General features: G+C 36.8%; 1 protein-coding gene across 2 annotated transcripts; it reads left to right on the top strand.

Moving 5' to 3' along the window:
• The first annotated feature begins 35,093 nt into the window (after positions 1-35,093).
• On the top strand, positions 35,094-62,222 carry LOC105055893 (homeotic protein knotted-1). 2 transcript variants are annotated; one of them, XM_019854383.3, is made up of 5 exons: positions 35,094-35,855; positions 35,934-36,056; positions 36,167-36,299; positions 61,318-61,538; positions 61,797-62,222. In XM_019854383.3, the coding sequence occupies exons 1-5, from the start codon at positions 35,523-35,525 to the stop codon at positions 62,004-62,006; spliced, it is 1,020 nt and encodes a 339-aa protein (XP_019709942.1). In that variant the 5' UTR covers positions 35,094-35,522; the 3' UTR covers positions 62,007-62,222. The 2 variants fall into 2 exon arrangements, with proteins under 2 accessions (XP_019709942.1, XP_010936206.1); XM_010937904.4 differs by having other exon boundaries at positions 35,098-35,855; positions 61,288-61,538.
• The last annotated feature ends 9,867 nt before the right edge of the window (positions 62,223-72,089 follow it).

The following is a 72,089-nucleotide window of genomic DNA, read 5'->3' as shown; positions in this document are numbered from 1 at the left end:
AATCTAGAATGATTTCTAGTTCATATTCACATGATATGTAGATACATGCATAAACCTAAAATTTTATATGACCTAATTTATAATTCATATATGAGATATGTAATTGCATGCTTAATGTCATAAAATTACTTTTGATATGATCAATGATTAGTATATAAGATATATGATATCATGTAGTAGATCTGAATTTTATTTAGATCTAAATTTTACGTGCATATATGTGATATATGTTTGTATGTTAAATCTAAAAATTATTTTCATAATTTAAAACTTAATTTTATGTAAAAAATTTTGATCTGAAATTTGATTTTATAATCTAAAATTTATGTTTGTGAATGAGAGTTTTAGTTATGAAAAAATCGAAACAGGTCATGTAATAAGATTGCATCTAAGATTTTTGATTTGAATCATATGGGTCTAATTCGATTAAGTAATTGATCGAATCAAATCAAGTATTGAATAAGATTAAATTAATTAAGTTAAATGATCATACAATTATTGTTGATCGAATCGATTGAGTCCCATATGTATAATCGATTAATCTAAGGACCTAATTTGGCTTGATGGTTTGAGCTCGATTCGCTTGAGTTAACCTATTTGGACCAATTGACCTATTGGTGTCTCAGATAAATAATTGAGATGTGATTATTTAATTAGTTTCATTCACTTATTTGGCCAATTTATTGGTGTCTAAGAAAAATAACGGGGGGACCCCCATTGATCTCCACTTACCTGACCAATTTGGAAGATTAGATCTTGAACAAGGTTGCTTAGCGGTTTAGTTTAGCCCATGCTAATTAGATCGATCATATGATGATTGATTAGATGAGACCTAAATCTAAATCTCTCCATAAATATTAAATCTATAGGTCTTCCACCATTGTAGATGTGCGGACGTGCTACCGACGTTGATTGTTCTCAGCTGGTTACAGTGGTTCGGTTGCATCGAAAACACGCAACCACTCTATTAGCAAAGAGTTACTCCAGGATAAAAATGGGGTTGGGCCCAATAATTGTTAGGTGAGGGTCCCAATCACGGCCTTGCACCTGCTTGTGAATGGTGGATCGGGCTTAACTAAGGAGTATGGACAATAACTGTTAGGTGAGACCATATGACTTAGAGATCAAGTCGCTGCAACATACTTAGAGAAGCATCTGGATGAAGAATTACCTACGTATCGACGTGCATGTTACCAATAACTGTTAGGTGAGGTGCATGACATCGGTGGGATCACAACACCCACTAGAAATCCTTTGTCACGTTAGGATTTTTGTTTTCTATTCGGAGAGTGGAGGGATCCAAAAGATAGTGAAAGTCATTATTTGCATCTTAAAGTCTTTAGAAGCAAATATAACATTAAGTACAAAAGTCTAACTTGAATCTCTACTCCCATAGTTAAACCATGTCTGCCTCAAATCTTTTAACTCGCATCCTTGAAACCAATCATTTGACCGAAACTAATTACAAAAACTGGTTCAAAAATCTCAAGATTGTCCTGATCTCAAAAAAATTAAGTCATATACTCGATCAAAAATCCATAGTATTATCAAACCATCCTACTATCGAGTAAAGAGCTGCTTTTGAAAAATGGATGGATGGAGACAGTCGGGTCAAGTGCTATGTGCTGGCATCTATGTCAAGTGAGTTGCCAAGCCAGCATGAGCATATGCCTACTATCAGAGCTATGATCACTCACCTGCAAGAGTTGTATGGTGAGTAGAGCCATACAGCACACTTCAAGGTATCCAAAATACTCTTCAATCTGAAGATGCGTGAAGCACAGTCTGTCTATGAGCACTATATGACAGTAATCAAGGACATTAAGGAGCTTGAAAAGCTCGAGCTAGAAATGCAAAAGAAATTACAGATGGATCTGATCCTTCAATTCCTTACGAGTTTATATAGTCAATTTACTATAAATTTTCATATGAACAAACTCGATTTCACTATTCTCGAACTAGACAACATGTTGGTCACTACAAAGGAAACCTTAAAGAGTTCAAGGGGCACTGCTCTCGCTGTAGAGGGGACTTCTTCCAAGAGAAAGTCTAGTGAAAAAAAGAAGGTTAAATCCGCTAAGAAGCAGAAGAAGGAGAACAGGTCAAAGAATGAAGTTTCTAATATGACTGAAGCAAAGAAAAAATGTTCCACTGTCATGCTGAAGGCCACTGGAGGAGAAACTGTCCAACATACCTGAAGAGCTTAAAGATCAAAAAGAATGATAAACTTTTTAAAGATATGCTCGTAATTAAATCTAATCTTACGATTTCTTCTATTTCTAGTTGGGTATTAGACTATGACTCGGGTGCTCGTATATGTACCTTAATGCAGGGTCTAATAGAAAGTAGGAGATTGAAAAAAGGTGACATGATCCTTCGGATTGGCAATGGAGTAAAAGTTACTACAGAGGTCGTTGGCGCTTATACTCTTCGATTACCGTCTGATTTTAGATTAAATTTGAAAGACTGTTATTATGTTCCTGTAGCTAGTCGAAATTTAATTTTTGTGTCTGTGTTAGCACAGAAAGGTTTTGAAATTAGTTTTAATAAAAATTTTTGTTTCATTTATTTACGAAATAAATTGATTGCATGAGATCTTTTAATTGATAGTCTATATCACTTGCATGTTGATGCGAATATAAATTTAAACAAGCAAGTAGTGAGTGCCATAACCAAAAGAGACTCAGAGATAAAATTAACCAGAAGTACTTATGGCACCATAGACTAGGCCATATTGGAGAGAACAAGATAAACAAATTGGAGAAGGATGTGATCCTTGACTCTCTTAACCCAGAGTCATATCCAACTTGTGAATCTTGTCTTCGAGAAAAAATGGTCAAGTTATCCTTTGTAGGACATGGGAAAAGGGCCACTGAGTTACTTGCTCTGGTACATCCGATGTGTGTGGATCATTTGATGTGTAGGTTAGGGGTGGTTATAGCTACTTTATTATCTTTATCGATGATTTGTCTAGATACGGATATGTGTATCTGATGAAATACAAGTCTGAGATCTTTGAAAGGTTCAAAAAATTCAGACATGTGGTAGAAAAATAAACTGATAAACCCATTAAGGTTCTTCGATTTGATCGAGAAGGTGAATACATTAGTCGAAAATTTCTGAGATATCTTAAGAACAATGGCATAATCTCTCAATGGACGCCTTCTGAAATACCTCAGCTCAACGGAATATCTGAAAGGAGAAACAGGACCCTATTGAATATGGTCAAATCCATAATGAGCTTCACTGATCTATCGTTACATCTTTGGGGACATGTCTTATTAACCGTCATTCACTTATTGAATAGAGTTCCATCAAAGTTCGTTCCTACCACACCATATGAGATATGGTTCAGTAAGAAGCTGACTCTAGGTTATCTTAAGACTTGGAGATATCCGACCTATGTCAAGAGACAGATGGTGGATAAGTTAGAGGATAGATCTATTATAGCTCATTTTATAGGGTATCCTAAAGAATCCATGAGATACTATTACTTTTCATAAGATCATAATATGATTGTGAGTCGAAATGCCATATTCTTAGAAAAATAGTTTATCCAGGATAGTGGCAGTGGGAGGTTAGTTGAGCTCGAAGAGAAAGTCTCTAAAGAGCAAAGAGCTATAGATCTTCAAAAATCCATTATTCATGAGCCAGTAGTTGATGTTCCTCAACCACCTCATAGATCTAGTAGGATCTTCCGACCTCCTGAAAGGTACATGGGTATGCTTATGGAGGAAGTAAAGAAAATTTTTCTTATGGAAGATAAGGATCAAGATGACGATCCTAATACCTTTGACGATATGATGTCTGACATCGATTCTGAGAAATGGTTAGATGTGATGAAGTCAGAAATTGACTCGATGCATTCGAACCAAGTATGGATCTTAGTAGATCCACCTGAGGGTATTGTATCCATTGGGTGTAAATGGATCTACAAGAGAAAAATAAGTATCGATGGTAAGGTGGAGACCTATAAAGCTAGGCTTGTAGCTAAAGATTACAGTCAGTGCGAGGACATTAACTATCAGAAAATTTTTTCGTTCATAGCCATGCTAAAATCCATCCGCACTCTGCTTACTGTTACAGCTTACTATGATTGTGAAATCTAGCAGATGGATGTGAAAACTTCTTTTCTGAATGGATATCTTGAGGAAGATATCTATATGGAATAGCCTATGAGTTTCATATGTGGTGATAGTGATCACAGAGTCTGCAAGCTGCAAAGATCTATATACGGATTAAAGCAAGCTTCTAAGAGTTGGAATCATTGTTTTGATGAGGCAATTAAATCATTTGATTTCATCAAAAATAAAGAAGAACCATGTGTATATAAAAGGGTCAATGGGAGTGCAATAACATTTCTCATATTGTACGTGGATGATATTCTCCTCATTGGGAATGATATTCTCATACTGACCATGGTCAAAAGATGGTTGTCTAAGAAATTCTTTATGAAAGACTTAGGAGAAGCATCCTATATTTTCGAAATAAAGATCTATAGGGATAGACCTAAACGGATGCTAGGCTTGTTACAAAAGCTGTACATAAAAAAGGTGCTGAAGAGGTTCAGCATGAAAAAGTTCAAAAGAGGACTCTTACCTCTTAGATATGGTATTAATCTTTCCAAGACGATGTGTCCGACCACATCTAAGGAAGTGCAGCACATGAGTAAGATTCCTTATACCTCGATCATAGGGAGTCTCATATATGCCATGCTATATACTCGACCTGATATTATCCTTACTATGAGTGCCATGAGCAGGTATCAGTTGAATCCAGATGAGGAGCACTGGATAGCTGTGAAGAATATCCTTAAGTACTTAAGAAGGATTAAGGATTTGTTCTTGATCTTTAAAGGAGATTCTGAGTTGTGAGTTGAGAGGTATACTGACTCAGACTTCATGTCTGATCCTGATGATAGAAAATCTACATCAAGATATGTGTTCATTTGTAATGGTGGTGCAGTTAGCTGGAAGAGTTTCAAGCAACCCATCATAGCGGATTCGACCACAAAGGCTGAATATGTCGCTGCTTTGGATGCTGCAAAGGAAGGCTTCTGGTTCAAAAAATTCATCGCAAAACTTGGGATTATGACATCGGATGTCATACCACTCTACTGCGACAATAATGGAGCATAGTACTTGCTAAGGAGCTGAGATCTCATAAAAAATAAAAGCATATCGAGCGGCAGTATCATATCATATGCGACTACCTCGAAAAAAAATATATCGAGGTGCGAAGAGGAGACTCCACGAATAACGTGGCAAATCCACTGACAAAGCAGTTGAGCCAACTGAAAATAGAAGTCCACTTTAAGAAGATAGGACTAAGATTTATAGCCAATTGACTTTAATCCAAGTGGAAGATTGTTAGATGTATGTCCTAGAAGTCAATATAACTGATACGTAATGAATCTAGAACATAATTTTGTACTTAATACATTGATATGATCAATAAAAAGATAAGTCTATTTTTCATTCAAGTGTGATGCATCCTTGAATCATCTATAGAATTAGCTTTCGATACATATTTTCAAAGAGTTGAGAATTAGAGATATATATTTAATTCTTAAATACTTTCGATCATAGAATTATCATGAAGATGGTGATCGATCTGGATGGACTGACAGATAGATCGTTTTCTTTGAGATAAATGAGTCTTTAGTCTACAGTGTAGAGACGCTGGACGATGAGTGCAGATAGTTGTTAGAGAACAACTAGTACTGAGCATGACCATATGAGAGATCACTTAGATTTTTATTCAATCGTCAGTGTTTGTCTCGATGCTGTAGTTGTGTGGCTGGTCTTTTGATCTGAGATTGTACTACTGCTCACAGTGAGGCTATTGGAGTTTGACTGACATATAAACATGGATCTCAATAAGCCCTTGTAGTGGATGTTGGTGACAGTTGGTCCACTGTAGGAGGAAGATGCGCATCAAGATGGAATCTATCAACTTTGATAGAGAGGAGTAGTCCTATGAGATTTGAAATGCTAAGTCTGAGAATCTATGGCCATAGTAGTGTGATTGATGGAAAAGAATTTTCATAGAAATCATAATTGGACTTGAGCTAATCGAATCTATCATATGACAGATGTTGAGTTTTGAAAATTTATCCATGATCTGCCATCTAGTCGAAACTTACGATAGAAGGACTGAATCATACATTAACTATACCTTGAGGTTTATTTTCGTTCTACTGGATTGCCACTACATGCTGCTAGGTATCACTGGTAGATTGTGAGAGCTCACTAGGATTGTTCTGATTGACAATCCTTGATGAGTTAGAGTGGAATTATTTCGATCCATTGAAAAAAATTTCAATGATACTTTGATAAAGATCATTGTATATCTCACTACCAGATAGAATTGAACCTATGGGGTCACACAACAAAGAGATTAGGTCTGGAATTAGCAATTAAACTTATGAAGTGTCAATTGGGTTTAGAGAAATCTGATTGGGCTCAAGATAATCTTGCTAGCACATGGTTGGACCCAATTTCTTCTTTTCATTTGGATTTCTTATTTGATAAGATAATTCAAACTTAATTACCTGCTAATAACCTAAATAAATTAGATTCATTGAACTCCAATTATTGGGTGTCTAAGGTTTTGGATCAATTGAATTAGAATGCAATCCCAAATTAATATTTCTTGATAGTTATTATGGGGTGCCACCTTGATTGGATCAAGTTGGGCATGTCCCATGATTAGAGGGCCTTTTGATATCCTATGGGGCGTCCCTTGGGTGCAAAAGAGGGTGTGAAAAAATAGGTGCAAGGGCTCCAAGAGTTGGCGCCTAATAGGATTCCTAATATGAGTTGAATAACTTAAGTTATTAAAAAACTCAATGCAAGTAGGACTTGTATTATGAGATTGAATAAGATTCAATTCTTATGTTTATTTAAAGAAACCTCTCCTAAGATCCCTAGATTATCCAACCAGCAGCCCACACGCCTCATAGAAAGTACCCACATCATCTCTCCCTCTCTTCTCCCTCGATGTCCCACATGACCCACACCTTGGGCATCCCATTTCTTCTCCACGCCAAGGGCACTTGGGCATCCACCTTGTGCTGGTTTCCACTTGCTGATAGAAGTATAATTCAAGAGGAGAAAGGCAAGAGAAGAAGAGAAGAAAAAGATCAAGGAAAGAGATCAAGTGTTGATCACGATTCAGGCTTCGTTCATATTCAGCTGGCTGAATTTTTTTAGAAAAAAAAAATTTAACTTGAAAAGGGTTGTTCCAAACTGATTCCGAGTGGATACCCGTAGAGGTCAGACACTTATGCGGCTAAAAAAAAATCTCTTCTCTTCAGATTTAGATTTGAAGAAAGGGATTGCGAAGCAGGTATGCGATTTGATCACAATCTGAATTTCAACATATGTCAATTTCAGCATATGAACTATATCTTTGTGGTTTTATATTTTTATGCATACATGATTCTGATTAAAAGTGTTTTAATCTGATATTTTATTACGGTATTTAGAAAATAAAGTTTTAAGCATATGTCAATTTCAGCATATGAACTATATCTTTATGGTTTTATATTTTTATGCATGCATGATTCTGATTAAAAGTGTTTTAATCTGATATTCCATTACGATATTTAGAAACTAAAATTTTAAAACACATATGCATAAACCAAACTTTGAATTCTAATAAGAAGATGAAGAAGTAGAAGAAGAGAAGGAAGAGAAAGAATCAGAAGAAGAATCTAACAGGCACCACACATCTAAAGAGCAGTAGTCGACCCTAGAAAAGAAATAGTCGACCCCAAGGTCGAAGAAGTCAACTGTGGCATGTTGGAGAAGAGTGGCATGCTGCAGGAGTCGACCCCAGATCTGGGGGTGCTGACTCCTAAATAATCAGAGTCGAACCTAGGGTAGATGGATTAGTTTTTATCTTTATGGTGTACTTATTTTATTTACTTTTCATACTTGTATTATATCATTTCAATTATTACATTACTTGCCATAATTGTGTAATTAATCCACGAATCTATTTATTTTTATTTTCAGAAATTATAAGATGACTACTCCCAGAGGACAGGGCCATGCTAACCGAGGAGAGAGCTCCAATTTATTTATTAAGTTTTTATATATACTGATATGTATAATAATGCTAATAAATTTCTAAACTGTATAGGTGAATTATGTGAAGTACGTCATAGCATGGCATAGTGAGAATCCATCCTTTCAGCCCTCCTTGATCTCGAGGGATGGCTCAAAGCCATCGAAGGGGTTAGCAAGAGCCGGGTTATAAGGTTCAGGTATAGCTTCGACCCTCCAGCAGCTTATTGATCTTCGATGTCCTCTTCTTAAGCCTCGGGACATCGTCCAAGACATCATGCAGAGGTTTTTTTGCCAGCGATCTCAGAGCTTTCGAGACATCGTCCAAGACATGATTGTTGAGATTCTCCGGGATCCACATCTGTACGATCAACTGAGCTTGTTGTTACAGTCATTACAGCATATAAGTTAAGCAGTCTTAATAAATTTCTTTACTTATTTTAAATTTTTATATTTAGAAGCCTCACATAGTTAGGCTTGAGTCGGAGGAAGAGAATCTAGACATCAAAAGTCAATCTATCTATCCGATGGATAGGATGGAGGTGTAGATATATATGTATCATCGAATGAAATGTGTAGGAACAATCTGTTCGAGAATTGGAGGAGTATATCAAAATATACTCCTCCATATCAATTTAGGCTTGAGATGGAAAGGAGGGGTACTAGAAGGTGAAACTTCAATCTAATCATTCGATGGATGGACTGGAGTTATCTATAGCTTCGTATCATAAAATAAAATATGTAGAAATAATCTATTTGAGAATTAAAAGAATATATCGAAACATATCTATCCATGCCAGTTTAGGCTTCAAATAGGAGGGAGGGAGTATCCAGAGGGTCAACATTCAACTTAATCATTCAATGGAGTACTAGCTGGGGGTGTCTATAATACCGTATCATTGAATAAAATATATAGAAATAATCTATTCGAGATTCATAGTAGTATATCAAAATATATCCCTCCATAAATGTTTAAACTTGAGGTGCATCAATTACAATAGTTTTATGATTAATTTAATTTTAAAATTATTAATAATATTTTATTTTTTTTCATTACAAGATACTACAACAAAATAGATTATTAGTGACAAAAATTTTTCATCGCTAATAATATTAGTGATGAAAATTTGATCGCTAATATTTCATCGCAAATAATTCCATCATTAATAATATTTTATGATGAAAAAAAATTTCATCGCTAATCAAAGATATTTGTGATGAATAGTTTTTATTGTTAAAAAAAATAAAAAAATTTAATCATAAAAAAAGATATTTATGATAAAAAATACCGTCAGTGATAAATTAAAAAATTAATAGTGATAAAAATTTTTTTGTCACTATTATTTCCAAAATTTTTAGCGATAAAAAATTTAAGTCGTAAAAAATATTTTTTATAATGAAAAAAATTCATTGCTATTAATTTAATAAAAGTTTTTTTAGTAAACAAAATTAAATAATATTATCGATAAAAATTTTACATCGTAAATAAGGTAATTTTCGATGAAAATTACATCTCTAATAATTATTTACGATGAATAACGTTTCGTTGCTGTTAACTATATATTTATTAAAAAATTAAATTATGTTAGTAAAATATTTTTGATGATAAAAATTTTATCGAAAATAATTACGTTGCTAATAATTCAGTCATATTTTTTAAAAAAATTTATGAATATATATTTTAAATTTAAATGTATAATATTTTTTATAAATTAAGAAAATAAAAATAAAAAAATTTATATAATAAATTGATAAGTAAATTTTATTATTTTATTATATTAAATTTTACTTATAAGAGATTTGAAATAAAAAAAAGTATATCAATATGCCGTCAAATATCGACATCTGGAGAACGAACTGGGGATGGAGAGCACTCGATGAAGCTCGGACCGATGATGGAGCTCGGATAGGTCTGCTGCTGCCTTATCAGTTATATCGTCTGCTCTATCTGTGCCATCCGTTCTATCATTTGGATCTGAAATCGCTGATAGTCATCGATGCGTACAGTCAACTCTTGAGCTCGTTGCTCATCCTGCTGTCGATCCATGATAGTCTGCTGTCGATCCTCGACAGCCTACCTCTGTACCTCCGTCAGCCGAGCCTCACACACAGAATGGATGTCAGCCCTAGATGAGTATGAGGATGAGGGAGCAGTGATCCCATACCCTGAATCCCTAACATAATAGGATCTCATACTGAGCACCTGATCACAGATCTCATTATCTGTGGGTGCGATCGAGCCCTCAGAGATAGACTGGGATCTCATATCTGTCATACGATCCAAAAAATTAAAATTAAAATTATTTTAATTTTTTAATAAAAATTAAATTATGAATAAAAAAATAATTGAAAAAACTTATAAAGAGCTCCTGGCTCCCTGTCATCCACTCCCCCGATCATCACAGGTGGATCCACTGTATGACATCGATTATATCAGGAAGCTCAGCACTCTCAACATCTCTAGATAATTTGAGAATTAATTAAAAAAATTTAAATAATTAAAAAATTATATGCTAATTAGAAATTAAAAATTATCTACCATGTGCTCTATGTGACGAGCAAACGATCTCAAACCCCCATAATGCAGCACGGTCTGTCTTGCCCGATTCGTCGCATTCTGGGCACATCGTCTCTGTAAAATTATCAGTCAAATTAGTAGATAACAAATTTAATTTAAGAATAAATGATTCAGTCATTAAACTGTAAAAAAAAAAAGAAGTTTAGATGTGTAACCTGATATGCCAGATCCTCGTACTATAGGCATATGACAGTCCAATTGTCCATGGCGATGCTGTCATAGGGCTGTTGCTGCACTGCCTCCTCCCCATGATCTTGCACCACCCGATACCAATGCTCATGCATGTGATGGCGATAATCCTTGAAACGCAACGATAATTGAGTGTCAATGGCTCGCCTCACACGATTCTTCTCAAAATCAGCGATGTCTAATACACCCTGCCAATAACAAATATTAGAAGAATACTATACAAATTAAATATTTATAATATAATTTATTTTATCTGTAAGTGGGTGTAGAAAATCTCTCTCTGAGCTGGTAGAACGTGTTGCCAATCGAAGAGCATCACGGGGGCATAACTGCGGCATATAATACCCAGCTCAGTATGTCATGGCTCACACCATCTCCTAATGAGTCTGATGTAGCCGATCGATATCTCGATTCGGAGATGCTGTCTCGGGTGCTCGCATCTTCAATGCTCCAGAGCGAGGTTCTTCGATGGATCTCGTCCTCACCTCACTATCGATGAAGATTGACCTGAAACAATAATAAATAAATCATTAGTATGATCCAAATAAAAGAATCAAATTTCATTATATACAAAGTGTAATAATTAATACCACTGAGATCTGCCTGGGACCCACCTCATTGGGATTTGGGCTCACTGGGACCTGCCAGTGCAGGACCCCCTGACAGTGGAACCGGTGCGGCAACGGTGAAGGTGCCTCAACCTCCGAGGTATCTGCAGGTAACTGCGAACGCGAACGTCATCGTCTATCTCCTGATGCCATATCTACAGAAATTGAGATATAAATAAATATAATATTGAATAATAATAATAGAAATCAAATAATATTTTAATGAATACAATTATATCGCATACCATTATTGGAAGAAAAATTGAACGAAGAATATAGATCTACTCATCAACATTCGTATCTTTCTCGATGTGTAGATCCTCATCCGAATCATAGTAATCGATATATGTGTCATCTTCTATCTCATCATCATTTATAAACTGATCGTCATCCTCCGACTCATCAAGTTTAAATACAAAATCAGCTTCAACTTCATTGGACGGGAGATCAGTCCTATTCAAAGTGCCGTTACAAGTTCTTCATCAACCAAAAGCTCGACTAATGTTTGTTCTTCTTCCTGAAAAGCTTCTTCTTCAGGTAAATTCAAATTTTCATCCATCTTTAATCAAGTTGGTATATTATATACACCTCTAGATGTTATTTTTTGCACAACATGTCAATTACTTCGATACTTTAGATCCTTCAAAAATATTACTTGTTTCGTTTGAGTTGCTAATATATACAGCTCATTTTGGTACCATGTTCATGTAAGATTTATACTGATAAATTATGAATCGATATAAATACCAATCTTTTTATTACTAATATCTCATCATTCACATTAAAATAAAAATACAGAATTACTGACCCATACTTTAATTTTATGATATCTACCAGTACACCATAATAATCAATCTATTCTTCTCTTTCATATCCTGCTGTAGCAATTTCACTATTCTGAATCCGTCGTTGCATCTTAAGCTTTTTTGTATGAAATCTCATTCCTCCAATGATACAGGATGCGTAGTGATTAACCCTTCGATCGGGATCACATGCTTAATCATGCAACTCATCCGTTGCACCCACTTTTTTATTGAAATACTTATGTTTCATCTATATTATAAGATAAAAAATTATGTTGATTCAAATAATATTATTTATAAGTAAATAAATAACGTATCACTAATGTAACTTATAAGATCACCAAACTATTTTATAAATTTTCTCCTATATCGATCATTGGCATCCGTATTATTCTCTCTACATAGTATACTCTTGTACTCATTACAAGAAGTTACGATTTTTAATTTTATATCGACATAAAAATTTTTTTTAATCATTAAACAGTATAGTAAGATGATACTTACTTAATAAAATTTTTAATTTCTTCATAATTATTTAGAACGTAAAAGTGTACTTTGGATAGCTCATTCACGTCCATAAATTCATATCTCCTTACACCAATAGGTCAAACTATTTGTTTAAATATAGACAATATCAGTTCTTTGTCACCCCATTTACGGTCTGCACTATGATCTGCATGATTGAATCTTATTTTGATATCGTCAAGATATATCGAGCAGAATGTGACACACTCGATAGCTACATATGCTTCCGCTATAGACCCTTCAGGCCTTGCTTTATTACGTACATACTTTTTTAAGATACACAAGAATCTGCAAATAAAAATAAATTTAAATTTTAAAAATATATTTATATCTTATAATTGATATGATAAAATACGTATAATTTCTTTATCTTTCAATAGGATACATCTATTGATAATATACCAGTTCGATCAAAAGAGCTTTCTTTGGAAGATGAACAGCCAGATGCACCATAACATCAAAAAATAATGATGAAAAAATTTTTTCTAACTTACCAAGAATGAGTACGATATCCTTCTCTAATTTTTCAAATAAGTTAATTTTTAATTTTCGGCAACACAGTTCTCAGAAGAACACTCCTAGCTCAATCAATATACTTTGACCATCACCACCCAAATAGCCATGCATGATCACAGGAAACAAACGTTGCATCATCATATGAGAGTCATGACTTTTCATACCAGAGATATTACCGTCGTTGTTCCCAACACACCATGATACGTTTGAAGCGTATGCATCAGAAAATTTTATGATTTTGAACCATCCATAGAAATTCTTTTTTTTTTCTCTCCAAACTGCGAATAATATGTGGGTGGCATAAAAAATCTCTCACCTCGATAAATTAAATGCAACTTCGATCGGATTTTCATTTCCTACAAATCAAAATGAGTGTTTGTACCATCTTTTATTTTTTCTGAAATATTCAATACAGTACTGATGATATTATCACAAATATTCTTTTCAATATGTATTACATCCAAATTATGACGAAGTAGTAGCTGCTTCCAATACGGTAGTTCGAAAAAGATGCTTCACTTTGTCCAATTCAGCTCAGTTTCAGCACACTTTCGCTTGCGAGTATCCGATATTTTTTCAAATCAGATATTTTCAATGACTTCAAATTGTTCTAAAATTTCTGCTCCACTTAACTCCTTAGGTGACGGACACCGATCGGACTTACCATCAAAATATTGGTTAGAATGGGTCCTCCAAGAATGATTGGCAGGAAGAAACCGCCGATGACCCATGAAACATATTTTTCGTCCGTACTTTAAATGTAAGGAGGATGCATTCTTATTGCATATTGGACATGCAAGATATCATTTGGTGCTTCATCCAGATAAATTTTCATATATTAAAAAATTATTTATGGTCTATAAAATCGAAGCATGCAACTTAAAATTATTTTGACTCACAGAATCATGTATCTGTACCCCATTTTCTCATAACTCCTTCAGATCATCAATTAAAGGTCGTAGATATATATCAATTTCATTACCTGGTGCTTTCGGATCCGGAATCAACAGTGACATAAAAATAAATGGTTCTTTCATGCACTTCCAAGGTGACACATTATATACAACTAGCATCACAGGCCACATACTATAAGAGGTACTCAAATTGCCAAAAGAATTAAATCCATCTGTCACTAGACCAAGTAAGATATTGCACGGGTCACTCGCGAAGTGTGGATACTTTGCATCAAAATCTTTTCACACTAAAGAGTTGGCCGGATGGCTAAGTATGTTCTCCTCTGGAACCCACTGCTCATAATGCCATCTCATTTCTTCAGCTATCTTTATGGACATATACAACCTTTAAAGTTTTAGAATTAATGAAAATATCTCAAAATCTTTTGAGACATCTTCTTTGCTTTCCTATTATCGATTTTGTATCTAGGCTCACCGTAATTCGGACATTCAGTTACTTGTTCGTTATCCTTATAAAATAATATGCAGTCATTTTTGCAGACATGTATAAGAGTATAGCCAAGTCTCACTTCCCATATGTATATTTTTGCTTCAGAATATGATTTCGAAAGTCTCTCTCCTTTAGACAAAGCAGCTTTAATCAATGTTAAAATTTGGTCAAATGACTTCTGACTCCATCAGTTCATGATTTTAATATGAAATAATTTTATCAAAAACTCTAACTTGGAATACTTTGTACAATTTGGATAGGGTGGCTCTCATGCATCCTTTACAAGCTTGGTAAACTATTCAGAAGTCCCTTCTACCTCAAGTCGGATATTATGTTCATGATCAGAATTGCTTTCAGATGCAGTAGTATTCATGCATATATTTGAACAAGCACTTTAAAGTAAATCATCTAACAATTCTTCTATACCACTATGTTCGATAGATCCATCAGCATCACTATCATCTTCAGTATCGTCATCGTCGTGCATCACTTCATTTAAATTATCCTCCTCATGCCATATCCAATAAGTATACTTCTTATCCATACTATATTGTAGCAAATGCTCCTCAACAAGAGTTATATGACGATATACCATATTGACACATCTCTTACATAGACACTTTATCCGACTAGCAATATCAGCCTTATGCTGTGCAAAATCAATGAAATCTCGAATTTTTTTTCGATATTCAGGCAAAAAAATATCTCTAGCATTCATCCAACTTTTATTGATATTCATCTAACAATAAACACAAAATCTTAACAACCAAAAAAAAAATCTGTGGTATTTTGGATCCCAATTCGAATTTCGGACTGAATCACGTTCCAAATTTCAGCCAAAATTTCGATCCGGATCCAGATCCGAATCACTTCATACAAAATAACACATATTAAAGAACACATGCAGACTGAACATTAACACAGAAAATGAGTTACATCAACTTAATGAAGTAAAAATATATGATCCTATTCATTTTAAATCATTACTAACAGTTGTGGCCCTATTTCTTTTAGAAAAGTAATAATCTCATTATTGTTATTAGTGGATATTTCATCTTATTTTCGTGAAAATTTTGGTAGTATCTCCTCATAGTTTTTCAAGTATACGATGTGGATATGGTGCCTATGCACCCTATTCATTATATACCTGGAGAACAATAGACAGATAACTATTGAATACTACATAATGAAACAAAATATCAACTATTAACAACAATAATATTATTATTATTTTAAAAAATTTAAATATGGGACATCCAAGTTTTGATCTCGATGAAGATAGAAACTTGAATGGGAATCTACGGCTCAATGTAATTTAAGTATCATCTTTGAACATGCATTCGAAGATGGATTTCTAATTTATCAAAAAATAATAACTTCGTATTGAAATTTTTTCATTAAAAATTTCAATAGAGTTTTCTCTAAAGTAGAAATATTTTTTATATTTATAATTTCAGCAGCATACAAAATAGTAAATAAAATAATTAAATTATAAAAAATAACAGCAATGTACATTGTGTTAGTGAAAAATAATTAGTCAAATAATTAAATAATTTCCACAGTAATACTAAAAAATAATATGTAATAATTATAATTAATCAAATAATCAATCGAATAATTTCAGCTTGGCCCGAACCCTACCTGGCCCGACCTGCCCCATCCTGGACCGACCCCACCCAACCCGCCCCATCCCGACCTAGCCCGAACCCAATCCGACCCGGCCCATCCCCACCCAACTTGTCGGACCGCCCCGACCCCGTCCCTGGACCCATCCCTGAAGGCCCCAGCCCGACCAGGAACCGACCCGGCCCGAACCCTACCCGGCCCGTCCTGCCCCATCCCGGCCCAGCCCCACCCCGCCCCAACTGGGCTCGGACCCGATCCGACCCGACCGTCCCCACCCAACCTGCTGGACCACCCCGACCCCATCCCGAGACCCATCCCCGAAGGCCCCGGCCTGACCCGGACCATACCTGACCCGACCCACCCCAGCCCGGCTCGGACTCGACCCAACCCACCTCGACCCCACTCGACCTGCCCCAACCCGGCCAAGCCCAGCCCGACCCAAAAACGACTAGGCTCGACCCGGACCCAACCCGGCAGGCCCCGCACCGCAGGCCCAGGCCTGGCCCTACCGACCCCGCGGGCCCCCATCCTTGGCCCGCCGGCCCCGAACAGACATCCCTATCCCGGGCCCAGACCCGCCGGACCCGGCCCCCCATCCCCGTCCCCGGCCCACATGCCTCGCGGCCCCGGCTGCAGTCCCGGCCCACGGTCCCCGACCCCGACCCACCATCCACGTCCCAGGCCTCGGCCAGTCAGACCAGGCTCGTAGGCCCCCTGGCCCTGGCTCACCGTCCCGGACCCCAGCCCACCGTCTCCGTCCCCATCCCTGGTCCCGACCCGAACCCCCCAAAAAAAAAACCAAACTCACCTCGACGGCGGCCCGAGAACGAACGGCGACGGCTATGGGGATGGCCATGGCGACAGCGAACCGAACGGCGACGGCGGCCGACGAGAGGGAGAGATGCGAATGCAGGGGGGACCGCGAGAGAAGCTGTCGGGCCGGAGTGAGGGGGGCAACTCAAAAGAAAATGGATTTCAGATAGGACGTGAAGAGATATGTAGTATTATTGACGAAATTTTTCATCGCTAATAAAAAATATCCGTCGCTAATAATTTAAACAAAAAAAAATTATGACAAAACAATGCTTTTTCATCGCTAATAAAATTATTAACGATGAAGAATTTTTCGTTGCTAATTGTTCCCACCAAAAAAAAATCTTGCTGAAAAAATATTATTTCTCCCAAAAATATTATTTACGATGAAAAAATATTTTCTGTTGCTAATAATTTTTAACTACCATTGCTAATAGTTTTCATCAAAAATTTTTCGATAAAAAAGTTATTTACGATGATAATTTTCATCGTTAAATACTTATTAGCGATGAAAATTATTTTCTGACGTTAATAATTATTTTTTCTCATTTTTTTTAAAAAAAATATTTTAAATTTATTATTTTTAAAAAAATTTAATGCAAATTATTAATATCCACCTGGACCAAAGAAATAAAGTTTTAATTTGGTTTCAAAATTTTCAAAATTTTAAAAATTTAAAAATAAAGAAATAAAGTTTTAATTTAAAAATTATTTTGAAAAGAGAATGGTGAGGCTGACTTGAAATGGGTCTGAAGTGCAACAAATAACGTGCCTCTTAATTACATACTTGGTTGATGGAAGCAGGCTGTCTAGCTCGGCTTATCTTCTTCTCAATCTCAGTAGCTCAAAAGTATGCTCCTAAAAAATTTATTTTTTGATAACTAAGATCGACTAATTATAAATTATGATACATAAATGGTGCTCTCCAGGAGGCACCTCCTCTTAGTGCTGAAGTTTTGAGTTTGATCATGGAGTATGACCACTCTATCTCAAATAAATAAATAGATATAATATTAATTTTTTATTCGAAGATTTATAATTTTAATTTTCAATAGCCATTAGATTTTTAGATGATTAATAATATTTTATTTTTAATTGATTATTATCATTATTATAAATTTAAGTTGTTAGCATAAATAGTACAATAATGATGTCACCACCAAGGTTTAAATTATGGACCTTCCTTGGGTGAGGAGATGCTAAGCAAATATACTAAAATTGATTAACAATAAGAGTTTATATATACTTATCACTATTGGCTTTATTAGTGGTACCTCGAAAATTATGGTTGTCATTCCAAACTAATATGGAGCTTGGTATAATCTTCTCTACTCTGATAAATCATATGGGTCTTTTATGATATTGATGTTAGTGTAACAATAATTTGCTAACTTAAGTCTGACAAAGAAGGACAATATCCAATATTTTTGTTTTTTACATGTATATGCAATTTGACAATGTCATGGCATCGATTAGAAGAGTAAGCTATTAAATTTTTAAAATTTTTAAACTATTAACAACGTAAATTTCCATCGTTAAAAAGATTTTTAGCGACAAAAATTTTTTTTTCATCGCTAATAGTTTAATTTTTAAAATTTTAAATTTTTTTATTTTATCAAATATTAGCGATGAAAGGTATACGTCATAAATAACCAACAGTTTTGCGACTGTAATTCAATTTATCATCGCAAATAGTTGATTATTTATGATAAATATATTCCATCACCAATTATCTTTTATTTTTAAATTTTTAAAACATACTTATTTACGATGGAATGTGTCTTTCCATCGTAAATATATAAATATTAACGACGAAAACTTTTTATCACAAATATTTTGTAATTTTATAATTTTTATTTTTTTAATTATTTATGATGAAAAAAATTTATCATAAATAATAGCTTATTTGTAATGAAACTTTTTTTAAGTCATAAATACCTTATACTTTGAATTTTTAAATTTTTTTAATTTTCTAACTATTAGCGATGAAAAATTTTTCATCATAAATTGTAATTTTTTATGATGAAAAAAGATTTTTTCAACATAAATATTTTAATTATCTATGATGTTTATAGTTTCATTGTAAATAATTTTTATATTTTAAAATTTTAAATTCTCTAATTTTTTTAAATATTAATAATGAAAATTTTTATCGTAAATTATGATTTTTTGTGATGGATAATGATTTTTCTGTCATACATATTTTAATTATCTACGACATTAATGATTTCATCGTAAATAATCTTTATGTTATAAATTTTAAATTTTTTAATTTTTTTAAGTATTAATGATGAAAATTTTCATCGTTAATAATGCTTATTTGTGACATAATATGTTATTTCGTCAGAAATAATTAAATTATGTGCGATGGAGCATTATGTCGTAAATAAGTAACGATATTCAATTTTTTATTTTTCTTCCAATATTAGTGACTAAAATTTTTAGTCGTAAATAAGTTAATTGGGGACGAAAATTAGTTTTCATTGTAAAAAATTTAACTATTAACGATGAAAACTCTATTATCGCTAATATTTAAATATTTATAATTTAAATAATATTTTATTATTTACGATAAAAATATTCATCAAAAATAAGTTCTTTATTACGATGAAGTTGTTATTTTCATTATTAATATTTTTTATTTGTGATGAAAACTTAGAATTATCGTAAATATTTTTTAATTATCGATGAAAATTTGGATTCATCGTTGATATTCTTATTTACGATGGATATTTTATCCATCACAAATAAATTCATCGCGAAAATTCTCTTCTCTTATAGTGAGATGCTGGAACATCTGGCCCTCATCTACCTACTGCTGTAGAGGATGTATAGGAGCAGGAGGAGGAGGACGATCTTCGTGGATTTATATAATTTAATTTTGATGTAATATATAATATTAGTCTTTTATTTATGATGGTGATAGTTAATTGTTAGTTAGTATAATATCCGTAAATAAATATTATTTGTTAATTTAATTATAATATATTTTAATATATATAATTATTTATTAATTAAATTATAATAGATTTTAATAAATATAATTATTAAAAATATTTTTTAAAAAAATATAATTGTTAACGATGGCTGTAGCGATGGAAATATCGTTGTTAAAGATATTAGCGACGACTTATTAGAGATGGAATGTCGTCGCTATTATTATTTTTTAAATTTTTTAATTTTAAATCAAAAAAATATTATAAGCGACGAAAAGCCATCGCTAATTATTGTCGCTAATATCGTTATTAGTGATGGCCCCTCTGCCGTCGCTAATATGTTGCTTTAGTATCAAATTTTTTTCTAACCTTTTTTAGCGAGGGTGCTGCATCGCTAATAGCATTGTTATGGCATTTTCATTATTAGCAATGATGATTGGCTGTCGCTAATAATAAATCTTCTTGAAATGTTATTCGAAAGAAAAATTTTTGTATTGACCAGCCTTTTTTGTGACCCAAATGAAGAAATTTCTTTCTGATCACCAGAGGTACTGTCCCATGACAAGACGGTGTCACATCATAGATCTCAAAAAATTATCTAATTTTTTTTTAAAAAAATGATCAAAATCGGACATCATATGATCAAGTTATTACCTTTAAAAATTTAGCTTCTAAATTGGCTTTGTGATGTAGCGTATCTTAATCCTAGATCCTGTCCATCCCTATCCATAGCGATCAAAATAATCCACATCAAATTCGATGATTTTTCTACATCAACAAGAATCTTCCAACATACTACTACTTATCCTTTGGCACTCATTAGACAAACTTTTGTTATGTTATCCTCTTTTCTCTTAAACCATCCTAATACAATTGATTCTCATTCAAGGTCCTAGGGCTGTTTCTATCCTTCTCTATAATAACCCAAATTAAAAAAATAATAATAATAATAATAAAAAGAGAAGAGAACGGAAGAGGACTCCTGATAGAGTCCGTCTTCCCTCTTTGAATCAAAATGGGATTGGGACTCTAGGAGCCCTAGATCCCATCTATAAATCTTCTTCTCCCCTCCCTCCAAAGGATCCCAGAGCCCGGCCTCCTCTCTTCTTCCTCCCTCTTTCTTCTCGTTTTACCGATTTTTTTAGACCCGTGCTCACCGAAAATTAGAAACGGAGACACTGCCGGAGCTCGAGGTAAGCCCCTCCCCTTCTTCCTCTCCCTCTTCCCTTTCTCCCCTGGCCCAAGGCCTCGCCGCCGGCCACCGACTTTGTCGAAAATCAGTCGCAAAAGAAATCTCCTATTTTTTTGAATTTTTCCTTGATTTTGCCGCCGTTCTTCTCTTCGCTACCGACCGTCCGCTGCTGGCCATCGCCGGCTGAACCCCATCGCCGGTCGTTGTCGGATCTCTGGCCAAGCCGCCACCTCGTCGGAGTCGAGCCACCGAGGGGGGGACCTCACGGTCTTCCCCTGTTTCAACCAAGGGAGGCCGCGGGAAGAAAAGAAAAGAAGAAGGAAGAAGATGAAAAGAAAAGAAAAGAAAAAGGAAAAAGAAAAAGAAAAGAAAAAGGAAAAAGAAAAAGAAAAAAAAAAAAAAAGAAAAAGAAAAAGAGAAAGGGAAAAATAAAAATAAAATAAAATAAAAAGAAGAAGAAGAAAGAAAAATTTTCTCTCTCTCCTCTCTCTACCTTCTCTCTCCAGTTTCTCTCTCTTTTTTCTCTCTCTAAATCTTTCTCTCTTTTTGTGGATTTTATCTCTCTAGAATCTTTCTACTCTCTCTCTGACTACATCACAGACTCTAGGATAAACTTGAGATGAAAATAAGATGATCCGAGATTGCTCCGAATTCGTGCGGTAGATCTGATCCCAGTTCGATCCTATTCGAAATTTGTAATACTTGATTTATATTGAGTCATCCTGATAGGACCTCTGATGATCTCGATCATGACTGCCTCATCGAAAGGATACGAAAGTTTCTCTCTCCATTTTCTCTCTCTACTTTCTCTCTCTAAAATTTTCTCTCTCTTCATGGATTTTCTCTCTCTAGAAGTCTTATGGATCAGTGGAGGATCCAGATACTTAGATAAATCCTAATTTTGATTAATCCTAAGAGAGATCCTCGATTTGTGTATTAGGATCAATTATCGGTAATTTCTCTATATGTGATTTTTATATTGTTCAAGGTTATGAAGAGATGATTGTCTGCATATGATATCGAGTAAAATATTTTGTTAGAGAAATTCATAAATCAAAGAAGAACATTGATTTTTATGTTTGGATCAGTCACCGATAAAGGTAAGAATCTCTATACATGATCACCATTATATATATATGCTATTTTACTGTTGGTCTTGCATTATTGATTTTGCATCGTCGGATTTGAGATCGATGAATTTATTATACCTGAGATACTGTTATTTGATTTTGAGCATGTGTATGTTATGTCAATATATATATATATATGTATCAGAGATTGATGGCATGATTATACATATCTGAATTGATCATAATGCAAGTCGATATTGATTTGATGAAATCAACACAAAATGATTAAATGAAAAGAAAGAGATATATGGTATGGACTAGTCTTGTCATATGGAACAGCCCACCAGGAGCTTATGTCTGGGACAGCTCTCACTGGCTTACATGTGGATCAGCCGGTCAGGAGCTCATGCCTGGGACAGCCCGCCAGGAGCTTATGCCTGGGACAGTCTCTCATAGGCTTTCGTACGTGGGACAGCCGGTCAGGAGCTTATTCTGGGACAGTCTTGAAAGACTTTTTAAATAGATTCGATCCGGATGATGACTGAGGTATAGAATTGGATAGTCCAGAACCAGAAAGAAAAGGTTAAAAATCATGTGATTATGAAAGGAGAAATGAAAGATAAGACATGAAACAATTGTTGAACAAAAGTGTTTCACCTGTTAATATATGATGATGTATCTACTTTGACAAGACAGAAAATTTATGAATGTTTGTATTATTCTGGACATTGAATATGAGATTTTATATCTTACTGCTTATCCTTATTTTCAGACTATATTACTATATCAGTGTGATATGGAAATTCTTACTGGGCTGTAAAGCTCACACCCCTTCATTTTTCTTTTCTTCTCAGAGTTACAAGATGTCCATGATTGGCTATGGTATGGATTTGTGAGTGAGCGGATGCATAGATAGAGTACCGTTGATACCTGATCAGAGGATTGAAGGAATGTTAATTGTAATTATGCAAGTTTTATGAATTATTATTGAAATTAATTGTTATGGATGTTAAGGTTGTAATGATTTATTTTGGCCTTGCATATTCTTTAGGGCTTGCTCTAAGGAGTGTGCGGCCATCACATATCCGACCCGGGTGTTGGGTTCGGGGCATGACAGAATGGTATCAGAGCTTAGGTTATGATCATTGGAGATTATGATATAAATGATTAGGATGTGATAGAATAATATCAAAGCTTAGGTTTAAGATCACTAGAGATTATAAAGAGATATTAAAACTTTATGTAAGATCAGTAGGATGTGACAGAGTGGCATCTGAGCTTAGAGGTTAGGTTACGTTTATTTGGAGACAATGATACAAGTGATTAGGATATGACAGAATAGTACTAGAGCCCAAGTTTAAGGTCACTAGGGATTGTCATATAAGTGATATCAAAACTTTGAGATTAAAATCAATAGAGTATGATAGATAATATCAGAGTTTAAGGTTATAATCATTAAGGATGTAATAGAATGATATTATAGTTTAGGTTATGATCATCAGAAAATATGATTTAAGTGGTATTTGAGTTTAAGGTTATAATTATTTAGAATTGTAATTTTAGTGATATCTGAACTTAGGTTATGATCATGAGGAACATGATAGAGAAGATTCAATATTTAGATTTCGAATCAATAGATATTAAGATGAAATTTATGCATAAGTGGCATATGTTATTTATAATAAAATTGATGAGTTATATCTTAGATTTCAATTAGTAAGATTGACCTAAGTATGAAAAGAGTTGACCTTGGAATAAAGTGGGAGGTATTGATAAGATATGTTGAGTATACTAGAGGATTTTAGAATGTAAAACTTATATGATTAAAGATCATGATAATTTTTTTTAATTTCGATGATAATTGTCTGAGCATTATGAATTTTGGACTTATCAAAGAAAGTTAATTAGGGTATGGTCTAAGAAGAAATTACATCATATGAGATAGAAATATTTTCGAACATTGAATCTATAAGAGGTCATATAAACTCAATTTAGATGAATATATATATATATATATATATATATACTTAAATTTTATTATGAGAATATGAGATATATATTTTGGTGAAATCTTTGGTTACTCAAAATATCATATTCTGAATATGATTCCTTAATCTTTCGAGTTGCATTGAATTTCAAGTCAATAGTTTATTTTTCTAAGTGGATCAAAAGTATTTTGATATTGTTGTTAAATTAAAAAAAAAAAATTTATCAGAATATGATATACAGGTTATGATGAAATCTTTAATAATTCGTATTACTATCTTTGGATTAGATTTTTTTTTATTTTTACTGTGATTGTTGAAGATGGTGAAGTATATTAATTATTCAAGTTAAAGTTTAGATTATTATTTTTTTAAATTGAACTAAGACATCTTGTTAGTGTTAAATTTGGAATGACTTATACAAGGGACAAGATTTTGTATGGATTTATCGATTAATATTAAGAGTTGTGATGAAGAGAGCTCTATAAGAAATAATCAAGTTGATTCTACTTAAGGATGTTGGCTTGAGTTCTTCTAGTTTGTCAAGTTAGAATTAATTCTTTTAAAAAAAAAGAAGATTGATTTAGAAATTATTTAAATGATTGTAAGGTAAATCTAAGGTTAACTCCAATTGATTCTAGACATGTTGGATTCTTGTAGAGTGATGAAACTTATGCAATGATTTTAAATATAGGAAGTGGATCAAGATTTAATTTTTATATGCTATACCCAAAGGTAGTAAAGGTAAAGAATCTTAAAATTTTACCGTAAGTCTTATATGAAATTTGAAGGTTGGATCTATCCTGGATTGATCTAACATATAAGGATATTTTTATCTTTGATAGACTTATATAATTTGATAAATTAAGATCAGAGTACGCAACAAAAGCATGATAGTTTAAATTGATTAGAAATATTAATTCTTTGATTCCGAAGATATTATGGAATACATTAGTTGTAAATAAAGAATGATTTTAATTTGATCATAGTCAGATAATTTTTGTTAGTAGGTTGTTTCATTGTAGATAATGCCAAGAAATTTTAGACATCTCAAGTTACAGCTTGATTGTTCTGATATTAGTTCAAACTTAGAATGTCCTGACATAGATCTCATATTTTTTTAAAAATTTAATATTGTTACTTGGACTGATATAGAAGATTGAGATTTTCTTAAGATGAGAATCTACATATAAAATTTATTGGAAGGTCAAGAGAAGAAAGAAATCGATAATCGTGAAGAGTGTCCAATGTTCGACCTTTCTTTATTTTTCTATCAAGGGTAGTCTGAGATAATTATGAATTTTGAGTGGAATGTATTAGATAAATAATGGTGGTATATTAATACAAGTCCAAAATGTTACAGTTCTTCAAAAAGTTGAGAAATCAATAAGAGGAGATGAATTTGAAATTTCAAATAATTTTTGTTATAACAAGATCATGAGAAATAAATAATATATAAGACATTATCGTAAGCTTAAGAATGATATGAAGAATGTATATTTTGAAATATGTATCTCGAACGACATAACTTAAATTTTGAGGATGAAATTATTTTAAGGAGGAAAGAATGTAATAACCCAGATTAAAAAAATAATAATAATAATATAAAAAAAAGAGAAGAGAACGGAAGAGGACTCCTGATAGAGTCTGTCTTCCCTCTTTGAATCAAAATGGGATTGGGACTCTACGAGTCCTAGATCCCATCTATAAATCCCCTTCTCTCCTCCCTTCAAAGGATCCCAGAGCCCGGCCTCCTCTCTTCTTCCTCCCTCTTTCTTTCTCGTTTTACCGATTTTCTTAGACCCGTGCTCACCGAAAATTAGAAACGGAGACACTGCCCGAGCTCGAGGTAAGCCCCTCCCCTTCTTCCTCTCCCTCTTCCCTTTCTCTCCTGACCCAAGGCCTCGCTGCCGGCCACCGACTTTGTCGAAAATCGGTCGCAAAAGAAATCCCCTGTTTTTCTGAATTTTCCCTTGATTTTGCCACCGTTCTCCTCTTCACTACCGGCTGTCCGCTGCTGGCCACCGCCGGCCGAACCCCATCGCTGGCCGTTGTCGGATCTCCGGCCAAGCCGCCACCCCGTCGGAGCCGAGCCACCGAGGGGGGACCTCACGGTCTTCCCCTGTTTCAGCCAAGGGAGGCCGCGGGAAGAAAAGAAAAGAAGAAGGAAGAAGAAGAAGAAAAGAAAAGAAAAAGGAAAAAGAAAAAGAAAAGAAAAAGGAAAAAGAAAAAGAAAAGAAAAAGAAAAAGAAAAAGAGAAAGAAAAAAATAAAAATAAAATAAAATAAAAAGAAGAAGAAGAAAAAAAAATTTTCTCCCTCTCCTCTCTCTACCTTCTCTCTCTAGTTTCTCTCTCTAGATTCTCTCTTTATTTTCTCTCTCTAAATATTTCTCTCTTTTTGTGGATTTTATCTCTCTAGAATCTTTCTACTCTCTCTCTGACTGCATCACGGACTCTAGGATAAACTTGAGATGAAAATAAGATGATCCGAGATTGCTCCGAAATTCATGCGGTAGATCTGATCCCAATTCGATCCTATTCGAAATTTGTAACACTTGATTCATATTGAGTCACCCTGATAGGACCTCTGATGATCTCGATCATGACTGCCTCATCGGAAGGATACGAAAGTTTTTTTCTCTACTTTCTCTCTCTACTTTCTCTCTCTAAAATTTTCTCTCTCTTCATGAATTTTCTCTCTCTAGAAGTCTTATGGATCAGTGGAGGATCCAGATACTTAGATAAATCTTAATTTTGATTAATCCTAAGAGAGATCTTCGATTTGTGTATTAGGATCAATTATCGGTAATTTCTCTATATGTAATTTTTATATTGTTCAGGGTTATGAAGAGATGATTGTCTGCATATGATATCGAGTGAAATATTTTGTTAGAAAAATTCATAAATCAAAGAAGAACATTGATTTTTATGTTTGGATCAGTCACCGATAAAGGTAAGAATCTCTGTACATGATCACCATTATATATATATGCTATTTTACTGTTAGTCTTGCATTATTGATTTTGCATCGTCGGATTTGAGATCGATGAATTTATTATATCTGAGATACTGTTATTTGATTTTGAGCATGAGTATGTTATGTCAATATATATATATGTATCAGAGATTCAGGGCAAGATTATACATATCTGAATTGATCATAATGCAAGTCGATATTGATTTGATGAAATCAACACAAAATGATTAAATAAAAAGAAAGAGATATATGGTATGGACTAGCCTTGTCATATAGAACAGCCCGCCAGGAGCTTATGCCTGGGACAGCCCCCACTGGCTTACAGGTGGATCAGCCGGCCAGGAGCTCATGCCTGGGACAGTCCGTCAGGAGCTTATGCCTGGGACAGCCTCTCATGGACTTTCGTACGTAGGACAACCGACCAGGAGCTCATCCTGGGACAGTCTTAAAAGACTTTTTAAATAGATTCGATCCGGATGATGACTGAGGTATAGAATTGGATAGTCCAGAACCAGAAAGAAAAGGTTAAAAATCATGTGATTATGAAAGGAGAAATGAAAGATAAGACATGAAACAATTGTTGAACAAAAGTGTTTCACCTGTTAATATATGATGATGTATCTATTTTGACAAGACAGAAAATTTATGAATGTTTGCATTATTCTGGACATTGAACATGAGATTTTATATCTTACTGCTTATCCTTATTTTCAGACTATATTACTATATCAGTGTGATATGGGAATTCTTATTGGGCTGTAAAGCTCACACCCTTTCATTTTTCTTTTCTTCTCAGAGTTACAAGATGTCCATGATTGGCTATGGTATGGATTTGTGAGTGAGCGGATGCATAGATAGAGTACCGTTGATACCTGATCAGAGGATTGAAGGAATGTTAATTGTAATTATGCAAGTTTTATGAATTATTATTGAAATTAATTGTTATGGATGTTAAGGTTGTAATGATTTATTTTGGCCTTGCATATTCTTTAGGACTTGCTCTAAGGAGTGTACGGCCATCACGTATCCGATCCGGGTGTTGGATTCGGGGCGTGACATTCTCAATAGAAGATTTCTCCCTCTATTTTAGTTGTTTGGCAGCCCCCACCCCTTGGAGTATTCAAACTGAATTTTGATGGGGCTGTTTCTTCTAATATAGCTGCTAGCCTATATAATTATTAGAGATCATAATGGCACATTCACACAGATGGGAGGTAAGTTGTGATAGACCATCTCGACTCAATTGTTGGGTGTAGGCAAACGATGCTAAATTTGTTCATGTCTATTCCTCCATTCGAACAGGGTGATGCTCTTTACAAAGAATCCAGGATTGTCCTTCTGTTGTGTGAAATTTATTTCACAATGCTATATACTATAGGATGTTGCAGTTTCTTGGTTTGATGTTCTGTTAGGAGCTGCTTCTCATGTTCAGATGGATGGCCCGGTCTTCAGGATGCTGCTGCCGTGATGGCCAGATTGCTCAGCACCTAATTGTGGCTCTCCCAAGACTTTCGATTCCTCTTTTCTTGTTATATGTATCGGTCCAGACTGTATTTAACTGCACTTATGTTTGTTCTACTTTCGCTTTCCTCGAACTGCATGCCTCAGCTGGTCTTGTATTTTCATATAACTACCTTCTCTTCTTAATATAATATTTTTTTCGTTTATCAAAAAATAAAAAGTAGAACTTGAATGAATTTTCCAGTGCAAAGCTTGGATCCCATCCTTCAGTATGTGAAATCGAGATGTCCAAGTCTATCACATGCTTCTAGCATGGGAAGATGGCTTATTGGATACAGTGGAATCATGTATAAATGTGCATGCAAGAAAAACCTTATCGCAAATCGTGCAACACAATTTCCTAAACCTTTGATTTATCTTACAGACTACATCACAATAAAATACAAATACGTACTTCATACTATTTTTCTATTAGCTATTCAACAAGCATCATGGTGCCACGGATAACAGGATGATATCAAGTTGGCGAATAAACTGGACGACTCCAGTGTGCGGACGGTGGAGGGCATCCGAACTCCACGCAAAGCCCTCGCTCCACTCGTGTGATCGGTTTCCGAGCCCCCACTCCGGAAGCAGATGACCCGTACGTGCATACTTGACCCACGATCCTCCACCTAAACGTTGCCTTATGATCCTTTCCCATGTTTCTACCTTTATTATCTCATAACTTGACAAGACCACCACCAAACACTTTGCCTGGCCTACCCAACAAACTGACAGAGAGACCATGGCCATCTCAGAGGGCGGCTCCCACCTCACATGACTTCCCTGCACCCATCACTTGAAGCTGAATGCAGTTCCACCTCCAGCGCCGCAGTGATGAATAATAGCAAACATCTCAAATTATAAGACTAAAAACAAATCAAGGAATCCACCAACGGTGATGAATAATAGCAAAACGGCGTTGCTATCATATACATGCATGCAGCATCACACAATGCTTATTACTTTCAATATAAAATTCATGATTCACTCAATAATTCACGAGTCCTTCAACATGATCAAAAGACAAGAATAATTTTAAAATTTTACAATAACTTATAAAATATATAATTTATGTTAGTATAATATAATATAATTTTTGCTCGAAATAATAGTATAATATAGATAGTGATTAGCGAGTTTGCATAAGCGGACGGACATTATCTATCTAACCATCAATTAAACTTAGGTCAGCTAGTTGGCACCCCTCTTCTTTGATCGAAAAAAGAGATTTTATGTTTCAATCCGGATGGTGGCATTTTACCAGCTTTGTCGAGAGGAACCAGAGAAAAAATATATATATATATATATTAAGCCGGATGGATTAAATGGTAGGAGAGACCAAAATTACAGAGATGATACATTGTGGGTCCTAAATTTAGGACCATGTGGCCTCTGGTCACCTCACTGGCCCCATTCGTAGGTTGGCTTCTAAAAGGTGGGCCATGCCTTTCCATCCCGAGCATCTATATAATTTTTTATTTGAGAAGGCGTGTATATAAAACGGCTTGCCAATGGCCATAGGTTGTCCACGTCACGCGTCCGGATCGTATCGGGATCGAATCTTTTGGGGCCAGCCCGACAGAACCCGCGTGGTTCGCGCCGGCCGATCGAGGTCGGACGCTAGCCCAGCTTTGTCTGGCTTTGGTGGGTCCCGCAATGGCCATTCCCACGAGTGGAACCTCGCCCACGTGGCATTCTGCTGTCCTGATTATTTAGGCAACGCTCAGTCCTCATTAACCTATTTAATTCAGATTAGGTCCGGCTCGCATCGGTAAACCAGGATGAACCGGGTACGGTTCACCAACCCCAGCTTGCATGCACGTGAGAACTTGTTAGGAACCTCTCAAGGTGGTGAACCTTGGGTTGCAGGGATTTATCAGGTATATGGTAAGTATTTACGACTTGGAGGTTCATACAATTGGCACTGTAAATTTTAGCCTTCAAGCTTTCCGTTTCATTAGTAATGATGCCTTAATTTGGACCATTATTGAATAATTAATCTTTGCTTAAGCTTATGGTGATCAAGGACGGCTACTCCAAACGTGACAGCGATGTAGTTTTGCAAACTACAATTTTATTCATTAATCATGAGCTTCTAGGTCCCATTATAGCATCACACATTGACTGCTATTTCTTTATCATATCTGGTAAGAGTTTTGCTTTCGTGGACTTTTTGCTGGCTGGTCATGTTTAACTACTTCCTTCAAATCAATTGATGCTTTACCCAAGTACTCATTGCCGACATGATCTGCCAAAATAGATGAAATGCACCATTCAAGATTGCTCTTACAGTAGGCATCAGCAAAGAATGTCCGAGCTTCATGTTTACATTAATTTCACTTATTTTGGGATTTCAATCAAATTTCGAAGGCATATAGTTTCTTGGCATGCACTTTAGACAAGTGACAAATTCACTTTCGTTGCTTGCTCTGCAACTCAACAGGCGACCAAACCGAGGGGATTAAAAAAATGTTAAGTAGAGTTACTTGAAAGTGACAAACAAGATGGAAACTTATTTAAAGTCTTGTTGGACTAGAATCGATTTCTGTAACATGAGGGGAGTAATAGATTTTTTTCATGGTTCTCAAGAATGCTGTCACCCTTGTCTGCAAGTAATCCCTCCCTCCGCTTCTTTTTCTTTTCCCGCAAACCATCCTTCCAGCATCTTCATGAAAAGCAGTTCAGAGACTACTGCTAATGTTTGGTTGCTAATCATTCTCTACTTTGTTGGCCTATCTTCCCACCTATTCAATGTTTTTTCATGTCTGGCCTTTAGGCACCCTTTTGATCCCTTGCATATGCACATCTTTTGTATATATCTTCATTTCTTTAACGAACTTAACGCAGACTCTCTCTTTTGTCTCTCTTCAAAGAAGGTCAGCGCTAAAGTATTAATTTGCAGTCAGGTCATTCACAGAATCACGATAAGCCTCTAGCCTCTTAATGCAACAAATCAATTAGTGATGACTAATACTATACAGTAGTTTTTTTCGGCATGGGACGATATGATATTGGTCAACTCAAGCTTGTAGCGTTACATTTCTATCCGGCATGCGGATCTTGCATCACCCAATGCTGATTAGCCTAGAGGCTTATACCAAGTGTCAAGGATATCTTTTTCTCGACGCGTGTCGAAGGAAAGAATACATCACTGGAAATTATTCTCGCTTCCAGGGTTTCGTATCAGAGAGAGAGAGAGAGGGGTGGGATGGGGCCAGTTTTGCTTTTAATATTGCATAGGGAAATGGCGACCATGGTTGGGAGTGACGCGATGGGTGCCTGTCAGCGTGGAAACGTCGCGTCACCACGCAAAGCTGTGTGCGGGTCCCGCTGCTGGCAGGAGAGCGCGAGAGTCTCGGGGGCATTATGATGGCGGGTCCCACCACCCCACACCCGAGTCGAGCTCCTCCCCGGGGCCCCGGAGCTTTTCCTCCTACCCTGCTCTCTCCTCTTCTCGTGGCCATCCTTCCTCCCCTCCCTACAAAATTAGAGCTCATCCAAAGAAAGCGGGACCTGAGAACTGCGTCTCTCTCCACGTGAGGTACTGACACAGTTTTGGACGCTATTACTGTTTACCGTTGAACAAATATTCGTACCTCAGTCAGCCTGTGCCCATCTGTTCATTCGCTTTCCCACTCCTTTCTAGTTTCCACGGAGTTTTACAAAGATTCAAACGATGCAAGTTGACTGCTCCTTTAGCCACCTAGCAGAAGAACCCTGACTCGGATCAGCTCGCAACAGCACGTGTTATGGGGTCAGAAATATAAAAAGAAGCTGCGATATGGTAAGGAAAATCTTACACATATTTTACGGAAGCGTTGTGTCACTCTCCTGTTAGCTAGACTCTGCGCTGACAGGTAGCACCTAACATGGGACTGTTCATTAAAGATAGGGCCATTGAAAAGTTATATCTATATATATTTGTTCTGAGATTTTTATATTATATATTTTAGCATTTAAAGCTAAAGAAAAGGAAAAAAAAGAAAAGGTTGAAACATCGAGCGACCACGTTCGAGCATAGTCACTCGTCGAAAGTTTGCTTTGATAGTATGAAGAGGCTTGCCATTTTTGCGTGTCTTATTGTGATTCACATGATGATCGGTAAGGTGGCAAAACTTTGGTCACCTTATTAGATCTCCTAAAAAAGCTTCTTGTACTATTTTTACTTTAGTTATGTGGATAGCTTGCACATATTTGGCGCGAGCTACTAAATTAGTCGATGGATATATCTTATCTTTAGTAAAAAGTTTACAAGTCGAGAGGGCCTTTTGTTTTCTTCACTGTAGCTCCCATGTGATTGAGGATATTATCATCGATGTCTAAAAGAAATCAAAATGGATTGATGTACTTTACTATTTAGTGCATGTTCATTAAATAGTTTATTCATGCCCCTCAATTTTGGTTTTATTCTATGCTCAGTTATTTGTCTTGAACAAGTTCATCTATGTGCATAAAACAATAGAACTTTGTACAAAAAGTAGATATAATTCATGGGCAAGTAGGCATATTTGTACATAAAATACTTACAGCAAGATAAGCATAACGAAATATAAAGTGCAGGATATGTAAAGTTAGACTTAACATGATGACCAAAGGACTGTACTTATTTTACCTATCCCTCAAAGGTACCAACGTAACTATATATGATTCTGGTGCCTTTAATGCATCTGATAAATTACAATACCTAATCTTTAAATCTTTTGCAAAGGATTTGTTATTCTAGCATGCTGTCGAAAAAAATATATTTTTTTGATCTATTAAGTAGTATTTTAGATATATCTAGCCATAATTTTAGCATAATTATTTATTTTTTTAAGCCATACTTCTGAATTTACTTTTAATTATCCATTTAATTAGTAGGTGAGAATCTCTGTATATGATATTTGCACATAAAAATGAAATCGCTACCATTTCTTCATCAAATTATCGAAACAAATATGATTTTTATTGATATGTTAGGAAAAAAATCGGCCATCAAAAAAAAAAAGTAAATACATAATGCTACTTGTGCACTTGAAACGCTATGACATTACAATTTTAATGTTGCCAATCATGAACATTATATATTTAGCTATGATTTGAAATGTTAATATTAGTTTGGTACTTGTTCTTTGCTCTTTTTATTTTTAAGTTTCAAATATGCAAGTATATATTCCGATACTTCACTAATGGATCCAAAATATTTGAGCAAGGTTGTTTGTTTTTGAGGTCTCATGCCAGTTGTTATATTGATCAAGAAATAAAGTTTGCATCGTTCACCTATTCACATAGCATATCTATAAAATTTTAGTATTTATTTTTTTAACTATATATATATAGAGAGAGAGGGATTGAGAAATTTTTTCCATATTGACATACCATGTAATATTCCATAAAACTATTCTAATAATTAATTTTAGATTATTCTTTTTTTTTTAACTCAGCGAAGTGACCATTCATTCACTTTTCTTTTGGCAAAAAACCAATTTTTCATCCTTTGGAACTCGCATTGCGACAGTGTGGAGCTGAAAACGCCGAAGGCCGTGGCATGAAGTTTTTTTTCCCTCATCGATCCGAATTGTCCCTAAGAAAACGGTGCTAGCTAGTCTGGCACGGTGAGCGGTGCTCAAGGCAAGAAACCGGAAAACTGTGCCCAGGAACCGGTGTAACAAGATGAGTCTTGCATCATGCAGCCTCCGAAGTCCGCATATATTACCAATACGCGTCATTGACAGGGAGTATCTTTACCATCACCATATCTCCAACTTTATTCCCAAGATGCCCCTGCTTTCTGCGTCACTCTCCCTCCCATCTCATCCCTCCCATCTCATCCAGTCTTCGCTAAGTGCTTAAAAGAAGCCATGAAGACAAAAACCACAATTAGATGCCGCAAGCTGGCAATGATATACATATTTTGTTTAAAGAGTTCCACATTTTTAAAAAAAAAATATATATACTTTTAACCATCCTATTCTACCAAAAAAAAAAAACACCCTTTTTCTTTTCTTTTTTTTGATAAGTTTTAACCTTCCTCACAACAAAATACGGCAAGAAGGGAGAACAAGAGTTCCTGTCGCAGTAGGGAACTGGCGATTGCTTGCCGGTGCTCGCGTACCCTTCCAGCTCTCACGACACCCGACCGAAAACATCACTAAGAAAGAGAGCACAGTGGATCATATAGGAAAGAAATGGCTCGTGGCATGTGAGTCGTGATATATATATTATTATCACACGTTGTTCAAGTACCGGTATGAGTACGGTGCAAACCCACCCACCCCACATATAGTGTTCTGTTGTCTCCAATCCATCTCCCAAATGAAAATCTCTCCCTCTCCGTGTACCACCTCCACCACTCTCGTATTCTTGTGGGTTTTGGGGGTAAATTTTTTTCGGTTGAAACTTTTAGTTACGTCTCTACCGCCACTGCAAAAAACTGCTCCTGTCCAAATGATTTGACATAGGAAAAGAAAGCCACCAGATATTATGCCTTTCCCCTCTCTCTCTTCTATCTCTCTCTATCTTTTGGTGGTGGTTGCCATCCATCCCATCTTCTTCCGCTTCTTCCTTCTCTCCCTCTGATGATATATAATTCGCTGTAAAGGTTTCTCTTCCCACCATCTCCTCCCTGCCTGCTTTCCCCCACACTCTTCTCCTTTCTGGCAGTCTTTTCTTGTAGTTTTTTTTTTCTTGATTTCGTTGATAAAATTTTGGAGGTCTGGACCGTCTGGTAGCTAGCGAAGGGATGGAGTTGTCCCAGCCGGGAGCCAACCCCAGAGGGGGGCGCTTCATGTACGCATCCTCTTCCATGGCCACAGCCTCAACCACCGCCACCACCACCCCAACTACCGTACTGGTTGCACCCCCCACCACTGCCTCGATTTCCATCTACTCTGGCCCAAACCCAAAGGCGAGCACTTTTCCCCACCTCCAACCCCCCAAGCCCGAGGCCTCCTCGTCCTCGTCCTCCCACCTCTACCCCCTCACCAGACCTACCGACGTGGACGCCATGAAGTCCCGGATCATTTCCCACCCCCATTATTCCAACCTCCTCAATGCCTACATGGACTGTCAAAAGGTTTTCCAAATCTCGCACGACCTCCTTCTCATGTTAACAATTATAGCAGTTAATAATAAAATACATGTTTGTTAACAGGTTGGAGCTCCGCCGGAGGTGGCGGACCGGCTCGCGGCGGTGGCGAGGGAGTTCGAAGCGAGGCAGCGGGCCGGCATGGGCTGCCGGGACCAACCGGCCGACCCCGAGCTGGACCAATTCATGGTACTAATTATTGACCACCACCCAGACTTGTTGCTGAACCAATAGGTTGATTTGAATTTTAGTTTGAAGATCCAAATTGGTTAATATTTTGCAATTTGAAATCGTGACAGGAGGCATACTACCATATGCTGGTGAAGTATAGGGAGGAATTAACAAGGCCAATGCAGGAGGCGATGGATTTTCTCAGGAGGGTGGAATCGCAGTTCAACTCCCTCACCAATGGATCCTTCCGCATCCTATCTGGTAAACCACCACTGGTACTGGTTAAATTTGTGATTCTACTGGGTAGCTAGCACTAAATATTTTAAATTTTTATAATTGGTCAATATTTTAGCATCGTAAACAATTAAGCCATTAGATATTGGTTTGGAAGATAAGTTTCTTGGCCTATATTTTCTCCTCCATATGGGCTGTTACTCCACCTGGAAAAGAGGAGGAGAGTTGGTGGTTGCGGTGTTAGGGTTTCGGACGCTTGGACTGCAACAGTGCAACGCTGAGGTGTACGGCCGTATGTCAGTATGCCATATACGTTGCATATTTACGAGAGAAGACTCCCCTCTCTCACGCAAGTCCGTAGACAGAAAAACTTGGTCGGCTTCTTGCCTTCTTCTTCCGTTATAATTATCTGAACTGTTCTTTTTCACCAAAAGGAAAAAAAATAAGGTGTATATTACTACTATTACCATGTCCATTTGTTTGTTTTTTTTAACGGAAAACTTGCAACCTAAAACTCTCTTCCTAGCTATCTAGATTAACTTTAATTCTTCGTTTTTTAGTGATCCTTTTATACGGATGTGTCCTATATAGTAACGGGAAATATAAATGGGAAGGAAGGCTTTCTCTGGCTGTATCGCGAGGCTATGGTAGCTGTCATTTCCGTTGTATTATATTCTGTGTTTATTATGATAGGAGAGAGGAGGAAAATAAAAGGGGCTCGTTTGGAGAGCATCCATACATGTATAAACAGTCCGAATGTGAAAATATTTTGGTCCTAAAAAATTTGCCTTTTCCGTTGTGGACAAGTGCTCTCTCAGGGTTCCAAAGTCTCGAGAATAATCGTTACATCACTCCCCTTGTGATCTATTTATTGTTTTATTAACGCCATCTTACATCTTATGCGCCCTTTCCCTCTCTGTCATGGGGTTTGAAGCATGCTAGGAGGAACTTTGGATGCTATTCTAATCAACTTCTACCCACCCACATTTCCAAATCTTTCTGCTAGTTCGACTAGCGGTTTTTGAGTACTTTTAGGTGGTCAGGATTCCACCCTTTCGTGGTGTGACAGCACACATTGGTAAAGTATGTAGTCTATTGTACTACCGTAGTTATATCCTTGATTGTATAATGTAAATTGTTTTAGTACCTTCCATGCATCCTCCTACACCACAAGTAGAGTTCTATGTATGATCCATTAATACACACAGTAGTAAGATCCTACCGCTCATCGGCACAGGCAGAGATGAGAGAGCGTTGTGCCATACTCCAGGACAGTGGTGGAGGCCATGGGGCGTTTGGATGGGATGGCAGGTTTGCTTTCTAGCCTTTGGGTACGATCCTCCATGCACGTGAAACCTTTTGCTTAATCAGCGAACCATGGGATATCACTCGTATGTCAGGTACTAGAATGGCAGTAAATGCCATGAACCATGGCCATTTATGTGTTCATTGTACTTTTGCTTCTGAGACTGCTTCATAGCTGTTCATTTGCTCATAGGTTTTTCATTTGTAAGGGTGGTGGTTGGTCATGGGGATTCAAGTATTAGTCCTTGTGATTCCGGTACCAGCCATAGGTTCAGCTTTAAGAGTCACCCTTTATGTACTCTGAAATGATTATATGGAACATCTTTTTTATTTTTCCAAGAAATAGTCATTGTGTACATCTTGTATTATTGCCACTAACTGGACTGTCTAAGGTTCCAGTATTTCCATTGCGAGTGTTAAGCAAAGCCATGTGATAGCTTATACATAATTGGTGTAGGTACCATTTTGTTAAGAATTAATCAAATCACCAAAAGATATTTAAGTGCGCATATTGGTATGTGCAAGACTCCTGAGCATTTGAGAGATCATAGAGAAAATGGAAGAGAGTCTGTTAGTGGGCAATGGAGTACAGAGAGATGCCGAACATTGTAGAGGGTGGAGAGGAGACAAAATATTGCTACCATGTCATTAAGACCATGGCATACAACTTTATACTTTGAGGTTTTTTGTTGTATGAATGTTGGAAGTCTCATGCTTTGTCCAACACTGTCTTGGCTTAAAAATTAGACAAAACTTGCTCTGCCTATTAAGACAAAGTCTTTGGTCCAAAGATTTTGATGCCGTGTGCTGCTTCTAAAACCTATTGGAAATAAAGCTACTACCATAGTAGAACTATGACTTTGCTTGGTCTATGTCCTTGCAATAGGACTTTGCATTAAGCTCAACCTTGGCAGCACTTCCAAGTGCACGAATTATAAGTTGGTAATGTTCATGACTTTGTGTGGACAATTGACTTTGGCATTAATGGACATAGTCTTGGTATTAGCTTCCGACTTGAATATTAGATGAGATTTTGCATTATTTTTAATCATGTGGGATAGATTGTGAAGTTCAAATGTCACGCTCGAAATCTAGTAATCGGATCGGATACGTGATGGTTGCACACTCTCTAGAATGAGTCCTAAAGAGTATGCAAGGTCTGTAAAATTTTCTTATAATTTCAATATCCTATGAATACCTTCGATTTTAATTAATAATAAATATCAATCTTGTACAATGTACAAAACTTGATCCGCCAACTGATATTGATGATTCTCTATCTAATCGATCTTTTTAAATCGAGATTTCAAACTTTAGCCAAGTACAAGCATCCTGTAATTTTGAAAAAAAAGAGAAAGAAGAGTTGGTGAGCTTTATAGTTCTGTAAAAATTTTTATACATCAACACTAATATAATAATAATAAATGAGAAAATAACAATGATTGTTATTCATATAAATCATTTGGTCAAAAGATAACACAATTCATAAAACATACACAGTGAATGTCTTTCGTGCAATGAGGCACATCATATAATTGTCTTAAATGAGCATACATCATATTCGATCATATTAAGGTGCTTACCTCTAGACTACTACAGCCACGTTTCAAGTCCGTGGGTAAGACAAAAAAAATGGCTAGTCCTGTGATGTACCACAACCATCTGTGCAAAGGATAACAAAGTGGCTAGTCTTATAACATAGCTACATTTCAAGTTCGTGGGAAGCATAAAAAAAAGTAGCTAGTCCAAATGACTACAAGTGCTCAATTTTAAACTATTATAGTCATGTATCAAGTCCATGGTTAGACGCCAATAAAGTGGCTAGGCCAGAGGACTGCAAGGGTTCAACTATGAACTACCACAGTCATATTTCAAGTCTGTGGGTAGGCATCAATAAAATGGTTAGCCCAGAGCATGACAACCCTACATTCAATCACAACAACTCAATTACAAGCTTGTCAGGTATTTTTAATTTAAAAGTTTATTCTTTTGTAAAACATGATGCGTAAGATTATCGAAATCCATCCAAGTCAAGATCTGTGATATGTCATACAAAGCTTTATACAAAATCATAATATACTTAACAAATAAGTGTATAGCATGTAACCATTAAAACCACATAAATCAAAATTACTGATGTATAAAATAATTGTTATATAAATGAGTGATCAATGTCCAGGAATTCTTATCTCTACTATCGTCAAACTGAACTCACTAAATTTATGATCTAGATATCAAGAATCTTGCTGATGTCCTCTTGTCCAAGAAATTATTCTCCTATATATTTAAATTCATATTTTAAAATAAATCAAATAAATCAAATTAAATATCAAAAATCTTTTGTTGGAGTTCATCGGGTTCCACACCTCTGTCCTTGAAATTTTCAATTCTAAAATTTTTCTTTTTGAATTTTCCATAAATTATTAAATAAATAATTAACTAATTAAATATTTAATTAATTAAATATAATCTAGAAAAGAGAGAGAAGAAGCCTCTCTCCTTGTCTTCTTCTCTTTTCAAAATAGGGGGTTTATTCCCCCTCTTCTCCCTCTCCTATGCACGGCCATGAAAGAGCAGAGCCAGCCACCAATGGTGGCTCCTGAAGTTTAGGAGGTACACAAGCCTGGAGTTCACAAGTCTAGAGTTCATGTGGTACTGTAAGAAAAATGAGATTAAGTGCCATTACACGGTGAAGATGATCCCTCAGCAGAATGGTGTCCTATGCACGGCCATGAAAGAGTAGAGCCAGCCACCAATGGTGGCTCCTGAAGTTCAGGAGGTACACAAGCCTGGAGTTCACAAGTCTGGAGTTCATGTGGTACTGTAAGAAAAATGAGATTAAGTGCCATTACACGGTGAAGATGATCCCTCAGCAGAATGGTGTTGTGGAGAGGATGAACCGGATATTGACGGAAAAAGCCAGGAGTTTGAGGCTGCAAGCATCACTATCCAAGTCTTTTTGGGATGATGCTTTAACTTTTACTTGTTTTCTTGTGAACAGGTCTTTCCGTAGAAAATTAAATGGAGAACTTCCAGAGGCGATCTGGAGTGGGAAGGTGGAACTTGGCCATCTGAAGGTGTTCGGCTATCCAGCTTATGCTTTGGTGGAGGAGGCCGTAAGGAGCGAGTTAGATCCGAAGTCACAGAAGATTTTTATCAGGTTTTCATAAGGTGTGAAAGGTTACTTGTAGAACAGCATTGGACTTCGGGTCTAACTTGCTCGGTAAAAATGTCGGGAGGTGCTCAGTCTAACTTTCCAAAAATGTCATCAGTAAAAATATGGTTTTTGATGAGAAGAGCATCTTGAAGAAGTCGGGAGGTGCTGATGAAGTTGACTTATTAGTGAGGAATCTATTCAGGAGGAGATACAAAGGCAGCCAAAGGCAATAGACTTGCAGGATGGCGTAAGGAGAGTGGCACTGCACAAGCCGAAACGCATTGTTCGTAAGTCGATGCGATATGGCATCGATGAGACTATATCTTATGCTCTCATCACTGTCAACAGAGATTCAGAGATTTTTGAGGAGGTCATGGAGAGTCTAGATTAGGAGTCAGATGCTGGCTATGATAGAGGAGATGGAGTCTCTTAAGAAGATCAGATATGGCAGTTGGTGGATCTATCAGAAGATGCTCGATCTATTGACTTCAAATGAATTTTTATCAGAAAGGAGGCATCTTCAGAGCAAGATGGAGTGAGGTACAAGGTTAGGCTGGTAGCCAAAGGATATAGAGAGAAAATCGATTATTTAGAGATTCTCTCCGATTGTCGAGCATACGTCCATTCGGGTGCTGTTAAGCATAGTTGCTGTTTAAGATCTAGAGCTGGAGCATAAAGACGTCAAGACAGCGTTCTTCTATGAAAATTTGGAGGAGCATTTATATGGAGCAACCATGAGGGTTCAGGGAGCCTGGGTCAGAGAGAGAGAGAGGTCTGTTTGTTAAAAAAATTGTTGTATAGGTTGTAGTTTCTGAGACAGTGGTACAAGCGATTCGACACCTACATGAGGAGCATTGGCCTTTTCAGGTGTGATCATGACCCATGTGTATATGTCAGGTCTCTGGATGATGGATCTTGGATGTACTTTGTATGTAGATGACATGCTGATAGCATGCAAGAGTAAGGAAGTTGTGCAGGAGTTGAAGGCAGTTTTGTCTTAGGAGTTTAAGATGAAGGACTTGGGGCCTGCGAGGAAGATCTTAGGTATGGAGATCAGCAGAGATAGAACTAATGTGCTGCTACATCTATCTCAAGGAAGCTATATAAAGAAGATCTTGGAGAGATTTGGGAGGAAGGAAGCCAAACCAGTAGAGCTGCCACTTGCTGGGCACGTCACTCTCAAAGATCATGTCGTCACAGACTGAGGTGGAGGTTCAGACAATGGAGAGAGTTCTATATGCCTCTGGTGTGGGGAGCATTATATACTCCATGGTGTGTTGTAGGCTAGACTTAGTCCATACAGTGAGTCAGGTGAGCAGGTTTATGACGAAGCTTGGTAGGGAGTATTGGTGAGCATTGAAGGGTATCTTCAGATACTTGACGGTTTCAGCTGGAGTTGGCATCTACCATGGACAATGTGAAGGTGCTAAGGGATACTTCGACATGTCCAAAGAGACTCGGGGGCAGATAGAGGGGTTTATGGATGCAGATTTTGGTGGAGTTGTGGGCACTCGACATTCAGCGACAGATTTTGTATTCATCTTGTATGGAGGTCTAGTCTCATGGAGGTCTTGCAGCCTATAATGGCCTTATGCACTGCTGAAGCGGAGTATATCGGCATCACGGAGGAAGCGAAGGAAGTCCTATAGTTGAAGGGCTTGGCATTGGAGATGGGCTTCCCATAGGAGACTGTCAGGGTGTATTGTGACAGAGTGCTTTGTTGTTCCTGCAGAACTCTATCATGCGAGGATAAAGCACATAGACATCAGGTACCATCAGATCAGAGAGCTTGTGGAGGATGGTGAGGTGGAGCTGGTAAAGGTTCACATCAAAAAAATTTAGTTGATGCAGTTATGAAGGTATTTCCACGAGATAGTTTTCATTGTTGTGTGGCACTGATGGGTATGATGGACGGGATTGAGTTCACAAGAATTTGGGAGCATCAAGGTGGAGATTGTGAGCTTAGGTGTGGTGCTTTCAATCCTTGAAAATAAGAGAAAAAAGAGGCAAATGGATCATAAGAGCGAGCCTTCAGAAGTATCAGCTTCAGTCAGTAGAGTCGATTCGATTCTGAGATGAGTCGACTCGGTCTCAATTCGAGTCGACTTGACCTCAGAGGGTCAACCAGACAGAGAGTGGTGTTTCGGTGGCATGTAGGTGGAATGCTGTTGAGTCGATTCGATCTCAGTTCGAATCGACTTGAGTCCAAGTGAGTTGATTCGATTTTAATAGGAGTTGACTCGAGTTGCGTGCAGAATTACACGGGATCTTTGTTTGGGATTAGGATTGGGTTTGGTCTTTAGATGACTTAAGACTTTGGTTTGTGAGGTCTTAAGGGGCTAATCTATAGATTGGACTAAGATTAAGTTCAACAGATGAGTGCATGGCACGATATGGGTGTACATGGGCTTGGGGAGTGTATCACATTAGGTTATTTAGGGGAGTTTTTGGGTTGGGTCATATTGACCCTGCATATATATACACACACACACACACATTGTATTGTGTATATGATTGAACGAATCAAAATAGAAGCCATTTTCTTAATTCTCTCTTCCTCGCTTTCTCTCGCTCTCCTTTTCTTCCCGGTACCTTAAGGCTTTCTAGGGTTTGTTAGATCCGCCATCAATGATTTCTTCGAATCCTTGTTGCTGGTTTCGCTATCAAGACACGACAAGGGAACATTCTAATAGATATTCATGGAAACTCTTTTCCATCTGTCACCTTACTATGGCCATAGACTTTAGACTTAGCTTTTCAAATTTCATAGGGTTATTTTTTATCTACTAAAGTCGATAGATTCTTTATAAGTGCGCATCATACTACAATGAACTTACTGTAGCCAACATATATAACAAAAATCAAAATGACTAGTAGATCATGTTTATGTACAGTCAAACTACAGCAATCTCACTGTGTGCAATCGAGGTATTGTAGATCAAAAAATCATTCACACCACTACAGCATCGAGAAGATCACCGACGAGTGAGTTGACATTCATGTGATCTCTCGTATGGTCATGCTCAATGCCGATGTTCTCTAATAATCATTCGTACTTTCGTTCTGTCTCCAAACTGTAGATTTGAGATTCGTCTATTACGAAGGAAACGATCAGTGCATCGATCTATCCGGATCAATCACTGTCTTCATGATGATCTATCGATGGGAAGCTATTTAGAAATTAATTAACATGTCTCAAATCTAAATTTTTTGGAATATATATTTTTAAATTATTATTTTTAGGATGATTTTTGAATACATAGCACAAGAATGGATAAAATTATCCATGTTATTGATAAATTAATAATTTAAGTACAAAAATATGTCTCAATTATTGCACTATGTCTGTCATATTGGTTTCTAGGCATACATCTAATACAAAGTCACTCTATTTGAGGGATTTTTGATGCAGATATTAGGGGAGAGGGAAGGAGTCTTTTTATGGATGGACTAGAGACCCATGGAGTGAAATAGGAGGCGATTGAGAGTCCTCTGCCCGATGGACTCGGAGAAGAAAAGCGACTTCGATTCAGAGTCACATTATTCTTTTTTTCCCTTATGATTCACATATTCATCTATACGGGCTTAAATAGATTGGCTATGGCAGCGGTTATTGCAGCGATTGATATAACAGCTATCATATTTTAGGTATAGCAGCGATTGAATAAACGCTACTATAGCTTATAATATAGCAGCGATTTTCTAACCACTGCTATAGAAGCTGTCGCAGTGATTAGATAACCACTACAATAGCATTTATAGCAACGGTTATTCAATCGCTGCTATAGTTTCTATAGCAGTGGTTGGGGAATCGCTGCTTTAAATTATATAGCAGCGGTTAAGAAATCACTGTCATAAACTACGACAACGGTTGGTATGGATACAGCAGTGGTTGTGTAATCGCTGTCGTAGGTTCTTTTCCTTAGTTAATAACTTTCCAACTGCTTAAATTTACTATTTTTTATCTGATAAACACAGTTCAATATATAATTACTCAAATTAAAACTTGCAAGAATCAAAAATTTCATATAAAACTCAATAATAATCCAAGAATGTCTCAGATATTCAAATTGTATTACGGATGAAATTGTATTATAATATTTTTTAAATAAAAATAAAATACATCAAAAATCTCTTAAATCAAAGTCTTTCTCTCAAAGCATCTTATCATCATCGGGAGGGGTTGTAGCAGGAGCTAGAGGGGCTGGAGCTGAAATGCTAGCCAATATGTCCAAAATGTTCGAAAAATTAGCTCCAAGATGAGTGAAGAGCTGTGTCACTATAGCGGATATGACGTTCTGTAATTGAGATGTATGCTCCTTAGTCTAAGATGCATGCTCCTGAGCCTGTGCTGTTTGCATCAAGGCCTCGTCAAGCTGCTCCCGACTGACGATCTTGGAAACGTGTGAGGAGATGCTCGCCTCAGACTAGTAGCTCGTCGGTGTATCTCGGACCTGCAACGAATCCTCTCAGAGTGCTCAGATCCTAAGATCTGAGACAGATGGTCACGAGGGCTAGAAATGTTCGGGCCCTCGCTCATAAGCACGTCTAATTGTTCCTGTAATTATAAATTCAAATAAAATCTCATAAAAAATGCTATAATATTAATTTTACTTCAGTTATTACTTACAAATATTTTTTCGATCATGGTGTTCATTGGTCTGCCCTTTTTGTCCGTACAATTCGATCGAAAGATGGCGCTACGACTGTGCATCACCCCCCTTGTTAGCTATAACAATCAATCAGCTTGTTAGAAATATACAAAAAAATAATAATTCAATAATTTGTAAATTAAAGGATTTGAATTCATTATCTCTCTATGCATATGACTGGCCATAGACTCACGATCGAGAGTGTGCGTGTACTTCTGAGCAGTCTGGTTCTTCCGGCTCTGACGAGATATAGCCTAGAAAGTATTTAAATCACATAAGCTAAAGTCAAATACAATTGTCAGTGTAATGAAAAATTCACAAGTTACAAATTAAATCTGGAAGTCCTGGCTTCAATGCCTGATCATCTTTCACTGACTTGAGAGATAGTCTTGGATCCAAGGAACAAGCTCCTACTCAGTGTCCCTATTGTGCTCTAGCCACACTTTGTGGAGCTTGACCTTGTAGTTTTGATACAACTCTCGAATCTTTTGCAGTCGAGCATCTTAAGTCATCTCATGATTTGGGAAGTCGTATCTCTTCTGCACAAAGTTATCAGAAGTCAGTTACGAAATTATTTTAATCAGTGTAAGCATATCATATGCATATATATAATTAAGATACACTTATCCAAATCTCCTCCCACACTCGATCTTTGATTCGAGGGTCCATCAATCGCCAGTCTACGGGCAGTATGAGAATGATGTCGGACTGCCTCACAAGTACTCCGAAAAAGAAATGTATCTTGTGCGGTCTCCTCTATTAGCCTACCCTCTTGATCGTTCTCTATCCTGATCTGATGTTGGCGATTTCACACATGCGGCATGCGTGTGGGACCGCAAAATGTCCTACTGGATGATGCACCCATAATGAAAATATATTACGAATATATAAGAATGCAATAACTATACAATAAATAAATAATTGTCAGTGAAAATCTACTCACTGGGATCGTGCGACGTGGATGCTTGGGGGAGCCTCATTGGTGGGTGGAGTATGTGCTAGAGACGTGGTTGCCGATGAAGGCTCAGATGTGCTGGTGGGTGGAGTATGTGCCGATGAAGCTGAAGTCGTTGCGGAGGTGGATGGAGTATGCTCCGACGGCAACTCAGATGTGGAGCTCCGCATAGCCCATCAAGGGACAGAGGTGAAAGTTAGATGGCATTTCGGTGTCATCGTGATCTGCAGCGTTAATGAATATTAACAAATATAATATTTTAAACGATAATATTAGTAGAGCATCAATAAGTAAACACTAACATTTATATCAAGTGTCGAACTCATCGCTTACTAGCATCTATAACATAGACATCACTATCATTCTTAACAAATGTATCTGGGATCTCGACAATATTGGATAAGTTTTGTCCTAAGGAATATTTTGTATACATGGTCCAACATCGTCATCAACTTCAGTATCATCAAAGATATGTCTAGGCACTATCCTCACAACAACACCCCATTGAGGCTTCAAGGGATCATTAACATAGAAGAATTGATTAGCTTGAGAGGCAAGTATATACGGTTCTTCAGTGCGGAGATGGTGTTGCATGTTGACGAGAGAAATTGCACTCATCAGTCTTCATCCCTGATCGAGACAAGGTGTTAAATCAATCGCATTTCATCAACACAACCTTCTTTTTAGAATAGTAGTCCAAAATGACCATTTTCTTCACAATCTTATAATAATTCAGATCTTCCGTACGAGGTTGTAAATTTCTTGAGCTAGCATAATATTTAGCGGTAGCGTTCAACATCATGCTACTATTTTGTGTTGCCATGTTTTGGGTTAGGTTGTGAATATTGAACCTATAGCTATTGACGATGAGTTGTTTGTACTCACGTACGGTATGATTAGGTTTCATTGACAGAGCAAGCACTTCATGGCTCACATCATCAAGCGATAATCTTCACACTTTAGAATATGACACCTAATTAGGAAACATGTTCAAATAGGGTGTACAATGCGGAAATATGTATTCGCTTACATGATTTTTGAACCACTCAGAAAACTATTTGCTATGTATTTTTTTCTTTTTCTGTATATTTAGAGTGTCATATTTTACTCTTATGACCTTGTGTTTGCTATATAAGGAACAAATTTAGAGTTACTAGTGCGATGGGATATTTTTTCTAAATAATAAGAAATAAATAAAGCTGAGTGACTCACCTTATGTACAGTTCAATGACATTACAATGGAACAACATGTAGTGGTGCGTCTTATCTCTTTCCTTAAAGCTCAAATTAGTGAGGCAATATAAAGTGGGAAGTTCATCTGACTATGGAATGGACTCAAATGCAGATTCAAATGGCTTATACTGATCATCCTGATTTTTTATTGACTGGTTACGACATATCTCGAGTTTGTTTAAGTACATAGTACAAAAATTTCTACATTCTTGACCCAAATGACCTGCCATGGATTTTTTCGGGCGATTCATATTTTTTATATGAAATTTTAGCGTTTGAATATTCTTCGCGGTGGGATACATCCACTGGTAGAATATTGGGCCTCCAAGTGCAACTTTTTCTGCAAGATGCACGGTGAGATGCATCATAATTGTGAAAAATGATGGAAATATCTTCTTCAAATCATATAGTATAATCACTGTCTTTGTCTTCATTTTCTTTACGTCTTTCTTAAGTAATCTTTTCACACAAATATCTCTATAAAAATTGTAAAGATGAATAATAGTCATTCTCATATTTTTTTGGTAACACGACGAACAGCTATTGGGATCAATTTCTGTATCAACACATGGTAATCATTAGTCTTCAATCCATCAAGTCTCCCTTTCTTACTGTTCATACACTTTGATATGTTGTTTGAGTATCCATCTAGGATCTTTATATTTTCAAACACGAAGAAATGTGGATCGTTCGAAGGTTTTCATAATATAGCATACATCATGGAGCCTCCACTTTTCTCCCTCTATCGATTTTAGATGGAGTGATTTTTTAATGCCTCATTTTTTCAGGTCAAATCAAAAATTCAAGTCATCTTTGGTTTTATTTTTGATGTTCAATATTATTGCCAATAAGAGATCACACTTGCTTTTCAATGTGCATGATATCTAAGTAGTGGCGTAAAAAGTCTCTCAATATGATAAAGTCAAAAAATGTGTTTTTTTTTTCAATTAAAGTATGTCATCTGTCTTTGATCGATGCTTCTTTTTCTTATCACCAATCGGATCATTTTTTTCAAATTCAACACAAACCATCCGACTCTCTTAACACCTCACTCCTAGACATCCGGCTAGGTGTTTTATCTTCTTCAATAGTGGCATTGAAGGAGCGTGCATTCCTTCTGCATAGATGATTTTGACGGAAGAAGCGTCGATGCCCCATAAAGTTAAAGCTTCTCTGATGTGTCAACCTTTTAGATTGGGTGTGTTTTTCACAAATCGAAAATGCTAGCTTACCTTTCGTGCTTCAACCCGACATTAGGGCATAAGTTGGAAAGTCGTTTATTGTCCACATAAGTGTTGCGTGCATGAAAAATGTTTCATTCATCAAAGCATCAAAAGTTGGAACACTTTGAACCCACAATTGTTTCAACTCACCAATAAGAGGCTACAATTAGACATTAATGTCATTTTCTATCTTTATTGATCTAGGGATGAGCACTGTCATGAAAGCGAAGGATTTTTTCATACACATCCATGGTAGGAGGTTGTAAACATAAGCAAACACTGGTCATACATTGTGGTTGAATTCAAATGTTTGAACGGGTTGAAACCATCGCATAACAAGTCCAATCTCATATTGCATATCTTGTGCGAAGTCGCGATGATTTTATTAAATTTTTATCATGTCTCTCCATCGAGTGGATGTCTCAATGCATCTTTTGTTTGCTCTTCTTCTTGCCATCTCATGTCCTTCGATGTCCTTGTCGACATAAACAACTTTTATAGTCTCGATATCAAAAAAAATTGTCATATCAATTTTGAGGAATACGGGTTGATGTGCCGTCTTTGTTCTGTTTTCATTTTAATACACGACATCTCGTGCACTCATTTTGATTGGCATTCTCTAATAGAGCATGCAATCATTTGGACATGCATGTGTTTTGTTATAAATAAAGTCTAACTATTCAATAATCTTCGATGCTACATAATTATTTTTTGGGATTTGTATATTGTCCGAAAGAATATCTCCAAAAGTTCTAGCATGCAGTTCACTCTATTATTACTGAATCTATTGGAGCATTTTGCATGATACTATCAGATTAAGAACTCAAGCTTTGCTATCTTTTCATGTATGGGATACAACGGAATATTAGCGTCTTCTATCAACTTGAGAATTTTTACCACATCTTCACTGTTTGTCATTCCACCAACCACAGGTCAGGAATGGATGTAAATGCACCGTCATTGTGGCCAACAAATAGGAAGATATCATGAGTCGTTTGTTCCACTCTCCCATCATGTTGATCACTTCGTTGAGGCTTATCCTCATCTTGTTGATCCCAACAAATTTCATAGCCGGATTTAAAATCGTAAATAGTGAGGTGATCATTTACATCTTGATGAGGTAGTCAAGGTCCATCTATACATTTCTTACAAGGACATTGGATAAGTCCATGGTCGAATTTCTGTAGCAAAATCAAGAAATTTTTGAAGTCCAGTCTCATATTCTGGCAAGAGTCTATTCAACTTCATTCACCCCTTATCTATTATAAAAATGATGATACTACAATTAAATCATGTGCGGAATTGAGACAACACAATAACAGCGGGATAATTTGGTAGTTATTGCTCAATTTGCGCATGCATATCAATGTAAAGAGTTCATAAAATCAATATGTATGCAAACTAAAAAATGTTATTTCAATCATGACAAGTTGAGGACTAACCAAATATTGCATGCATTATAAACAAATATTTGAAGGAACAAAAATATATTAAGTATCATTTTCAGATATGCAATAAATGCATCCTATCACCAACTAATAGGTAAAGATAGGTCCTATCTCATTTAGGAATTGCATTAACTTTGTAGGTTCATTACAGTAATCAAACGATACGCAACAGAGATCGAAAAAAATTTCGGTAGTATTTTTTCTTAATTCTCTCGTATAGGGAGAATAAAAAAAAAATGTTGTTCGAAATTTCTTTCAAATCCTTGATATATCGTTTGATTACGATAATTATCTATAGAATTATTTGTAATGTCCAAATTGGATAATCAATTGATCGTTGTGCATAATTCTTTCATCTGTAAAAAAATATATAAATGTATGAATATTGTAGATTATGTACACTAATCAATTGATGGGTTTATCATTATACAATGCAACAAGCAAAAGCAACAAAGACTAAACAGTAATCTAGAAAATTTTATACAATAAATTTTATAACAGAAATTACATTAATTCTATAGCCTAGAACTCGTGGGCACAATCTAGAATTCGTCGGCACGGTCCAGAATCCGACGGCTCAGGATCCGACGGCATGGCCCAGAATTTGATGGCCAAGAATCCAACGGCACAGCCCACAGCCATCGGTATGGCCCAAAATCCGATGGCCTAGCCCAAAATCCAACGGTCTAGAATCCGTCGGCACGTCCCAGAATCTGACGGCTTAGAACCTGCAGGCACGGTCCAGGACTCATGGTCACGGTCTAGAATCCACCGACAGGGCCCAGAACCTGACAGTCAGAATTTGACGGCACGATCCAGAACTTGTGGGCACGATTTAAAACCCCTGGCACGGCCTAGAATCTGACGGTACAATGTAGAATCCGATGGACTAAAATCCGTCGGCACGGCCCACAGCAGCCGACATGGCACAGAACCCGTTGGCACAGCTCAGAACCCGTCGGCAGGGGTTTCTTTAAATATTATGAAATTATTATAAATATTATAAATGATGGTAAATATTATTATAAAATAAAATTAAAAAAAATTCATACCTACTGCGGGGAGGGGGGTCACGTAGAGTTGCGAGGGTCGCCGGCAGTGGTGCTACAGGAAGAGAAGCGACAGTGGGGGGGCGGCGGCCAGAGGTGGGCGGCGCTAGAGGGAGGGTGGCAGCCAATGGGGGTTGGGGTCGAGGGAGGGGGCGGTGCTAGAGGGAGGAGGGTGGCGGCCAAAGGGGGTCGGGGTCGAGGGAGGCGAGGTGCGGGGCCAAAGGGGGTCGGGGTCGAGGGAGGGCGGCGGCCAACGAGGGTTGGGGCCGAGGGAGGGGGTGGCGCTAGAGGGAGGAGGGCGCTGGCCAAAGGTGGTCGGGGTCGAGGGAGGCAAGGCGCGGGGCCAAAGGGGGTCGAGGGAGGGGGTGGCGCTGGAGGGAGGGGGGCAGTGCTAGAGGGGGCCGGGGCCGAGGGGGTCGGTGTTGGTGGCGAGGCGGGGCAACGGTGGTGCTAAAGGGAGGGTGCGACCGGCCGTCGATCGGGGGGAGGGGGGTTAGATTCGAGTAGAGAGGAGATAGAGGGAAGCATGAAATGAAGAAAGGGCGTGAGGAAAAAAATTTCAAACCTATGGTAGTGATTTTTAAAATCGCTGCTATAGGTCAATGGCAGCGGTTGCAATAGACATTTAGCAATGATTGTGGCAATCGCTGTTATAGACCTATGGCAGCGGTTTTAAAAACTGCTGCAATATACTTATAGCAGTGGTTATTACTCAACCATTGTTATAGAGCCTAAATATAAATTTTTTTCATATTTTTTTGGAATATGATATAAATTTGAAACTTAAAGCCTATATTTATCGTTCATTATTTAAATAATTATTGTTAGAGTATTGTAACAAAAGATCGCTTTGATACGATAGTTTTAGCTGTGTCGATCAATAAAATTCGATTTCGACGATCATGAACGATCGCATAATGATTTAATAGAATAGAGATCATCGATGGATCTGAAAATTTGTAATGATGATCTCAGTGACATTTGTAGCACACTTTGAGAATTTTATTTCAATCGGACATCATTATCATGGTTAATTTAGCAAGTGATAATTTTGATCGTTAAATGAAAAATGAGTGATTAAAAGGTCAAACTATGTCCGATTAAGGTGGTTTTTTTAGATACATAATTTTTGCTATCATTTTATTTGTTTGAGCGATGGTGATTATAAAATTTAAACCACATGTATATCAACAATCGAAGAATGGATATTGAAGTTGCAGAAGGAGCTAGCTCATATTTGTTTCGATCGAGGAATGGATACTGAAGTTGCAAGAGAAGAATGAGCTCATATTTGAAAGGTAAGATTTATGTGGTTCTGGACTAATAATTAAAGTGGCATCTTTTAGATTTTGATTGATATTTTGTGTAACTTCAATATCCGTTCTTTGATCGAAATAAATACGAGTTAGCTCCTCTCGCAACTTCAGTATCTGTTCTCTGATGGTTCATATACATACGGTTTGGATTTTATGATCACCATTGTTCAAATGATTAAAGTGGTAGCAAAGATCATTTATCTAAAAAATTATCTTAATCGGATACAATTTGATCTTTTGATCACTCATTTTTCATTTGACGGTTGAAATCATCGCGTGCTAAATTGATCATGATAATAATGTATGATTGAAGTGAAATTTTGATAGTGCTATAAATGTCATCGAGATCATTGTTGCAAGTTTTTGGATCCATCGGTGTTTTCTATCTATTAGTTCATTATGCGGTCGTTCGTGGTGGTTAAAATTAAATTTTATTGATCGACACAGTTAGGGCTATCGGGTTAAGGCGGTCTTTTGTCACGACACTAACAATAATTATTTAGATAATGAGTGGTGAAGATGGATTTTAAATTTTAAATTTATACCATATTCAGAAAAAAAATATGAAAAAAAATTATATTCTGTCTATATAGCAGCGGTTAAACGATTGCTGCTATAGGTCTATTGCAGTGGTTAGTATAACTGCTGCTATAGTTATGAGATATGGCGGCGGTTATAAATAATCGCTGTCATTGATTTGAGATATAGCCGCGGTTATATATAACCGCTGCAATAAATCAAACCTATGGCAGCGGTTGATTAATCGTTGTTATATATTAGATGTATGGTGGCGGTTATGTATAACCACTGTCATATATCAAAACTATGGTAGTGGTTATTCATAACTGTTGCCGTAGATTCTATGGCAGCGGTTTTCGAACTACTGCAGTAGTAAACAGTGCCATAGACTTTCTACAGTAATGTTTGTCGTGCTATGAGATTATGATATTTGGACTACGTATGAGATCTATGATTGCAGATAATGTAAGTTGGAGTTTTTGAACTGACATGGGACATAAATCTTTTTGTGGCAATGCATTGATATATCTATGGTTTTTTACATATACATTTCTTCGATTTTGTAGTCTATGCTGGTCTTGAGCATGAATCTCATGATAGCTATACTATACGATCATTTGTTTTCAAATAATCAAAAATGCCTTCCAAATTCATTTTCATTATTTTGAACTTAACTAGTACTTGTTGTTTGAAAAATGGTGATAATTAGATGATTATTTGGTTTTTTTAAAACTCATTTTAAGTGGTATTGTACTTTTCTATCTTGTTGGAGGACCTTCACTAGGATGGGCAAGTATGCTTTCAACATGTATAGCCATTGCAAAATTTGTTAATGTCTTGAATGTCTCTTGTTAGCATATTTGACATGTGGCTAACTTAGCTTCAGAGAAGGGGCCTCACCTTAAAAATATTTATTAAGTTGTCCGTGTTTAATCCATCTGATTTTCACTTATGTGAACTTTGCTTAGCAGTATTCTTTTAGACTATACATGGTGCTTTAATAGGAAGTAATAATTTTCCCATTCTTTCTACTTCTTTGGATGGTTTTAAAAGAACAAAGATAGTCTACTTTTTAACTAATTGAAATGTAAAGAATGAGTCATGATGCTCCTTCTGTTTGTGTCATGCCTTGCCTTAAATCTGTCATCCGAATCGACCATGTGACACGGCCGCATGAATCGTACAGTAAGCCCTAGAGATCATGCAAAACTTATAAAATAATTTTATTGTTTGAGCTCCATGCTCAAATTCATCCAATGTCGTGGATCCCGCAACTCCTGCAACTCTATGAAAAGGGAGAATTGAGATTGTGAATTTTATAGTTTAGAAAGAATACCATCACAATTACACTAATATAATAATATCATTTAAAAATAATGAGCAGTATCAATTAAAGAAATCATGTCAGGCATGTAATATAATTTGATAGTTATATAAATATCTATTGCAAATCATGTATTATCACTAATTCATCATAATTATCATCCATGGATTTATGTGACTTACAATTCATGTTTTATTAACATGTTCTAAATCAATAGTTATATTTCAGTTTGGACTAATCATGATCGACTTATGATTGTTAAATTATAAACTATGGTTTGTGGTGGCAATTCATAATAATCGTGCTTTCATTCATGGTGGCAAACGAGAATATCACTACAAGAATTTATACGTTTAACCATAAAATAATTTTGTTACTAAAAAATAAATTGTCACCTAAAATTTTGGCGATGAAAAAAATTGTCACTAGGTTCGTAGCCAATGTCCCATCGTTGAAAGTCATTAATGATAAAAATAGTAATTCGTTACAAAATATTGAATATTTTATGATGAAATGAATTTTATTCCGAACATATGCATAATTTCTGACAAAATAATTTATAACTAGAAGTAAGCAAACAACGTTGCCTAAATATTTTTTTTATCGCAAAAAATTAGTTCTAAAGGTCACATGTATTATTTTTTTGCTACGAATTTTTTTTTTCATGATGAAAGCATTTTCAGCATAAAAAATTTTGGTGGTGAAATTTTTTTTATTGTAAAATAATGGCTTTTAGCAACGGTAGTATTTCATCACTCGAAATCAGGTGTGTTGGAAATAAAAATATTTTCATTGCAAATTAGGACTATAAATGAGTAAAATATTTAATTGAATTTATTTTCGTGGTCAGTATCTTATCGGATTCAAATTGAAATAAATTTCTAATCTAATCGGATTCATATATGTAATAGATATGTGCTTATATTTTAAATATAAAGAATAATTATGCACACACAAACGAAGATAATTGAAATTACTTTCAAACACACACATGGAGATTCGAACCTAAGATCTCTTAATTTGTAACCCAGTACTCAACCATTATGACAATATTACCTAATGATGTAGAATAATACTTTATTGTACTTATTTAAAATATATTTGCATTATAAAATATATTTATTTCAAATATATTATGATATTTTATATTTTAATAATTAATTTTTACAAATCGGTCTCTATGCAAGTTTCATAATTTTATCTTAGACTATTACTTGGTTACATGATTGATTCATTTCTAATCTATAATGGCAAAAATAAATCATAAATAATTAGCATAAAAAATTATTAGTTATAAGACAATATATGGATGACAACATCCATTTTATCATTAAATGGTTAATATTCTACAATAAAACTATGTATATTGTTAATAAATATATATTTAATGATAAAATATTATCGTCACTAAATTATATAAATAATTTGTAACAAAAACTATTCTATCACAAAAGCTATATAATGATATATAGGTAATAAAATCTATTTCATCATAAATAGTTAGTATTTTACGATAAAACTATATATGTTGTTAATAAAAATACGTTTAACTATGAAATATTGTTATTACTAAAAGTTAATTAGATAATTAGTAATAAAAAAATTATGTTGTAAATTTGTATATTGAAAAATATATGATGAAATACTATTTCTTTACTAAATCTACATTATGTGATAAAATTGTACATGTCATCAATAAATAAATATTCAGTGATGAAATGTCATCCTCATCAAAAAATAATGATTTATTTGTAATGAAATATAATTTTGATGTCAAATATAAGAAATATTAGTGATGAATTAAATTTATTAAAAAATAATTATTATTTATTAACTTTATATATCTTTAAGTATATATTTGGAAACGATTCTAACATCATCATCAAAATTAATAATCAATTCATAACAAAAATATATCGTCACTAAAATTTTTGATATTTGTGACCATAATTTTTTGTTACGAAAATATCATAAATGGTTGCCAAAAGTTTCCCACCAAAAAGTTCGAGTGAGAGAATTTGGCGCCATAAATGTGGCAAAAATTAGTAATAAAATATAATTTTGTTACCAAAAATTTTATTTAAATAATATTTCATGATGGACCTTTTACTTTGTTGTTTTATGATGGTTATTAGCAATATATTATGATTCATAGCAAATTATTTTGTCGCTGATTGACTATTTTCTTGTAGTGTATCTGCATTTCGGTTCGTGGTGGCATACAAGGGTGCTATGATTTGGCCCATGACTGGTAATGCGAGATGTCATGATTGGGTCTTTGATCGATGATCCACATCATGACTAGTCTAAATCCTCTTATACAATCAAGAGATCATTCAGTAATTTGTATAGCATTCCTTGTTCTATATTTCGAAATATCATAAATCATATTTACAACAATCAAAATAGTCAAAATATTATATATATTTATATATGTATGCAAAATATAGATTCTTGTATCCGTTATAAAACCAAAAATCATTTTGCATAATACAAAAATATATAAACAGGTGATCATTTAAAGAGATCCTTTTCTTTATTAGTTTTAGACTCAAGCATAGTAATGGATCAACCCCTCGAACCACAAACTCAAAATTAAGGTGTTTTGTTTGACACCTTGTGCAGATAATTATATTTCTATATAATCGAGGTCAATCATAAACAATCATGGATGGTGAAAAATATGAAAAACACCTGGACATAATAGGTAGGTCTCAGACCCCTTCTAGGGTCAACCAATTGATTTGGATTTATCTAGATATCTGGCTGTCCATTTGGGAAAAGCCTTTTGTATTAGGTAAATATCATCAGCCCAAATTCTGTTGGAAGAAAAAAAAAAATCCTCTATAGGTCTTTTTTTTCCTTCTTGCAGCACAAAAGCAGGGATCCAGTTTGGGTTTGGATAGGCTTTTAGAAAATACAAAATGGATTAACAGGCCTTGATTCCTATACGGTTTTCTGCTAAGTCCCGTAGGAATATCCAAACTAGCCCTAAATGTGAATACCTTCTGAACCATTTGCAGTCTAAGTAAATGTGAATACCTTCCAAATCATCCGGCAGACATATCCCTCTGGTTCTTTGATGCAAGTACGTTCAACATTGTTGCATCTTTTTGTATCTTGCCGCTATAGTGCCACCTCCTGCTATATGCACCCATGCCCATGATGGACTGGATGCGTGCATGTGTTGCTTGTCAGCTGGTTTACCTCACTGTTTGTATGGATTGCATGCCTGGTCATCTCACGCATACATGTGTTTTCAATCCTTATTCATTGGTGGTAAGATCCAGTTTTCTTTTCCATGGTTGATGTGTTAGTGCATGACTGCATGAGGCTAGTCATGGCAAGTTTCATATAACCATTTGCTAAGCATGCTATCTGCATTGCTTTTAAATTACTGAATGTACTGGCACAATTCTTGTGCAATTTCAGATGCTCACTAAAGATTTATTAATGATAAAAACGTACTTTGATCGTGGTGAAAATCCATGGACCTTTAAGATATAAAAGGTATTGTGAAGGTTGTGCCAAGGTTGCAGCTGGACTGTGGCCCGGCAAGTTTGGCTCGCTATAGACGTCTCTTAAGTATTGTTAGGTTGCTTGAGCTTTAAGTCTGGCTCCTGGAATATTTTGTCGGACATTTTATATGATTATCAGAAGGTTTGCAAGCATGGTACCTTCATCTGAAATGCAATTTAGGTGGTGACTGAGGTTTGCCTGATGAGCTGAAAGGATCTATTTAGCTTTAGCACTTTGGTGAAGCTTGTTGCATGTTTTTGTCGAAAGCTCATATATAATTAGTCTTTATGGTAGAAGATAAACGTACAAATTATACTAGCAAAGCATGATTTCTAGGTTAAGGAGCTAACAGCATTAATTACAATAGTGCAAGAAGGTGCATGCAAAGCTGAGATATACCTTTCTTTTTTAAATCAAAAAACTATTCTTCTTCAGCGTGAGGTTCAATGTTTATTCTATACCTACAGGATTTTTAACTTGTGGTTTGCAGATTATAATTTCCTATCAATATTTATCTTAACAGCAAACCAAGATATGATTTAAAGTGGAAAGTGGAAGTAAGTTTAAATATGTTTGAAAGGTGTAGGCTGATCCTAAGGTGTTTTCACCATGGAATATGGCTACCAAGATGACTGCGAAGTGTCTAATGGATGAAGTGGGAAATGAGAATATGAGTTAGATGTTGTGGGGTTTCAAGTATGTGGATGCTTTTTTCAATGTTTGAGTTTGCTAACTGGCCAAGGCAATATAACCTGCAGAACATCTTCTGGAGTTTGCAGGTGTCATTCTTGAGAACACCACAAACCTCTTGCCAACAGTTGCAACTCATAAATAGTAAATCAAAAAATGACGCGTGTCAAAATGGGAAACGTTATTCTGTTTGTGTAATTGTATCTCATCCCTCAGGTCTCTGCCCTGTTTATAGAATCCTTAGGGTTGTGAAGAGTAGATAGAAGCACTAAAGCTGTCTCGTTCAAGATGTTTCCCCCAGATGGTTACTTGTGGGTAATGAACATTCCTTACCATAGGAGAAGACAGCTAAAAGTTGGAAAAGTAATATAATGGAAAGATTAAGAAACCTATTAAAGATATTTTTATGATATTTGAAATAACATCACTTGGTAGCTAAAATATGGTCACAGGATGTATCCTTTAGAGAATATTACTTGTCTGTCCAGGCACTATATTTTCTTCGATTTATTTGAATTGCACACATTGCATATTCCAAACTATATAGCAGATGAAACCTCAGAGTCCTATGATGTTGAAACTTTCTAGTGAACAACAGTGCAGCATTGAAGATCAGAATGATGGGTAAAATATGGATAGTTTTGTCTTATGGAGGTGTACCATCATGTAAACCTGAAACATGAAAATTGGTGCGGCTAAATTTTGCATTTATGGTGGGGACCAAATAGTTGAGCTTCGAAGCTAGGTGAGGATTTTCAAATAGTGATCAAAACTAGAAGGTTGATTGTGGGGATGTATAATAGGGTTTCAGGTTTGTTTATTATGAGGATGTAGAACTCAATTTGGTGCTCTTGAGGATAGCCTACCAGACTTGGTTCAGCAGGTTAGCATCGCTCTCCAAATGTGAGAGCTCCTTGGTTAAAAGCCTAGGCAGTGGCATCCAGCAATATTTCAGAAAAAATGTTTATAGGGGGATTAGCTGTGTTTTGATTTGTTTTTTTTCTCCAAATATTATCTTGATGGTTTTTGGGGTCCATAAAGGTGATGCTTTATTGCAAATACTATTGGAAAGCAAAAGCTGTGTCATTTGGACAAATACTGCAAATCAATATGTTGGACCAAATGAATTGTCCTAGTAGTACATTGCAAGCATGACCAAGTGAACAATTTTGCTTTTGTCTCCCTGAAAGTAAGAGGACTTGAAATGTAAGAATAAGATAAATATATATGTAAATCACCTCTGGAATTTTATCTCTTGAATTTGTTGTTTAATAAAGTAGGGGGAAGCTCTTCGCTGCCTCCTCTTCCACTCAAAAAAAAAAAAAAAAGATAAATATGTAAATAATATTGTTTTGTTGAGTATTACATATGAGGTTTAGTCTCACGTGAAATATATAGAGGGAGAGAAAAGGAGTGATATGGATTTCGTTAAAAGAGGACTGTGTGCATATCTAGAACAAAGAATGAAATTGTGACTTTGTGAGTTGGCTTATCTTAAAATCAGTGTCTGGATGATGTGCGACCACTAAACTGACACCAACATATGTGATGTCCTTAACTGCAATTGTTGGACTATGTTTTGGTGCAAATGAGGCATGCTAGTCTATTTAGGAGATGAGAAGGCACAATGATAAACCTTTTTGGTGTAGATAATCCCTAAAAGTTACATGTGGGCTTGGTTCATCTTTTGCTTCTCTTTTCATTTTTGAGTGGTGTTTTGCCCTCAAGGGATACAAATATGGTGCTTGTTGTTTCCACCTTTCTTCAAGATCCACAAATAGACATTGATGAAAATCTCTAAAGACCACCAATCTGCGTATATATGGATGTCCTACAAAAGAAAAGGGTAAAAAATTCCTGGGATTTTTATTTGTATTGTCTAGAAAAGAGAGGAAAGGCATGAAAAAAGAATTAATTTGCATATATGTGCATGTCCTAAATTTTATTTGTACTGTTGAAAATGAAGATAAAACAAATATAAGAGAGAAAATTATATGTATTTCCATAGAAGGAGCAGAAAAATGTAAACATAGATGTTAATTAATCTGCATTAATGTGCATGTCTTAAGTTTACCTATATACTGCACACCCACACAAGGGAAAAAAAGACAAGGTAAAAAATGGTAGGCAGGAAGCCCACTCTTATCGTAGCCAGGTTTTGATGATGGGGCATGTGGGTTATCGGCCTGCCATGCTTCCGCCGCGCCACTCTGGTTTTGTGCAAGTAGATGAAAATCTCAATATTAGAAAAAGAGATTGTTTGAATGAAGCTGCTGGAAATTTTGCTTTTACTAGACAATCTTGGATGTTTGAGGATTATGTTGTTTTGGTGATACGTGCACAGACCACATATTTTGCACCTGGCATGCTTTCCATGCAGTCAGCTGGCCATTTTTGTCCATTTGATCATGGACTATGACCTTTATTGGTAAATCCTTTTCCTTTCTTTTATATATATATATATATATAAAGAGAGAGAGAGAGAGAGAGAGAGAGAGAGGTCGATCAAACTTTGTTTAATGCTTTGTTATTGTTGAAAAACTCACAAGCAGATGACGCAGTGGTGTGCTTTGTAAGTGTTCGATAATAATATTAACTTGTTTCTGTTCCATTGGAACCAACTAGATGATAAATGTGGAGTTTGTTCTTCTGAAGAGGACCAAGAAGGCAGTGGTGGCGAAACGGAGCTTCCTGAGCTTGATCCCCGAGCAGAAGACAGGGAACTGAAGCACCATCTGCTGAAGAAGTATAGTGGGTACTTGAGTAGCCTGAGGCAGGAGCTGTCCAAGAAGAAGAAGAAAGGTAAGCTCCCAAAGGAAGCCCGGCAGAAGCTGCTTAGCTGGTGGGAGCTGCATTACAAGTGGCCATATCCATCGGTAGGGGCTCTCTCTCTCTCTCTCTGCCCCTCCCTCCTCTCTCTCTCTTACATACACACACACTCTATATTCTTGACAGCATCAAACCAAGTTCATCATTTAAGTGTCAATGAAGAGTAATCCTTGCCAAGCTGAGCTTGATTACATCATCTTTCTTCTTGAACTATCTTCTCAATTAGGCATCTTGATTTTTCTTGTGTTTACAATTGTATTATATCTAACCACTGGAAGCACACATGATTGCATAACGATGAGCAGGAGACAGAAAAGGTGGCGTTGGCAGAATCTACTGGCCTTGATCAGAAACAGATTAACAACTGGTTCATCAACCAAAGGAAGCGGCATTGGAAGCCATCGGAGGATAATATGCAATTTGTTATGGTGGATGGTTACCATCCCCAGAACGCCGCTGCTTTGTATATGGATGGGCATTTTATGGGCGAGGGCTTATACCGATTGGGGCCGTGACCTGATCTTGGACGATTAAATTTGGCTTTGTTGTTGGAGTGACTGGAGGCCTGTTTGTTAGGGAAATGGAAGTGTCTGGTTGTCCTTGTGGTGGTGAGTAATTATCATGATTTTTGAATGGCCGTCATCCTTTTATGGTCATAATTTGGGTGTAACTGGTAATCCTGCTTGTAGTGGTTATTGATGTGGCTACCTTGTTAATTCTATTGAAGTTATTGGCGTAACAAATATATATATATATATATATATATATATATATATATATATATATTTCCATCATGCTAATGCTTGTGAATTTATTGATGATTTTGTTATCTGATTATTAAATATCAGTTGTGAAGACGTAATCTTGTGATGGGCCATGCTAGGTTGCAAACTAGCAGACAAAAGTGGGCTAGTCATCTCGACCGTTTGGGCTCAACTTAAGCATGTCAACGCGGGCGGCATTTAAGCTTAGGGTGAGCTCGTCTTATGCTTGATCATAAAAGCTCAAGCTTGGGATGTATATGAGCTACTTGATCGCGCCGATTGTTAGGCCTCACCTTTAAAAATATATTCGGTGGTGTGGATTGTTTAAATTTGTTTATTTATCATGCTTCCGCTGATGTAGCATGTAGTTAACTGCCTCCTTTTGTGAAAGATATGTTACATGCATGGCTTAGTTTATACGTTGCTCCAGACTCTTTTTAAGCTGGGCAAAATGATGACGAAGTCGGCGCCATTCATTTATACTTCCGAAAATCGATCATGGATAATATGCTGATATATGTTTTTAAAACAATATGGTTTGAACGTTCCGCTACCAGGGTTTTAACCCCCGATCTCTTTCAAAATCAAGCGCTCATGGGAGAGAGGTAATGATGATAGAAAAGCGGTGTCATGGAGCTGGTGTGTGATTGGATTGGAGATTATAGTGGTACAAGCTCATGGGATCTTTTTCATTAAGTATTTGTCTTGGTGCATTGTAGTTGTAGAAATAAGAGGTTGTTAGGATTTGATATTTCGAGATTTAGTTTATGTTGAGTCTATAGTGTGGTTTACGATAAAAAATAGAGTTCAATGAGTTTAAGGTTATGTTGAAGTCGGTATAGAATCTAGAACGGTGGAAGATCGTCGGTGGTGGAGCTGCGGGGGTTCGAGCACGGCATGGGTGCGGTCTAGGTCGTAGCTTGGTCCATCGTGGATCGGGCAGTGCATAGCCTAGTCTGTGGATTGAGGGGTGTTTCTCTTCGATTTCTTGCGGTGGCATTTTTGGGTCGTTTTTCGCAGTCCATGGACTATTTCGTGGATCGGATCGCAATCGGATTGCTTTGGAAGCTGTCGGTCATGATTCGACGATTTCGAAAATTTTTTTTGGGATTTTTAGGAGTTCTAATCTTAATCTAAGTCAGGTTTAAGCCTTTAAAAGACTGATCTCGTGAACAGAAGAAAGTGTGGTTTGTGTGGCGCAGTTTTGTTAGGCAGAAGATCCAGAAAACTCGAACAAGAGAGAGAGCAGACGTTGTATCGTGAGGAGGAGCAGGGCTCCTGGACAGCGGACGGCGATCGTTTCAGGGCTCCTGGACAGCGGACGGCGATCGTTTCAGGGGTTCAGGGGGTTTTCTATAGAGAGCTTTTGTGAGGAAGAACTTCCTGTGAGGGAGAAATTGAATGTACGAGGATTGAGGGTGAGATCTCTTCTTGTAATATTTCTTTTCTCGTAGTGAAGTTTGCATGTAACACCCGGCCCATTTTGAGCCCTGAACCAAGCCTAAAAGACCAAAGTCCATAAAAAAAAAAAAAGAAAGAAACAGAGGAGAAGACTCCCGAAGGGAGTCTTCTTCCTCCGTTCACCGACTCCCAATCGGAGTCAGAAAAGAGCCCCCTCCAGCTCTATTTAAGGAGGAGATCCCTCCTCTCTCCCTTCCACCAAAGACCCGAGATCCAGTCGGTGGCAATCGACAGAAAACCACCGTGGAGACCCGACCTGTGCCCATCCAATTTCTCGTCGGAAAGCCTCACCGGCGTCGAAGGTGAGCCTCCTCCTCCTTCCTCTCTTCTCCCCTTTCCTTCCCGTGCCGGTGTGCATGCTCGCCGGCGATCGGAGTCGTCGGATTTTGTTGCGGAAGAAACCTCTATTTTGCCCATTTTTTTTCGATTTTTCGACGTCGATGGTCACCGCCGACCACCGATTTGGTCCCTCTGAGCTGTGGGATCGTCGACCCTTGTCGCCGGCCACCGCCATGCCGGCTGCGGCCCTTGGTCGGCCGAGCAAAGGAGGGGATTTGAGATCCCCTGTTTCGGCCCAAGAGAGGGCCGTGGGAAGAAGGAAAAGAAAAAAAAGAAAAAAAAGGAAAAGAAAAGAAAAGAAAAAGGGAAAGAGAGAATTTTCTCTCTCTCCTTTCTCTTCCTCTTTCCTCTCTCCTCTCTCTACCTTCTCTCTCTAGTTTTTTTCTCTAGATTCTCTCTCTAGACGTTTTTTTCTCTCTTTATGGATTTTATCTCTCTAGTATCTTTTTCTCTTTGATTTCATCACAGATCTTAGGATAAACTTGAGATGAAAATAAGATGATCTGAGATTGCTCCGAAATTCATGCAATAGATTAGATCCCGATCCGATATTTATTCGAAATTGATAACATCAATCATGGTTAATCCATATTGAGTCGCTCGGATATGATCTTTGATGATCTCGATCATGATTGCCTCATCTGAAGGATACAAAAATTTTCTCTCTCTATTTTCTTTCTCCACTTTCTCTCTCTACTTTCTCTCTCTAGAATTTTCTCTCTCTTCATGGATTTTCTCTCTCTAGAAGTCTTATGGATCAATGGAGGATCCAGATACTTAGATCCTAATTTTGATTAATCCTAAGAGAGGTCCTCGATTTGTGTTATTAGGATCGATTATCGGTAATTTCTTTATATGTGATTTTTATATTGATCAGGGTCATGAAAAAATGATTGTCTGCATATGATATCGAGTGGAATATTTTGTTAAAAAAATTCATAAATCAAAGAAAAAAATTGATTTCTGTGCTTGGATCAGTCACCGGTAAAGATAAGAATCCCTGTACATGATCACTATTATATATATACTATTTTACTGTTGGTCTTGCATCATTGGTTTTGCATCGTCGGATTTGAGATCGATGAATTTATTATATCTGAGATATTGTTATTTGATTTTGAGCATGAGAATATTATGTCAATATATATGTATCAGAGATTGATGGCATGATTATATGGATATGACATATCTGAATTGATCATAATGCAAGTCGGAATTGATTTGATGAAATCAACACATAATGATTAAATGAAAAGAAAGAGATATATGGTATGGACTAGCCTTGTCATGTGGAACAGTCGGTCAGGAGCTTATGCCTGGGACAGTCCGCCAGGAGCTTATGCCTGGGACAGCCCCCATTGGCTTACAGGTGGATCAGCCGGCTAGGAGCTCATGCCTGGGACAGCCCGCCAGGAGCTTATGCCTGGGACAGCCTCTCACGGGCTTTCGTATGTGGGACAGCCGGTCAGGAGCTCATCCTGAGACAGTCTTGAAAGGCTTTTAAAGTGGATTCGATCCGGATGATGACTGAGGTATAGACTTGGTTAGTCCAGAGCCAGAAAAAAAATGTTAAAAATCATGTGATTATGAAAAGAGAAATGAAAGATAAGATATGAAATAATTGTTGAATAAAAGTGTTTCACCTATTAACATATGATGATGCATCTATTTTAACAAGACAGAAAATTTATGGATATTTGCATTATTCTGGACATTGAACATCGGATTTTATATTTTATTATTTATCTTTATTTTTAGATTATATTATTATATCAGTGTGATATGGGAATTCTTACTTGGCTGTAAAGCTCACACCTCTTCATCTTTCTTTTTCTTCTCAGAGTTACAGGACGCTTATGATTGGCTATTGCTTGGATTTATGGATGAGCAGAAGGATAAATAGAGTGTCATAGTATTTGATCAGAGAATTGAAAAAATTTAAATTATAATTATGCAAAATTTTATGAATTATTATTGAAATTAAATATTATGGTTGATAAGATTGTAATGATTTAATTTGGCCTTGCATATTCTTTAGGGCTTGCTCTAATGAGTGTGCGGCCATCACGTATCCGACCCGGGTGTTGGGTTCGGGGCGTGACATTATATATCCCATGGAGGCAAGCTCTTTTTTGGCTGATCCACGTATTTGATTGTTTTCTGTTTTATTTCTTCTCTCTTCTTGCTGCATCGCACGATATCAAAAAAGTCCTGGGAGGTAGTGTCCTGGCCAGACATCCTCCCAACAAGTGGTATTAGAGCGAGGCGGTATAAGGATGCAGATTGCAGTAGTGGTAAGCAACACTGAAGATGGAGAAGATAGAATCAATTAAGATGGAGATTAACAAGTTTGATGAAAAGAGCAATTTTTTCTTATGGTAAGCAAGGGTGAAGGACGTGCTCATCCAACAAGGATTGATCGATATTCTCTTATGCGAGGAGAAACCGACCATCATGGAGGTGCAGAATTGGAGATGGCTACAGATGTAGGCGGTGAGTATCATTCGCATGTACCTAGCGGATGAGGTGGCGATCCATGTGCTCAGCGAGACTTCTCCGATGGTGCTGTGGTCGAAGCTCGAGAAATTATACATAGTGAAATCTCTCACCAACACTCTTTTCCTCTGGAGGCAGTTCTACCAGCTGCGGATGATTGAGGGACAGAGTGTGCAGGAGCATCTCAGCCACTTCCAGAAGATCCTCACTGATCTCTTCAGCATTGGTAAGAATGTTGAGGAGAAGATCAGGACGTTGGTTTTGCTAGCATCGCTTCCACCTTCATATGAATCCTTGGTGACTACTCTTCTAGTGGGAAAGAGCACCATCAAGATGGACGAGGTTACCACGGTGATACTCCAGAACGAGATTCTCTGGAGGGAGAACTTAGCTTGGAGCTCAGGTGGCGGTAGCTCAACTTTGGTGATTTCTAGAGGAGCAGGAAGCGGTGGATGGAGCGACAGAAGATCGTGTTGAGGGTGATCCAAATCTAGGAGGGACTTGAGCAAGATCAGGTGTTATCGGTGTGATGAGTTGGGGCATGTAGCTAGAGATTGCTCTCAACTCAGGGATCGAACGATAGCTACTGTAGCGACGGTCAGTAGCAAATCAGAGGGAGATGTCCTGGAGATAACTGAAGAGTATCTACTTCTTTCCAGCAGTGGATTCTAGATTCTACATGCACCTATCATGTATGTTGTAGAGAAGAGCAGTTTGACTCCCTGAAGAACAGTGAGGGCACTGTTTATCTGCCGGATGGATCATACTGTGCGATCAGAGGCATCGAGATGGTCAGCTGGAGGACACATGATGGTGCAGTGAGGAGATTGGAGAGGTTCGATACATATCTGATTTCAGATGGAATCTTATCTCACTGAGCAGATTGGATTCAAGAGGCTATAGGATGGTAGCTAGTGGAAGAATTCTGAAGGTGCTACGCGATGATAGGATTATTCTGGAGGGAAAGAAGAGGAGCAGAGAACATTATTACCTGACAGAAAGCCCAGTGCGAGGTGGAGCTTCAGGAGCCAGGAGCGCAGAGTGAGGTGGAGCTCCAGATGGAGGTAGATCGGACACGAGATACGAGACTCAGGAGGATGAGAGGCGACGTCGCAAGGTGAGATTCCTATTACCGTAGGATGATGCCCTGGGCAAGTCTCAAGTCAAGAAGAGCACAGCATACGATGGAGATGGGATCGAGCGGCCTGGCCTGACTCCCATGTTTGTTCATCCATAATCAGCAGGTGATTGTCCCAAGACATGAGGGCGAGGAGATCCAGAAGCTCTCAGAGTTAGAAGAAGGGCAAATGTCGAGTCAAGGTGGAGATTGTTAGGATTTGATATCTCGAGATTCAATCTATATTGAGCCCACAGTGAGGTCCGCGATGAAAAATGGAGTCCAACGAGTCTAAGATCATCTCAAACGGAGTCGGGATGGTCGAGATATGCGCGATTAAAGTCGGCACGAAACTTGACCCAAGCGTGGCAGCGTGCGACCCAGCATGCGGGCGCGGCCCATGCTCGGGAGCATGAGCGCGAGGGCTGGCCCTGGCCTGGGTGCTTGAGCACGTGGGTGCAGCCCAAGCCCGGGTGCGCTCGCACGGGCGCGGCCCAGGCCCACGTGAGCCTGTGCCTGGGAGCTCACAGCCCGGTCCGCCATGGACCGAGCGGTGCATGGCCTGGTCAGTGAACCGAGGGGGCATTTCTCCTCAGTTTCTCACGGTCCATTGTGGATCGCATGGCATTTCTATATCGTTTCTCACGGTCCACGGACTATTTCATGGATCGGGTCACGATCGGGCGGCTTTGGGAGCTGCCGGTCACGATCCGACGGTTCTAGAAGGTTCTTCTAAGATTATTAGGAGTTCTAATCCTAATCTAAGTTAGGTTTAAGCCTTTAAAAGGCTGATCTCATGAACAGAAGGGAGTGTGGTTCGTGTGGCATAGTTTTGTCAGGCCAAAGACTCAGAAAATCCGAACTAGAGAGAGCAGACGTTGTATCGTAAGGAGAAAGAGCTTTGGTGAAGAAGAACTTTCTGTGAGGGAGAGATTGGGTGTACGAGGGTTAAGGGTGAGATCTCCTCTTGTAATATTTTTTTCTCATAGTGAAGTTTGCATATCCCGTGGAGGTGAGCTCTTTTTTGGCTGATCCACGTATTTGATTGTTTTCTGTTCTATTTCTTTTTTCTTCCTGTCGTATCGCATGGTGTCGATAAAGTCCTGAGAGGTAGTATCCTGGCTAGACGTCCTCCCAACAGAAGTTATGGTTGGTAGCATATATTGTTGAAAAGGATAAATTTGAAGTTTATATATATATATAAATGATGCACCGTAGGGAATATAATTAATCCATTGATAAAAAAAGTCTCAATTTTTTTATTCCTTTCAAGTTTCATTCTTTTCATTCTTTTTTTTTGTTTTAGTATTTCTTCTTTTATCAATTTGATATCAGAGTCAGATCGAGATGGCGAATGGTATGTAACTTCAAGAACCACATCTCATGAAGGAGAATTACAAAAATTGGAGTATTCAAATGAAGATCTTACTTGGATCTTAGGATGCTTGGGAGGTGGTCGAAAGTGGCTATGTTGAGCTTCCAAATGATTCGACATTGCAGGTAGGATAACATGATGTTCTACGAGATTCAAGGTGGAAGGACAAGATGCTTTTTCTCATCTATCAAGATAGTAGATGAAGCCTACAAAGGCGTTGATAAGGTGAAAAAAATTTGCCTCTAAACGCTACCAAAAGAATTTGAAGCCATGCAGATGAAGGAATCCAAGACCATCTGGGATTATATCACTAGATTTTTGACAATTGTGAACCAATTTTGAAGGAATGGCAAGAAGCTGAAAGGCATCTGGATAATTAAAAAAAATTACGATCGTTAGATGATAAATTTGATTATGTTGTTGCAGTCATTGAAGAATCAAAAGATCTATGGAAGATGTTGGTAGATGAGCTTATGGGATCATTATAAGTCCATGAACATCGCATGAATGAATAAGAAGAAGCAAGAAGCAGTGGAACATGCTCTTTAAATGAAGCTCTTATTAAAAGAAGCATAATAAAGCTCAAAGGATGATGGAAATCCAAGCGATCAAGACTATGGTAGAGGTCAAGGTCGCGGTAGAGACTATGAGCGTGGCTGTGGCCATGGAAGAGGAGGACGAGGTAGAGATAAAGCAAATCAAAATAGTGGATATGGGAGATTAGATGCAAAAAGTTAGAGGTATAAATCTAAGATTCAATGTTACACTTGTAAAAAATATGGACATTATTCCTATGAATGTTTTTATAATAAAGATAACCAAGTTGAAGAAGCATTAATTATGTTGAGAAAACAGAAGAGGATCCTTTATTATTGTTAGCCTATAAAGGAGATAAAGCCAGCAGGTAAGAAAGTTGGTATTTGGATAGCAGAGCAACTAATCACATATACAATTATAGAAGTAAATTTGTAGAGTTAGATGAATTGATGTATGGACAAGTCTCCTTTGGAGATTCTTCGAAGGTTTTGGTGACAGAAAAAGATAAAATTTTGATCTATCTTAAAGATAACAGTTATCAATTTATTTCTGATATGTATTATGTTTGGGATACAAAGAATAACATTTTGAGTTTGGGACAATTGCTTGAAAAAGATTATCATATCCACAAAAAAAATAAGAAACTTTATTTGAGAGATAACACTAATAACTTGATTGCCTAAGTGGAGATGCCAAAGAACAGGGTGTTCATCCTTGATATCAAGAATAATGTAGCCAAGTGATTGAAAATATGTGTAAAAGATGCCTCATGATTGTGGCACTTGAGGCTTGAGCATCTCAACTTCAATGATCTCAATATGTTGTCAAATAAGTAGATGGTGCATGGCTTGCCTTATCACCATCCCGACTAGTTATGCAATGGTTGTGTTCTTAGCAAACAGTCTAGAAGATGTTTTCCATATGAGGTAAGATACAGAGCAAAGAAGCTACTTGAACTCATTCACATAGATATATGCAGACCCATTGTCCCTACACCATTTGGCGAGCGTAAATATTTTCTGATCTTTATTGATAACTGTACACAAAAAACTTGGATATATTTTTTAAAAAAGAAAGTAAAAGTTTTTAATATATTCAAGAAGTTCAAGATGATTGTTGAAAATGAGAGCGGCTATTCCATCAAAGTCATTTGCTTAGATTGAGGCGGCGAGTTTGCCTCCAATTCATTTGAAGCATTTTGTGAAGAGAATAAAATTCGGTATCAGCTGGCTACCCCTTACTCGTCTCAGCAAAATGACGTAGTAGAGAGGAAAAACCATACGTACTATTTTCAACATGGTGCGAAGCATAATTAAAAGCAAAAATTTACCAAAAAAATTTTTGGCCGAGGCAGTAGCTTGCACCATCTATATTTTGAACCGATGTCCTGTAGCAAGCTTGGATAGTAAAACCCCACAAGAAGCATGAATGAGAAGGAAGCTGAACATCTCACACATGAAGATCTTCGGATGTATAGCTTATGTGCATATTTCAGAGCAGAGGAGATCCAAGCTAGATGACAAAAAGCTCAAAGCTCATTTTTATCGGATACAACAATAAATCCAAATCTTATAAGTTATTTAATCTTAACAATTCAAAAATTATGATTAATAGAGATGTGCAGTTCAATAAGGAAGGTGAATGTTGTTGGCAGATCATAGGAGAAGAGCCTGCTTAGATTGAAGTTAAAAAATCTTCATTTGCTACTACACCGCCATCAACACCAATACCTTCACTAACACCATCATCATCTGCTTCATCGAATTCATCATCGGATGGCAGGCCAAGAGCACCACAAATGATGAGAAGTCTAAAAGAACTATATGCGGTAACAGATGAACTACACCTTGTTTCTCTCTTTGCAGATTGTGAATCTGTTGAGTTTGAAGATGCCATAAAAAGTGAAAAATAAAAGCATGCCATTGATGAAGAGATGAGAACCATCGAGAAAAACCGTACATAGGAGTTGACCGCTCTTCCTAAAGGAGAAAAAGCTATTGGAGTGAAGTGGGTATATAAAATGAAGAAGAATGCAAAAGGCGTAGTGGAGAAACATAAAATCAGATTGATAGCTAAAGGGTACAAACAGAAGGTCGAAATTAACTATGATGAGGTATTTACCTTTGTTATTCGTATGGAGAATATTCACTTAATTTTATCTATTGTAGCAGAATATAAATGGCTGATTTTTCAAATGGACATAAAATTGGTTTTTCTAAATGGCTATATTGATGAGGATATCTATATGGAGCAATTGGTAGGTTATGTGATAAAGGGGCATAAATAAAAGGTCTATAAATTAAAACAGGCATTGTACGGTCTAAAGCAAGCACCAAGGGTATAGAATGCAAGAATTGATGCACACTTCAAGAAAAATGGCTACATCCAATGTCCATATGAAAATGCTCTCACTACAATAAAATAAGTTATTAGCGATGAAAAATTTTCGTCGCTAATATTTGGTCACAAATAATCATACCATTGATAATATTTTATGATAAAAAATATA

This window comes from Elaeis guineensis, chromosome 13 (genome assembly GCF_000442705.2).
Source record: "Elaeis guineensis isolate ETL-2024a chromosome 13, EG11, whole genome shotgun sequence".
Classification (NCBI taxonomy): domain Eukaryota; kingdom Viridiplantae; phylum Streptophyta; class Magnoliopsida; order Arecales; family Arecaceae; genus Elaeis; species Elaeis guineensis.
This window is presented reverse-complemented; position numbering and strand designations above follow the sequence as displayed.

Coding starts and splice junctions, on each gene's coding strand:
- LOC105055893 (XM_010937904.4), top strand. CDS start 35,523: ATGGAGTTGTCCCAGCCGGGAGCCAACCCCAGAGGGGGGCGCTTCATG. Junction 36,300..61,287: donor ATCCTTCCGCATCCTATCTG/GTAAACCACCAC, acceptor GGAACCAACTAG/ATGATAAATGTGGAGTTTGT. Junction 61,539..61,796: donor ACAAGTGGCCATATCCATCG/GTAGGGGCTCTC, acceptor AACGATGAGCAG/GAGACAGAAAAGGTGGCGTT.